At 38.4% G+C, this 61,426-nt stretch overlaps 1 pseudogene; it reads right to left on the reverse strand.

The window, feature by feature from the left end:
* Positions 1-31,662: 31,662 nt before the first annotated feature.
* Positions 31,663-56,914, reverse strand: LOC112297919 (tyrosine--tRNA ligase, mitochondrial pseudogene; annotated as a pseudogene).
* Positions 56,915-61,426: the final 4,512 nt, after the last annotated feature.

Here is a 61,426-nt window from a genome sequence, read left to right on the forward strand (position 1 = left end):
AATGAAGACATAATTTTAGATACTAAGGACCTTTACATATACACCTCCTGAATGTTAATGTTATTCAAATGAGTATTAGAGCACTTCAGACACTTTCATTCCTTGAAAATGAAATGCCTTTCTTTTCTCTGCTTAGAGATACTGTTCTAAAATGCAAGAGCTCAAAAACCTGCAAATTCAAACAGAGTTTTTGAGCTGTACAGCAGGAAGGAGTTAGGATTTAGAAGACTGATTTCAGTGCCTGCTGTGTTTTCATTTCTCTTTGCTGGGGCCAGTCGCTGTATTTCAGAAACAGAGAAGCTCTGAAAGCAAAGATGCATGACTAAGAACATGGAATTGCTTTCCTCTGTATGTTTAAAACTCCAGTTTGAAAGAAATGCTTTATTCCTTTTCAAACTTCCCTACTGTTTTAGTGAATTCGTTTCTTACATGATCCCGTAGGACTGAATTTTGTGCTCCCGCCTTCAGGCTGGAAATAGTTTAGTTCTGTGTGCTAATGACTCTCAGACTGTGACCACAAGCTGCCAGGGTCTTTTGAAGTTTCTGCTACAGCCAAGTTGCTCAGCGCTGGGCATTTTCCATTTCCTTCTGTTTCTACTCCACCACTTTCATCTGCCTATCACTGTGAGAGCCCATGCCGAGCATGTTGGAACCTTACCACGAATCCTACCTCATACAAATATGTCCACACTCTCCACGTTCCACAGACATTCTCTGCTGGAGAATCAAGGAAATCCACATTGTTAAATTTGTAACCTTGTCAAATTCCCCACTGATAGAGCCAAACAAATCCAAAAAAGGGGGGCTTAGATAGTCAAAAAGCAGGTGTTTTTTGTTAAACAAATTTTTAGAAAGTTTATTTCATTTGATGAGATAGATTTTTGACTCAGAAAGAAACCATCTCCAAGAAACATTGATAAATGTTTATTAAAATGGTGCACCCCAATCTTGATTGTAGTGGTTATTTCAGGGGTGCTTACATCTGTTAAAATTTAATGAACTGTATTGTACACTTTAAATGAGTGCAGCTTATGGTATGTCCATCATAGTTTAATAAAGCAGTTAAGAAAATGTATGGACTCCTGAGCAAACTTACCTATTTTTTGTGTGTGGTCTCTCACTGTCATTGTTGTATATCAGAATCTGGCCAGTGATGTTCACACACCCATTTATTCACCATGGGGAAAGGCTTCAATAGCCCTGTCCCTGAGAGCAGGACCGGGCTAGCAGAGGTGCTGGGATAGGCAAATACTTGACACTGCAAACACAGTGACTGGAAAGGCCTGAACAAATAATCCTGTGCCTTCTGGCCCAGTGGATGGAACACCAAAATGATGATAACATTTTAACAATAATAGCTGATTGCTTATAGGTTCTGTTTCTCCCTGCCCCTTTACTTTTCAAGGGGTAGATTATGCATATATAAAAGCAGTTTGTTCAGAAATTTTGTAGTGTTTTACTGTCTTCTCTTTCCTTTTCCAGAGCTGCATTAAACTTATTTTCCCCCCCGTGAGTATCTTTTGCAGGGTAAGATGAAGAACAGGGAGGTACAGGGAAAATGTGTATGAACAGGATCATGTGATAACCCAGGGGGAAGAGCTTCAGGTAATATCTTGCTGTGCCCTCTGGATTCCAGCTTGTGAAATCAAGTATCTTTAGGTTCTCCAGGCTTCTTTCCTTTAATGTTCAAGTGAAGCACCTTGAGCTGCACAGATAGACATCCCATCCCATGCTGTATATTTCTTAGGGATCTCAGGGGCTATTCACACATTCTGGGCTCTGTCCTACTCCCCACTTTTCTCTACCTGTTTACCGCTTCTCTGGGAAACTGGATTCTCTGTTTGGTTTTCTTTGTTCTGAAACCTCAATTCCCTAAGGCAGTGAAAGCTTACCCAAGTCTAAATGCGATGATTAACAAAAGCTTTTTAAGGGTTTTTGTGGAGGAGGATGCAACAGATGGATGGCCGTTATAAGGCAAGAAGAGGACACAAAGAGATGTTGGGTGTCTGTGTCCCTAGAACCTACAGGTCATCTCCCCTTTTCAGGGAGTCACTGTCTGTGCCTGGCCATCTCTCCCTATGAACTCTGGGGTGGTCTCTCACTCGCTTCTACAACCCCATTCCCACTATTCCCAAGCCTCAAAATTCCAGTTTCAGTGCCCCTAGGCACACTAAAAAGGCTAAAAAAACAACACAAAACTGATTCCTCCACCAAAAGAAACCAATCCTTTTACAACAACTGGCAGAAAAGTTTTAGTTTAGATTGTCCTGGTTTTCCTAACTTTGGCTTTAGCACAACTAAAGAATCATTCATAATACTACATCCCCACCCCAAGAGAACAACTGTCTACTCCAAAAGAAATTCCAGATCTACAATTTTAGAAAAACAAGATATTGATAAAAACTGTGAAATTACACTTTTATTTGTAATATAAATATACATTCATCAGCAGGACTCAAGATCAATGTTATCTGTGCTTTCCTCCACTGCTGCCAATCCAAAAGAGTCAGTGGGGATGGGATGGTAGAGGAGTTACCACACACCCTACTCCCCCTCCCTCAACCCTTCCAGGACAAAATGAGAAGTTTTGACTTTCTTTCCTCTTTTCCTTCCTTTTCCTTTATACACACTGCTTATTTTGTGGGAGATTCTAATAAGCAGGAATTAGAGCTAACCCTGACTTTGGTGTATCATCCATAAATTAGGGCTGGTGTAATTTTAAGGACACTAATTGCTCTCTATAATTACTCTCCTTTCCTAGGAGGGAAAACACAGGCTTTGGAAACTGATGCCAGCATCCTTTCAGCCAGATCCTAGTGATCTGAAAAGCTCAAAACTTGGCAATTGTTAAATAAACTTCTCCAGGATGCACAGGTCAGCAACACATTTGTTCTTTTCTGATATGAAGTAGATCACAGTGTCACAACATCCACAGTCAGGCAGATACTAAGGGGAAAGATTTGACACTGACTTCTCTGAATTCAACCCTTTCCCTCTGGAACTCCAGAAGATAAAACTTTGAGATCTGGCAGGATATAAACAGCAGCTAAAGCCTACACAGGGCGAAGTAGTAAAAAGTCTAACACAACATGGATATGTGCTTAAATGCAATCTGAGCTATAAGACTCTTCTATGATTTTTAATTTAAAGAATAGACAAAATATGATATACATTTAAAAAGCGCTTCTCATTTCATGCATTTACTCACAAGTCCAGTGGTGTGCTTCAGCCCTCTGGCTTGTCAAGACTCCTGCACCGCACAACCCAATGAGCACTTCATGGTCTCTCTCAACAGTTATCCCAGGACTTGTCCAGTGCAAACCCTGCATGAGAGCACATGGAACCCCTGGTTTGAATCCTGGCCTGCTACTTATCAGCTGTGTGAACTTAGGGAGGCTTTTATCTTCTCTAGGCCTCATATTACTCAACTGTAAAGGGAGGTCGATCATGGTACCTAACTCTTAGATTGTAGTGAGGCAGTAAAATCACAATGCAGCAGGAAGATTATAGGAAAGTGAGTACCTAAGGGTGAGTGTGTATGTGCGGAAGGGTGGAGGGGAAATAGTTAAAAAATAAGGAAGAAGAGAAAAAATGAGATGGAAGAAAGAAGTGATGAGAGTCTACAGCTGCTGGAGACCATGCTCCCATCTGCCCCTTTATCAGCCTACATCAGCATCAGCAATCTGGTCAGAAATGGCATCTGAGGTCATTAACACGTTCACCTTTGGACTGAGTTAACATTGTAAATAACAAGGGTTAGCAACCTCTTATTACTTAAGGTAAGAAAATCTAAGGCAGAAGTCTGTGTGTGGTGGGGGAGGAGGGAGAAAGAGAGGGTGGGGAAGGGAGGAATTAGGAAAAATGAAAAAAAAGAAGACTGTAGAAAAGGAGAAGGAAAAGGAAGACTAAAAGAAGTTACTGCTTTTGAGGAAATTAACAGGCATGGTTGCCAATGCTAAGCATTAAATATTGCGCAGAGAAGAGAGTGAAAGAGGTGATACCCATTGCATAGCTGGAACCCTTAATTCTATCCCCACTCAGGCTCAGCATCAAGATTTTTAGAGAGACTAAAGTAGTCCCCTGTGTCCAGGTGGACAGTTAGTATCCTCTTCCTTCTGCTGGCACAGTCCTCCCCTATCCCTGTGACTGCCATGAGACTGTGTCTACCAGACCTCCAACTACTCTAGTAAGCACACAGATTCTTTGCTCTGAAATCCATCATTAAACTTGTTCTGACATTATGCTTCCCACAGGCTGCTCCCAGTCAGTGACACAGTGCAGCAGGAATACTAAGCAGGCCCACTTCTTCACTTCTGGGAGACACAGGAATGAATCTTCTGGTGACTACATTGGCTTAAGGACTGCTGAACAGCCTTGCTGAACTTAGACTATGGCAGTCTAAGATACTTTCCACCCATTCTTCCTCCCTCTCTCCTCCTGGGCTCAGACTTGTTTTATGAACTCATGGCTTTCCCAGCTTTAGGGGTGGGGGGGTTCTTCCTCATTTTCTTTCAAAGGTATCCCTCTTTGTAAAATCTTTGCATATTTAATCTCAATGTGGTGGCCGCTTCCCACACTAACAATATCTAAGCATTAGCAGAAAGAGGAAGTCTTAATTCTCACTACTCATCATCCACAGTGCAATTGCCTAAATCAATGCATGATCCATTATACTTAGCAAATCATCACCATGCTCTGGACCTGACATAAAAGCTTTAGTGGTTTGACAGGCCATTCCAATGTTTGAATGGAGCAATTCTGGCTTTGTCAGTGGGCATTCCCTCAGTCCATTCATTTTTCCAGGCAAATTCCATTAGAAAGAAGTCAACTATGGCAACCTATTAGTCTTTATATTATAGGGGTCTAAATTATGCAAGACATGGAGTAACTGCTCTTTATTTCTTCCCAGAGGCCTTGACCTGGTTTTGCCCCATCCAAGAGAAGAAGACTGTTTTTGCGTGCCATGTCGGGGAGCCTTGTTTGTCCGGCCATTTCTGTAGATTCTGGACTTTATCATTAGTTTCCTGAGAAAGATAAATATTTGTAACAGCTCATCTTGAACCCACAAAGAAAAATCTGAGCTCAGTATAAGGCTATGTGTTCAGTTTTGTTTTGTTTTTCTAAGAAGCAGTACTTTAATAAGTTTATAATTTCTATATAAAGTAGAGCATATGAACATAATGAGCATATATTTGGGGATTTGGCATAGGAAACATGCAAACTGTGTTTTTTTTCATGTTTAATGAGATCTACCATACATAGTCTTCTGAGTAAGAAGGCTTCTTTTATTTCCTTGAGACTCAAAGATTTCCTATTTTTTTTATTGTGGTAAAATATACACAACGTAAAATTTATCATTTTAAACTATATACTCCAGTGACATTTAGCACACTCAGTGTTGTGCAACCACCACCACTCTAGTTCCAGAACATTTTCATCACCCCAGAAGGAAACCTGTATTCATTAAGTAATCACTTATCTTTCCCACCTCCTCCCCGGCCCAAGGCAACCACTAATATGCTTTCTGTCTTTATGGATTTGCTTATTTCGGACACTTCATATAGATACAATCATGTGACATGTGACCTTTGTGTCTGGCTTCTTTCATGTAACAAGGTATTTTTTCAAGTTCATCCACATTATTGCATGTTATAGTACTTCATTCCCTTTTGTGGCTGAAAAATATTCCATTGTATGTTCAGTTAATCTTCATTATTCATGGATTGCATGTTTGCAAATTTGCCTATTTGTTAAAATGTATTTGTGACCCCCACGTCAACAGGGTGCTTTTGTGGTCATTCCTAGACATGCGCATGCACAGAGTGGTGAAAACCTTGAGTCACCTGAAGTGCATGTTTTCCAGCTGAGGTGTCTGCTTTTCTGTTTCAGCTTGTCCTGTTCACAGCCTACTTAGTTCCGGGGGGGGGGGGGGGGGTTGCTTTTTACTGGTACTTCACTGTTTAAAGTGGTACCCAAATGTAGTGCTAAAGTGATGTCTAGTGTTCCTAAGTTCAAGAAGGTTGTGATGTGCCTTATGGAGAAAATATATGTTAGATAAGCTTCATTCAGGAATGAGTTATAGTGCTGTTGGCCATGAGTTAAATGTTAATGAATCAACAATACATATTAAAGTGTCTTTAAACAGAAACACACATAAGACAAGACTATGTATTGAACAGTTGGCAAAAATATTGTGACCACAGTATCTCAGGAACCTAACTGTATTTTCTCTAGGAACCATTGTTCAGTATTCATTAATTCAGTGTTCATGGTGACTTCATAGAACATAACTACTGTAAATAATGAGACTCAACTGCATGTACCACATTTTGTTTATCCATTAGTCAATTAGTGGACATTTAGGTTCTTTCTGCCTTTTGACTATTATAAGTAATGCTGCTATAAACATGCCTGTACAAGTTTTTGTTGAACACCTGTTTTTCAGTTCTTTAGGGGCATGTAACCAGATGTCCTCAGTTTTTAATCAGTGTGATCCCACAAGAAATTGCTGCCAAATGGTGAAGAGGGCTTAGGGAGTAAAAGATGGTGAAAGAGAGACAGTATGCTGAGGACACAGGCTGGGCTCAGGGTGAAAAGAGAACTGGGCTTTGATCTGTGGAGTAAATGAGGTGATCAAAAGAAGCCCAGGGACAAAACAATCAAAATCAAGGAGGACAGGGATAGTTCCAATCAAAATCAAAATCAGACACATACTTCAGCTAAGGGTCCACTCAAAGTGGCCAGGCAGAAGGCAATGGATGGAAACAGAGGAGAGCATTTCAGAGTGAAGGCAAGTGAAAAAATCTAGAGAGGGTTCTACAGCTTCTGGACACAAATCTTGGTGCTTTAAAAAAAAATAATTTAATTGAGGTATAATTGATATATAACATTATGTTAGTTTCAGGTGTATAACATATGATTCAACATTTGTATATATAGCAAAATGATCACCACAACAATTACAATTAGCATCCATCACTAGTTACAATTTTTTTTCTTGTGGTGAGAACTTTTAAGATCTCTTACTGGTGTTCTTGATAGATGCCTTCAACTGCCACTAGAGGCATTTAGCACAGCTGTAAGAGTGTCACATCTGGAGCCAGGGCTAGCCTGGTATATCAGCCTAGTTTTACATTAGTAATGTCATACTGAATGAGTTATTCAGGCCTTATCTGTTTCAATTTTCTCATCTTAAAACATTGCCAATAATGGTAATTACCTCATATGGAGATTGCAAGTATTAAACAAAATAATGAATATAAATTAATTAGTGTAGCACCTGGTACATAATAAATGCTTGATAAATGTATATGTTTATAAATGTTTGTGTTCAGGGGAGGAGGATTGGGATGGAAAGGAGATATTAAGGTACCAAACCCATTTGGACAATTGTGCCATATTGAATCCTTTAAGCAGAGTCCAAGATGGGATTAGATGTCCCAGAGATTTCTTGGGGAAATGCTTTTGAAGGATAAAGTGAGAAGGAAGGAGTAGGTAGGAAACACTGTCAGACCACAATGTAGGTCTGATACATATGAAAGGCAAGAGGTGAGGAAGAGAGGAAGATTGGGTAGAAAGAACTTCAAATGCAATGCAGTTCTCAGCAAGTTTTGGCCAGGCTGATGGGGAGTCCCTGAGCCAAACTTGTGTATTAGGGGAATCCTGCATCAGATAAGAATGGTCTGATGTGAGAACCCCCACTGGCCCAGTCACTGACCAGGGGCCTCCTGAGTCTGTGGGTCAGCAATGCTCTCCACAAAAGGCTCTCTTCACAGGACATCTGAAGAGCACATCTCCATGCTCCTTCCCCTCAGACTATAGCTTATCGAACCCATTACTCATTGATTGAATTTATTGCGAGGATAAGAGAACAATTTCTACCATATATCTGTATCTCCTAGAGAAAGCCTTATTTGAGAAAGTCCTCCTTTCTGTCTGTCTCAACAAACTTGGTACCCACAACAAATTCATCCCCAAATACAGGGGGAGTTCCATAAGGGCCTGGAACTCAGCTTTCCCTTCTGAAGTAAATTTACTAAATTTCCATCTAATTTCCCCCATGAACCTGTTTGTTCCATTTGCAGTGGGTTTTGCCTTTCTACCTAGTTCCCATTGGATGCAAGCCTGGGTCTGCTTTATGAGTTCCCAGGACTGACTTTCCCTCGAATATTATTCTCACTTTTCCATTTGTTTCATGTCCCCAAAGCCTCAGGCCAGCCCTGCACTATTTCTGATTTTAGCACTAGTATCCAGAAACCAAACCCATATCAAGTCTCAGGGCCCCAGTGGTTTGAATCCAGTAATCAAAAAACAAGTGTTTTCTTCTCATGGATTAAAAAGAATAACGTGATTTGACTTTAGATATTTCCTTTTCTCTTTGGCTGCAACTATAACAGGTTAAAATTTTTTTTTCCAAATTACTACAGAAACGTATAGTTAGTAATCAAAACTTCCCGGGGATGGGGAGGAGGACTTCCCAGGGGCTTTTGGGAAAGTTGAAAAAGTGATTCAGAGTTTATCAAATAGAATAAAAAAGACAGAACAGTCTAATCATTTCTGAAAAAGAAAAGCTACAGAAGGAAACTTCTTCACATGATATAAAAATGTATTGAGAAAAGTACTACAGCAGTTTAAAATTTACAGAACAAGGTTGCTATAACTGAATTCTATTTAGCTCTTGGATTCTCATTTTCCTTGACAGTAGAAAACACTCAGTCTCACTTCTTCATTTTAATTCAGTCAATTTGGCTTAAAATGAAGTAAATATTTAAATCAACTCTGAGATCTGAGGCTACCAAACTTCTTGCTAGGCAGGTGTGTGATTTCATTTACCCTGAGGGTTTATTCTTGTATGGGGCAGGGCATCTTGTTCTTGTGCCAGCCTTTGTCAACTTGAGTATAGTGAGTCCTCACCTGCCCTGGTAGTGGGGGTCCTGAGCCCCAACCCAAGCTTTTTTTGTCCTCTGGATCTTTCATCACTTTTCACCCTCACTGGGAACTCAGAAACTTTCAGTATCTTCTAGAACCACCCTGGAGTATGAGACTCTGCCAAGTGCCTCTTGGGTCCATCTGCCTACACACCTCCCTCAGCACGACTCATCTACCACCCAGGCAGTGAGTTTCTCAGAATCCTGGCTCAAACTCACTAAACTTGGGACTTCTCCAAGAGTTCTACAGTCTTTTTGGCTGGAATTTCTTCTAAGCTTTCTGGGTGTTTCCATTATACTCTTTCTTTCAGGACTCTAACTCTAGGTGGGTGGCATGCATACAGTGAAGAAGTTTGAGGGGATGGTTCTGAAGTAAAGACTATCCTTGATCATCCTCTTCCTGACTGACATTCAATCCTTTGTTTCTTTTTTGAGGTGGGGCACAGAAAAAAAAGGCTACTACATATATTGTGCACTCTTTTTTACTCTGGTTTTTAGTATAAACTATACTTAGTTGTAAATGTTTGCCATTTTCTATTTTTTCCTTTTTATAAATTGATTCTAGAGAGAGGGGAAGGGAAGGAGAAAGAGAGGGAGAGAAACACTGATGTGAGAGAGAAACATCCATTGGTTGCTTCTTGCACACGCCCCAACTGGGGACTGAACCTACAACCCAGGCCTGACCAGGATTGAACCAGCAACCCTTCCCATTTGCAGGTTGACACCCAACAAACTGAGCCCCACCAGCCAGAGCTTTTTCTTTTAAATCCTCACCTGAGGATATATTTATTGATTTGAGAGAGAGAGAAAGATCAGTTGCCTCCAGTAGACACACCACCTGGGGACTGAACCCCCAACCTAGGTTTGTGCCCTAACCAGGCATGGAACCCACAGCCTTTTGGTGTACAGGACAATGCTCCAACAAACTGAGCAATCTGGCCAGGGCTGTCATTTTCTATTTAAATATAGTGTACGATTATAAGAAAACCTTTTTCTCTCATTCATGGATACACATTAGAATTACCTAAGAAGATTAAAAATATATATCAGTGTCCTATAATTTAAAAATATCTATGAAATTATATCAAGGAAAGATTAATCTCAAAGGATACATACTGCATGATTCTGTTTATATAACAATCATTAAATAACACTTACAGGTATGGAGATAAGATTAGTGGTTGCCTGGGTTTAGGGACGGAGGAGAGAGGACAGGTGTGGCTATAAAGAGTACCACAGTTAGTTGTCTTGATTGTGATGGTGATTACAGAAGGGTATAGGTGTGAAAAAATTGTACAGACACATGCACAAGTACATGTATATCTGATGAAATCTGAATAAACTCTATAGATTGTGCCACTGTCAGTTTCTTAGTTTTGGATATGGTAGTGGTGTGGGATTTTGGCATTTGACGAGAGAGCTTTGGGAAAGGGGTACATGGAACTTCCCAGTATATTTCTTTGTAACTTCCTGTGAATCTATGATTATTTCAAAATGAAAGTTTAAAAAACTACCCATAAAAAAATCAATGTCTCACTTCAGACCAATTACATAAGATCTCTGGAGAGGAGTCTAGGTATGCATATTTTTAAAACTTCCAATGCGATTCCCATGTGCATCTAGGTTTGAGAAACCACTGACTTGCAAGGACTGAAGCCACTTTTAATAATTTCAGTACTTGGATTAAGATTATCTGCCACTAGTGTAGTTTCCTCCAGAGCAAAAGTAAATCCTCTGTGGAAGAAGATAAAACATCACCCAGGGTCACAAATTACTTCTATCATTTTTCTGAACTCAATGTCCATCAAGAAGGCAAAACTTGATCTAAAAATAAGAATAAAAGCAGATAATAAAAGCATTCACAGAAGATCCAGATATTGAAGTTATCAGCGAAGAATTTAAAAATAATCATATTTAATGTCCATTGACAGATGGATAGAGGAAATGTGGTATATATAGACAATGAAATATTATTCAACCTTTAAAAAAGGAAATTCTGCCATTTACAACAACACAGGTGAACCTGGGAAACATTATGCTAAGTGATATATGTGTTAATTAACTTGATTATGGGAATCATTTCAGAATATATGTATGTATATAAAACATATGTAAACATATACATATATACATATATAAAATCATCACATTAATGTTAGAAATGTATTAGTCAATTATACCTCAATGAAGCTGAAAATAAATAAATCAGTACATATATCCTTACTTAAAATAGCTCTACAAAGGGAAAAAACACAAATAAAATAATTCTTAAGCAGAAAAAGAAAAACTACACCTATTCATGTAGTAGCAAAAGTACTAAATATCAAAGATAAAGAAAAAGAATCTTAAAATCAAGCAGTCAGAGAGTAAGAGACATAATGGAACAGCAATAAGATTAAACTGACAGCTGGATTCTCAACAGAAAAATGAAAGCCAGAGTAAATGTGATGATATCTTGAAAATGTCAAAAGAAAATCTCTATCAACTTAGAATTACCCAGTAATATCCTTCAAAAATGAACTAAAATAAGGGCACTTTCAATCTATTAAAAATTGAAAGGATTTGTTACCCAGGGAAATACAAAAGGATGCTCTCCACCAGAAAAAAAATAATCTCAGATGGAAATATGCATATGCAAGAATATTTTAAAAAATAGGGAAATAGGTGGGTAAATCTACATGAATATTTATGTATGTATTTTGTGGAATATCTATCTTTGTAGATGCTTCAAAATATTTTTTACATAATATTTAACACTTTAAAAGGTATTCTCACATACAGTATATCATTTTATGTTCATAACCATTCTATGACAGGAAAGTCTGTATATAAATGTAGGAATGTTTGGCTGAAAGTATTTGAAAACCTAATTACAGCTTAAACAAATGAGGGTTTATTTTGCTTATATAACAAAATACTCAAGGTAGGGAATCCATGCCATTTGCAGCTGCTGAACATAATCAAGGACTCAGACTTTTTCTCTCTCTGCTCCATCATTCTTAGTTTGCTAGCTCTCAGTCTAATGGTCAACATATGGCTTTAAGGGAAGGGGGCTGAAAATTAATGTGAAGTAAGCCAATCTACCATACCTGTATAATAAATGGATAAGGTCACTTCACTCTCCTTTTAGTATGCCTTTTTGGACTGTAGTGTCTAGGAAGCTAAAATCAACTTTTCCCAAATAGGATAGTGTATGATTTAGCTTTTGCTAATCAGATGCACTTGCACAAGATTTGGGAAGTGGCAGTGAGTGAGGTGAAATCTATTCTGCTGTTTCTTTTGATCCTTTCTGCTAGCAAGCACAGTCAGGCAGAGAAACACAGGCTTTTTCTGTGTCAGCATTTCAGTAGCTAGTCATTAGCCTCATGGGTAGCAATGGGCCTGTTGTATAACACACACATCTCAGAGGTTTACCATGGCTCTGAAGCTAGCAGTAGTGGTGGGAACGGCAGCAGCTACCTGACTCCCAATATGTGCTCCTGAAGCCAACAGTTTCAATAATTGGTCTCCTGCTGGAGGCAAAAGTGACATCTCTACCAGTGGCTAGTGCTAAAAAGCTGTTCTGGGACTTATTTTTGAAGTACTAGCCTGGAACTTAACCCTTTACCTCTACTTAAAATTGTTTAAATTTTTAATTCCATGTATTAAATAATTTTCCTTAAAATAGCTAGTTTCTGCAGTTGATCCTGGCCAATATATAGAGGCAGATAAAAGTAGGTTTATAGTTGTGAATATGTGAAATACAGAGTTAATAAGTTTATTGTAATAATCATAACCCACATCTCTTTTTCCAGATGAACAACTGTAAACCTACTTTTGCCCACCCCTACAATCTGCTATGGTCCACCTCTTTAGCTTACAAATACTCAAACTTATCATTTCATCAAATATATATTTGATTGGAGGGGTCATTCCTTCCCCAAGATTTCATCCAGTTCTGCTGAACTTTTAAAGGAAAATGCATGAGAAAAGCGTGTAAGCTCTAATCTTGTCCCCGCTAAAGCTGCTCCTTTCTTGCCCTTACATTAGTTTCTGCATAAGTTATAGAAATTGACTTTTTTACTCCTTCAACTTTCTAAATTATGGGATGCACAAGTAATTTAGAATGCAGGCATCAGGCAAAGAGCAGTTCTTCCAGCAAAGCTGTGTCTTATTCCATCTCTTCTTCTAGACTGGCTACTGCTAGGCCAACTTCATCCTTCTTACTAGACTTCACAGAAAGTGGCAAGCATTCTGAATAGGGAGTGTGTTGGGGGCAGGAGGCAAGAGGAGCATAATTTGAATGGATCAAGTTAATTTTTTAATTTAAATATTTTATTGTTTGTGCTATTACAGTTGTCCCAATTTTTCCCCCTTTGCCCCCTTCACCCAGCTGGCCCCCACTCCCACAGTCAATTAGTACACCGTTGTCCCTGTCCATGGGTCATGCATATATATGTTCTTTGACTAATCCTTTCATCTTCTTTCAACCAGTCCCCAACTCCCCCCTCTGCTCTTAAAGGCATGATTCTATGCTTCTGGTTCTATTTTGCTCTTAAGTTTATTTTGTTCATTAGATTCCACTTATATGTGAGATCATATGGCACTTCTTTTTACTGACTGGCTTATTTCACTTAGCATAATAGTCTCCAGTTCCATCTAGGCTGTCACAAAACATAAGAATTCCTTCTTTTTTACTGCCATGTAGTATCCCATTGCATAAATGTACCAAAGCTTTTTTCCCCCACTCATCTGCTGATGGGCATTTAGGCTGTTTCCAAATCTTGGCTATTGTGAATAGCACTACTATGAAAATAGGGGTGCGTATATTCTTTTGATTGGTGTTTCATAATTCTTAGGATATATTTCCAGCAGCAGAATCACTGGGTCAAAAGGCAGTTCCATTTTTAATTTTTTGAGGAATTTCCATACTGTTTTCCACAGTGGCTGCACCAATCTGCATTACCACCAACAGTGCACTAGGGTTCCCTTTTCTCCACATCCTCACCAGCACTTGTTGCTTGTTGATTTACTAATGAGAGCCATTTTTGCAAATGTAAGGTGATATCTCATTGCAGTTTTAATTTGCATCCTTCTGATGGCTAGTCCTTTGCCCACTTTTTTATTGGATTTTTTTGTCTTCCTGTTGAGTTATATAAGTTCTTTATATATTTTGGAGATGAAACCTTTGCCTGATGTATCATTGGTAATTATGTTCCCCCATATAGTGGGTTCCCTTTTCATTTTGATGATAATTTCTTTTGCTATGCAGAAGCTTTTTAACTTGATGTAGTTCCACTTGTTTATTTTTTCTTTGTTTCCCTTTCCCTAGGAGACATATCAGCAAAAATATTGCTATGCAAGATATCTTAAATTTCCCAGCCTATGTTCTCCTCTAAGACTTTTAAGGTGTCATGACTTATATTTAAGTCTTTCATCCATCTTGAGTTTATTTTTGTGTACGGTGTAAGTTAGTAGTCTAGCTTCATTTTTTTGCATGTATCTGTCCAGATCTCCCAATACCATTAGTTGAAGAGGCTATGTTTACTCCATTTTATGCTCCTGCCCACTTTGTCAAATATTAATTGACCATAGAGACTTGGGTTTATTTCTGGGCTCTCTTTCCTGTTCCATGATCTATGTGTCTGTCTTTATGCCAGTACCAGACTGTTTTGATCACGGTGGCCTTGTAGTACAGTTTGATATTGGTATTGTGATCCCTCTTACTTCGTTCTTCTTTCTCAATATTGCTGATGCTATTTTTTGGTTCCACATACATTTTTGGAATATTTGTTCTATATCTGTGAAATATGCCATTGGTATTTTAATAGGAATTGAGTTGAATCTATAGATTGTTTTGGGTAGTATGGACATTTTAATTATGTTAATTCTTCCAATTCATGAACACAGTATATGCTTCCACTTATTTGTCTTCTTGCCACACTTTGTAGAAACTTTGCCACATTCTGAATAGGGTGTGTGTTGGGGGAAAGAGGCAAGAGGAGCATAAGTTGAATGGTCAGAATGAATTATTAAAAAAATATCCAGGGTATTCTGAGCAACTGGTTTATTTTTGTCTATAAAATTTTCTCTTTTTTTAAATTTTATTATTTATTTTTAGAGAGAGGGGAAGGGAGGGAGAAAGAGAGGGAGAGAAACATCAATGTGTGGTTGCCTTTCACATGGCCCCCACTGGGGGACCTGGCCTGCAACCCAGGCATGTGCCCTGACTGGGAATTGAACTGTCGACCTTTTGATTCACAGCTCACGCTCAATCCACTGAGCTACACCAGCCAGGGCTGTCTATAAAATTTTCTTCAACTGAATACATTTTCTCATCTGAAAAGCATTTTTAAATGTAAGACCTGAATGACATTACCAAATGGTGGTATAAGAGAACCTAGACTCTGCCACTTCACCCCACCGCAAAAGATCAACAATTAGCTATTCCCAAACAAAAACAGTTCTGGGAGAGATCTGGATTCCACTTAAAAAACTTTAGTAACAAGGTGAAATAACAACAACAGAAACTAGCAGGATATTAAGTGCACAAAAAAGGAAGGAAAATAGTTTCATTTTGCCTGCATCATCCTATCCCCCAAGCTGGTATTACTCAGCACCAGGAAGGAACTCCTCGACTAGAAAAAGGTCCCCTTGCCAGGAGAGGGAGAGCAGAGTGAGCAACCAGCTTCCCTAGCATTTTGGGGCATCACACAGAGGACCCACTTTGGTTTTAACTCACCCATAGACCATCAATGCTGGCATATATAGACATGGTTAGAAAAAATGAGGAAAAACAGTTGCTACCAGCATCAACAATGCATCAGGAGTAAACACACTTCCCAGTGACCTACTCAGTAGACAACCCCAGCAGCTTTCACCACTGAAAAGCCAATGGCCAGCACAGTCCACATACTCCCTACAAATTTCACCCCAGGACCTGCACTGGCAACCAGCCTACACCTCTGTAGCCGTGTGAGTATAAGACCAGTATAAGACCAGTCTAGACCCCCACAGATGTGCCACACTCATGTGCACATACTCAGGGCTAGCCCCTCTAGCTGTATGCCTGCACACTGCCTACCTGACACCTGTCACATGAGCCACTACTGATACATGTACACCCATGACAAAATCCTGCAGCCACAGAAGTGCATGGTGACACTAGGCCAGGAGAGAATTCAATGATATATTCAAAGTGCTGAAAGAAAAAAATTGCCAGCCAAGAATAGTTACTCAGAAATGAAGGCAAGATAAAGATTTTCCCAAACAAACAAAAGCTGAGGGAATTCACCACCACTGGACCTGCCTTACAAGAAATTGCTAAAAGGAATTCTTCAAGGTAAAACAGAAGGATGCTAATTAGTGAAAATATATAATATATTGGTAAAGGTAAGTGTACAGTCAGATTCAGAATACTCTAATAACGTAATATAGTAGTGTGTTAATAACTTAACTCTAGTTTAAAGGTTAAAGAACAAAAGTATTAAAAATAGCTATAGCCCTGGCTGGTGTAGCTTAGTGGATTGAGCACTGGCCTGCAAACTGAAAAGTCACCAGTTCAATTCCCTATTAGGGCATATGCCTAGGTTGCAGGCCAGATCCACAGTTGGGGGTGTGTGAGAGGCAACCAATCGATGTCTCTCTTGCACATGGATGTTCCTCTCCCTCTCTTTCTCCCTCCTTTCCCTCTCTCTAAAAAATAAATAAATAAATAAAATCTTTTAAAAATAAAATGAAAATAGCTATAGCTATGATAATTTGTTAATAGATACACAATACAAAAAATATAAATTGTGACATCATAAGCATAAAATGGAGGGCATAAAAGTAGAGTTTTTGAATGTAACCAAAGTAATCAGCTTAAAATAGACTGTTACATTATAAGATGTTTCAAGGAAGCCTCAAGGTAATGACAAACCAAAAGCCTGTTGTAGACACATGCAAGATAAAGAGAAGGGCATCAAAATATACCACTGCTGAAAATTATCAATTCACAAAAGAAAACATCAGAGAAGAAGAAAGGAACAAAAGAATTATAGAACGGATGAATCAACAAACAAGATGGCAAAAAGTCCATCCTATCAATAATTACTTTAAATGTAAGTGGATTAAGTGCTCCAATCAAAAAGCATACAGTGGCTGAATGGATTAAAAAATAAAACCCAAGATCCTACTGTATCCTCCTTATAAAAGACTCATTTCAGCTTCAAGAACACACAGGCCCAAAGTGAAGATATGGAAAAAGATATTCTATGCAAATTGAAACTAAAAGAAAGCAAGAGTAGCTATAGTTATCAGACAAAATAGACTTTAAGTCAAAAACTGTAACAAGAGACAAAGAAGGTCATTATAGAAGGATAAAGAAGTCAATTCATCAAAAGGATATAACAATTGTAAATATATATGCACCCAACATCAGAGCACCTAAATATATTAAACAAATCCTAAGAGATCTGCAGAAATTAATAGACAACAATACAGTAATAGTAGTGGATTCTAATACCCCACTTTCAACAATGGATAGATCACCCAGACAGAAAATCAGTAAGGATTTTCTGTTCAAGATGGTGACATAGGAGGCTCCTAAACTCCCCACCTCCATAGACAAACAAAATCTACAGCTATATACAGAACTGTTTCCTCTGAAAGAAGTCTAGAAACTAGCTGAGTGACTCCTACGTGATGAGCGAATGAGGAAAAAAACCATCAAAACTGGTAGGAGAGGTGGAGATACAATCTCACTGTAAGCCCCACCCCTAGTGTGCTGACGAACAACTGGGAGGTAACTCACAACTCCCTGTACCTCCCTGAAGAACGAAGAATTTGGTCCAGATGTTGCACCCAAACTTTTACGAATTCACCCTGAGAGACAGGTTCCCAAAATATCTGACTCTGAAAGCCAACAGGATTACATCAGCAAGACTCACAAGGCTATACCTCCAGGGCACAGCACAGAGGCAGCTGACTGAAATACCAAGAAAGAGGCCTATTTGCTTATCTTAAAAGTTGCAGCTCGAGGGTCATACTTTTAATTTATCACACATTTAGGGGTCACTGCAATCCTCTCCAGAGGCCAGAGAGGCTGGCATGTGCCAACTTTGTGCTATCTCTCTGATCCACCCAAGGTTGCCAGTGTCTCCATGAAAGGAGCCTGTACACACATCTGGCACCTTGACTTATGTTATGGTCCCCCAGAGGACACACCTGTTCATTTCCTGGCTCTGGTGGCCAGCAAGGCTTAAGTTCATGGGTTCAATGGAATGGTAGAAAGCAAAGTAACTATTAACCGGCTATTACCCCAAGGCTCAGTACAAAGAGAGCAGAGAGAAGTGCCCATCTCCCATTCCTTCCCTGAAAGAAGTATATCTGTATATTTTAGAGAAAGTCATTGCATAATAATAAAGGGGGTCGATCCAACAAGAGAATGAAACATTTGTAAATGTTTATGCACTCCACATAGAAGCACCTAAATATAGAAAACAAATATTAACAGTCTAAAAGGAGAAATAGATAGCAATACAATTATATTAGGAAACTTTGATACCTCAATTTCATCAATAGGTATATCATCCAGATGAAAATGAATGAGGAAACATTAGATTTAAATGATACATTAGATTAGGTGGACTTAACAAACATTTATAAAACATTTCATCCAAAAGCAGTGGAATACACATCCTTTTCAAGTGCACATTGAACAATGTCCAGGATAGATCACATATTAGACTACAAAACAAGTCTTAGTAAATTCAAGAAAACTGAAATTATATCAAGTGTCTTTTCTGACCACAATGGTATGAAACTAAAAATCAATTACAAGAAGAAAACTGAAAAATTCACAAATACATGGAGATTAAACAACATACTAGTAAACAACCAACGGGTCAAAGTCTAAATCAAAAGACAAATAAAACATATCTTGAGACAAATGAAAATGGAAATACAAAATACCAAAACTTATGGGATGCAGCAAAAGTAATTCTAAGAGAGAAATTCATAGCAATAAATGCCTGTATTATGAAACAAGAAAGGTCTGAAATAAATAACCTAACTTTGTACCTCAAGGAACTGAATAAAAAAGAGCAAAGCCCAAGGTTAGCAGAAGAAAGAAGATAAGAAAGATCAGAACAGAAATAAACAAAAGAGACAATGGAAAAACAACAAAAAAAATCAACAAAATTTGATTATCTTTCTTGAAATGATAATCAAATTTCACAAAGCTTTAGATACACTTACCAAGAAGAAAAGAGCAAGGACACAAATAAATACAATTGGAAATGAAAAAGGAGACATTACAACAGATACCACAGAAATAGAAAGGATTGTAAAAGACTATTATGAACAATTATGTATGATAAACTAGACAACCCAGAAAAATGGGAAAATTCCTAGAAACATACAACCTACCTGACTGAATCAAGAAAAAATAAAAAGCCTGAACAGACCAATAGCAAAGGAGGGTATTGAACGAGTAATCAAAAACCTTTCAACAAAGTCCAGCACCAGATGGCTTCACAGGTGAAATACACCAAACATCTAAAAAAGAATGAACCTCAATTCTATCTAAAGTTTTCCAAAAAAACAAGAGCAGGGAACACTCCCAAATTTATTTTATGCAGCCAGTATTATGCTGATACCAAAGCCAGGCAAAGATACTATAAGAAAAGAAAAGTACTGGTCAATATTCTTGATGAATATAGACACAAAAATTCTCAACAGAATACCAGGAAACCAAACTCAAACAGCATACTAAAAGGATCATACACCATGACCAAGTGGGATCTATCACTGAGATGCAAGGATGGTTCAACATATGCAGATCAATGAATGTGATACACCACATTAATAGGATGAAAGACAAAATCATATGATCATCTCTAAGATGCAGAAAAAGCATCTGATAAAATTCAACATCCTTTCGTGATAAAAATTGTCAACAAATTGGGTATAGAAGGAACATGTCTCATCACAATGAAGGCCATATATGACAAATCCATAGCTAATATACTCAGCAGTGAAAGGTTGAAAGCTTTCCCTGTAAGATCAGAACAAGACAAGGGAGCTCACTCTCACCACTCCTTTTCAACATAGTATTGGAAGTCCTAGGCAGAGCAATTAGGCAATAAAAAGAAATAAAAGCCTTCTAAATTGGAAAGGAAGAAGTACAATGGTTTCTGCTTGCTGATGATATGCTTCAATATAGAATGCTAAAGACTACACCCAAAAACTGTTAGAACTAATACACAAACTAAGTAGAGATTAAGTACACATAATCAACATAAAAAAATCAGTTGTATTTCTATACAGTAGTGATGAACTATCCAACAAAGAAATAATGAAAACAATCCCATTTACAATAGCATCAGACAATAAGATACTTAGTTATAAATTTAACCAAGGAAGTAAAAGATCTGTACACTGAGAGCTAGGAAATGTTGATGAAAAAAATTAAAGACATAAATAAATGTAAAAATACCCTATGTTCATGGATTGGGAATGTTCATATTGTTAAAATGTCCAGACTACCTAAAACCATAGATTTAACATAATCCCTAACAAAATTCTAATGGCATTTTTCCACAGAAACAGAAAAATAATCCAAAAATTTGTATGGAACCACAAAAGACCTTGTATAGCTAAAGTAATCTTGAGAAAGAACAAACCTGGAGGCATCACATTTCCTGATATCAAATTATATTACAAAGTTATAATAATCAGAACAGTGTGTTAGTTGCATAAAAACAGTCACATGAATCAATGAATCAGAATTGAGAGCCTAGAAATAAACCCACATACATATGGTAAACTAATGTTTGACAAGAGATTCAAGAGTATTCAATGGGGAAAAGACTGCTTCTTCAAAAATAGTGCTGAGAAAAGTGAATAATCACATGCAAAATAATGAAAGTAGACCCCTATTTTACACCACTCACAAAAATTAACTCCAAATGGATTAAGAACTTAAGCATAAGGTCTAAATCATAAAGCACCTAGAACAAATGATAGAGAAAAAGCTCCTTGACATCAGTTTTGGCAATGAATTTTTTGGATATGATATCAAAAGTACAAGCAACAAAAGCAAAATCAACAAGTGGGACTATATTAAACTAAAATGTTTCTCAAAGCAGCAAAATTCTCAACACAATAAAAAGGCAACCAGCAGAATGGGAGAAAATATTTGCAAACCATATATCTGATGAAGAGTTAATATCTAAAATATGTAAGGAACTCATATAACATAATACAAAAAGAAGACAATCTGATTAAAATGGGCAGAGGACTCAAATAGGCATTTTTTTCAAAGAAGATATGTCAATGTCCAACAGGTGCATGCAGAGACACTCAACATCACTAATCATCAGGGCAATACAAATCAAAATCACAATGAACTCTTTGCACATGAGTGAATAAAACAACTATGGTATATCTACACAATGGAATACTACTCAGCCATAAAAAAGAAGGAAATTTTTCCTTTGTGACAGCATGAATGGATCTGAAGAACATTATGCTAAGTGAAATAAGCCAGTCAGAGAAAGACAAATACCGTATGATTTCACTCATTTGTGGAATCTAATGACAAGCTGAACTAACAAGCAAAATAGAGACAAACTCATAGAGAGCAGGATGACAGCTATGGGGGCAGGGTGGAGGGATTGAACAAAAAAGAAAAAGGACTCATGGACACAGACAATAGTGTGGTGATTTGTGGGGGTTGGAGGTGGAAGAAGGTATAAAGGGGATAAATGGTAATGGAAAAAATACAATAAAAAAATTTTTAACAAAGGATACCAGTTATATTGAGAGCTTGTTTGGAAGTTCTAGCAGGGGGATTGCAACTACTCATACACCCTTGACCAAAGACCGGTCCTCTCCTCTAGTTGGGAAGGTCATCCTCTTTGACCCTGCATGCAGCTTTGGGAGGGATGCACATGGATTGGTGAGGGAGGAAGGGGACACCTGCCTAGCCAGCGGAATCAACCCTGGTGATCAACTGGGTAACAGATGTCGCAACCAGATCACCCTCACAGCCAGAATGCCAGTTTTCTTAACAAAAAATAAAAAAGCAAAATCACATGAACTATCACCTCACATCTGTTAGAATGGCTATTATCAAAAAGACAAGAATGTCAATGTTTGCTGTTTTCTCTTTCCTCAACCGTGGTTTTGACCATGGCAGGCAAAGAGAAGAGAATTAGCTCAATAGCAGGATGGGTTTGTAGGACAGTACATGGCTCTGGAAAAGCTGTTCATTTTCCTGCCTCCTTCAGCATCACATCTGCCACAAGGTCAGCCCTTTTCAGAAGCAGTTATAAGAGGGTTTGTGGTAGTCAGAAGTTGATTTTTATTTACCCCTTCAGTTTTTATTCCAAACAGGAGTAACAATGTCTTATGCAATAATAGCTACCTGAGCATAATAATTGATTGAGCACTGTGATAAGTGTTTTATATGCATTATCTTATTTAACCCTCATAATGAATTTATGAGGCAGGTATAATTCATATTCTCATTATAAGATTTCATGGATTTATTCCACTGATGAATGCACAAGCATTTGAGGGGTCACCATAGCTATTAATGTACAAACCCATGGTTCTTCAGAGGAATTACATATATCTCAAAGCAACAGTTTACTTCACATTCTTAAAATTAAGTTTATAAAATTCTAAAACACCTATTTTCAACTTAATACACCTCATAAAGGTATTTTTAAGAAGTGCACTTGTTTCTGAGCATTGATTTTTTTACTTGGTGACTTTTACACCTTTTCATTTTTTTACTATTTGCTTAATGGTTTAAAAGGTTTTTGTTTTTTTTAATGTAAACATGGTTAAATGATGTGTAAGATTCTGAAGAACTGTAGAGGAAATGCTATGAAATAGTAGCAAGACAGAGATCCAAAAAACAGAACACTGAAGAATGAAAAGCAAAATCAGATGGGCAGGAAGAGCAAAGGATGTGAAATTTATCACAGGCAAGTTACATGTGAGAATAATCAATAACCAATAAGCAATAATTAGCCAGGCAAAACCCTTATCTTAGGGAATGTGAATGCTAAATGTGAGACCACAATATGAAACATTAAGAACAGGAGCTAACTAAGCCTTGGTAGACATTCACTAGAGGCCACCACAAATGCATGGTTGTGACTAACCCTGGTGTGAGAACAAGAGCTGTTTATACACAGAGCAACATAGAGTCCACTTAGCACTGGCTTTCACAGCAAAGACACCACTTATGGTTCTTGGATTCTTTCATTGTTTTATTTGAGAAAACAAGGCTTTACTGTGCTTGCAATAAAATAAACATTCAACAAAGAGTAAGGCCTGACCCAACACTTTCCCATTATTCTCTGTTACATCTTTGCCTATTCAAAGTTACTTACTCAGTTGTTCAGTGCCATCCAGAATAAAGATCTCCAGGAATTACCAGGTTCTATTTAACCTTCCTTGCCAAGGGCTCAGCTCTATGTTATTAGCACACTGTACTATAGAGATGCAAGAATGAAGGTCATAAAACATTATTATGAGATGACTAGCACAGATTTTTAAAGAAGACCTGACAGATGTGAGCAATATCCTATTCCTGTATGTATCTATCATCTTCACATTTCAGACAGCGGTGGCAACCCCAGATCGAATGTTTAAAAAGATCAGAAACGGAAGCACGAGTAGGAATCTGGCAGATTTGTCTGAGTGGAACTATGAACAAAGGACGGTCAAGACACCATCTGTTCCTTCTGTTTGTACAGCCTGACCTAAACTGTTCAAAGTACTTTCAATAGGTTATTTTTAGTAACTTGAAAAACAGTTTCCTGTGGAGTACACGGGAGAGAAAATTATTATAAAAACACATTTAAAACTGTTAAAGTCAGCTGCAAAGGTTAATTATTGTAATTTTACAAATGAGGAAACTGAGACACAATGAGGTCAAATGATTTACTTAGAGCTGGGTATTTAACCCCTATTTAACTTCTGGCTCATTGCTCTTTCAGCACCATCCCAGCTACTGACTCCCTCTGAGGAATAGCCTTGGTCCTCTGCAGTTTGGCAATACACATTACAAAACATCAGGCAGATTGTTCTAAGGTAATAGATGTGGATATGTGTAAATTCTATCTTTAATGATCTCATTGAAGAGCTGTTGAAGGCAAAAGATCAGAACTAATATAGGTATCTACAGAAATGGGAAATTAAATTACTAGGGAAATGTCATAGGAAAAAACTCCATATATTATTAAAAAGTATGCAAACTAATACTGTATATCAAGTGGGAGAAAAATAAATACACATGCATAATTTATTCATGTAGCTCTGTCGTAAGTTATAGTAATATCACGAATAGAATTTTTGCCCACAACCAAATCTCATGTCAGCTCCCTTAGCACTCGGATTTCAGTCTCCAATACTGTTCTCCATTAAAATGAAACAAGATTCTTAGAGGATAGTTGACTTCATAATTTGGGGACAGGAGACATTATGTTGAGTCTGAAACATCAGGCTTTTGCCAGAAATCAGGGATCCAAGTGTTCAGAGGACAAAAGACATTGTATGTGGGAGCTGCCCCTGAGCAGGTTGTGAATATTTAAGCATCCAAAAAGAATTAATAATAATAAAAATAATTAATTGTAACAAGTTAAAAGTGTTAAAGGCTATGATTTCATACTGATGCTGAAAGAGAAATGTTAACTAAAAGTGACAAAAATTTAGTTGCCACAGTAAATAAGAATAAATACAAAGCTTTAGTTTACTGTTGTTAATTTTAATTGGAAAGGTATTGATATATAAATATTTTAAATTTTATATAATATAAAATATATGTTAATGTTAAAATACAGGGTCTGGCACAAAAACACCCCTTTTTATTACAAACTCTTTTATTACAAAATCACAAGCATGTAATTCTGTCACATAACAATATCACACTCATGCACACGATATAACATTTTAAGTGAAATGTTTAAATTAAACCTATAAATTATTACAACCATATTATTTCCCTACCAACCACTCAAGTAGGACTTATTTCTGCTGGACCCTGTATATATTTCTATCTTATTAGCAGGAAAAAGTTTATAAAACCTTGTTGAGTGAATGAAAAAATTCCCCCAAATATAGAACCTACTTTCTAACTGTGATTATTTTCTCCATTATCCTATTGCCATACTGCTCTCATTATTGATATCTGGAAGAACTTTTCTGCAAGTATTTTTTTGGAGGCGTTACAAGTTCCTATGGGAAGAACCTGATTTTCTTAGAGCCTGACTTTATCCCTTCAGAAAAAAACTTATATAGCATATGTAAAAACACACCATTGACCAGCAGATGGCTCCACAGAGCAATAAAAATCAAAACAATTTAGAGTTGATATGTGTTGGAAATTAATGCTGGAAGTCTTACAGACAGAGACACAAGAGAGAGAGAGAGAAAGAGAGAGAATTATTTTATAATCATATAAATTTGAATAGTATAAGAGAAAATTTTAACTTTCTAAATTAGCCAAGGTAATCTAAATGTTTTGAAAAAATTTTAGAAATAAATATTTTTCAAAAAGTTCATCATGAAGTTGTTAATGTAAATTTCTACTTCAAAATTCACACATATAGATACAAAAGTAATTCAATACAGTCGGTGTGGCTCAGTGGATTGAGTGCCGGCCTGAGAACCAAAGGGTTGCTGGTTCATGCCTGGGGTGCAGGCTAGATCCCCATTGGGGGGTGCATGAGAGGCAACCACACACTGATGTTTCACTCTTTCTCTTTCTCCCTCTCTTCCCCTCTGTCTAAAAATAAATAAATAAATATTTTTTAAGAAGTAACTCGATATAGATTTCAAGAGCAAATCATCTAGAATTAATTTCTGCTTTTAAGTATAATCTTCTAAACAATGTAAACCAAGGTCAGGAATATTCAGCAATATTATTTATTCAGATCTAAAAATAATGTGATGTCTAGAAAAGTGAGTGTACTCAAATTTCTTTTAAATAAGTGTTACATAAATTTTATTTTAAAGATACAAAGTAACTAATACATAATACAATATAAACTTTATTCTGAAAAAAATCTCTCCAGGAAAAAATAAACACATCCTAACTTACATCTTAACGACATATACTAATTGCCCTTAACATTCTTATCTAATACATGTTATTTTATAATTATAGTTCCAGAGATAATAATAAATAGTCACTACTTTCTCTAGATTTTAATTGTAACCTATTTGGTTTCATTTATTCATTCAAATAGCTAATATTTATTGAATACTTGTTATGTGCTAAGCAAGCTAATTTACGCACTTGTATGACTTTATTTAATTCTCAAAAGCAACTCTGGGAAGTAGATACCATTATTATTCCCCTTTTACAGATAAGGAAACTGAGACACAGAGATTAAATAACTAGCTCAAATTCAGACAGGTAACAGTGGCAAATATGCACTTTGTTGTTCACCTCTAATTCTGCTGGTCTTCCATGCATTCATCCACCAGAGAAGTTTTAATTGAGGGGCCATGTGGTATACACTGCTGTCCTAGATGGCATACAAAAAATGTATGCACAACCCTCATCTAAGGCAGGCTCTAAACTAGTTAATGAAGACAATAATATATTTACATTGGTATGATGTTTTATAGTTTACAAAAGTATGTTCACATACCCATGAATATTAAATAACTATGAAAATACTGCAGAAGATGGTGTAAGCAAGTATGTAATAAAATACCACATCAGTGGTACAGAGAGTAATTTAATAACTATGCTAGGCAAAAGAAAAGATGGCTATGGACTAGAGTGGGCAGATATACTTTAATGACAGTGGTGGGATTTGAGCTGGACCTGGACAATGGGGGACGATGTGGCCAGTAGGGAAGAAGTGAGGAAAGGGGGCATTCTGGCACGGGGCCAGAGACATTTATCTAGGAGCCAATAAACAGACCTGACCAGAAATAACTCAAGGCAAGTGAGGGGGTTGTGGGAAATAAGGTTGGGAAAGCACTGGGTTGGCCAAAAAGTCTCTTACATTTTTTCCATAAAATAAAAGACACATTTTTCACTTTCACCAATAACTTTATTGATTTGGATATTTTGAGTATGTCAGCTATCTCCCACTCTTGGCTTCTAGAGGGTAGAGGCCAGGGGTGCTGCTACACATCTTCAAAGGCATAAGACAGCCCCAGAGCAAAGAATCATTTGGACAAAATGTCAATAGTACCAAGAAACTTTGCAAACCACTTTTGACATGTTCGATCAGTCATACTACTTTCTTCATACACTGCACAAATCGTTTTTTGCTCTTCAATTGTGTTTTTACCTTTCTTGAAATAATAAAGCATAATATACCAAAAATGTTGCGTATCTTCTTCCAACTTCAATATTAAAATGGCTGCACAAAAATCCACCAATTTTGATAAGTTTTTTATATGCACGCTGACATGATAGCTGTCACAATACAATCTAACAAAATTGTTTCAAATGAAGTTAAAGATAACTAAGCACTACTAAAGCCATCTATGGGAAAAACATAATGGAATTTTTGGCCAACCCAATAGGTGAGGACAGACTCCGGAGACTCTTGTATGGTATAGCAATGTTAGAGGCTACAAGGGCAAGTAATTTGTAATTGTTAACGACGCACATATTCCTGGGGGCTTATTCAGCTGCTAAACATCACTATTGTATTTGCAGGGGAACTATTAAATACTATTAGACTTGTTAAAGGTTCTGCAATTGTATAAGTCATTTATTTATTAACAGACCTTAAGTAATGCTTATGAAGAAAGTTTTTAAAAATTAATTTATTTTTCACTGAATTTATTGGGGTGACATTGGTTCACAAAACCATACAGGTTTCAATTGTACAACTCAGTAAAACATCACCTGCACACCTACATCATGCACCTATCACCCCAAGCAAAGTCTCTTTCTGTCCTCTTTACCCTGCCCCCCACCCTGTTTGCCACACTGTTGTCTGTGTTAGGTATACGTTTTTTCCCCTAATCCCTTCACCTTCTTTCACCTAGTCTCCTAACCTTCCTCTCCCTGACAGCTGTCAGTCTGTCCCATGTATCCATGCCTCTGTTTCTATTTAGTTCATCAGTTGTCAGTTTATTTTGTTCATTAGATTCCATATATGAGTGAAATCATACGGTATTTGTATTTCTCTGTCTGGGTTATTTCACTTAGCATAATACTCTTCAGGTCCATCCATCCATGCTGCCATAAAAAGATAGGATTTCCTTTTCTCTTTTTTTCCTACAGCAGAGTAGTATTCCATTGTGAAAATATTCCACAGCTGTTGGGAACTGCCCTGCTGGGTTTCAGAAGCTGTAACCCCCCATGGTTAAGGCTGAGTAAAAGACCTTGGGACCATAAGCCACTAAGGAGACAAAGCTTATCCTCCCAGCAGGGGTGCAGCCTCTGCCCCCTTTACTTCACCCTGCTTGGCCCCCTGCAGATGACTGATTAGCCAGGTACAGGTAAGATTCCTCAAGGGAGGGACAACCTAAGAGAGGCATGGTCGTGACAAGGCCATCAGGGAAGGACTTGGGGGACTATAGAAAAAGGGGATGATGGACTCTCACCCCTCTGCTTTGACATAGCCTGAGCCCTTATTCTATCTGTAAGGAGTCTCCTAATCTCTTGGCTGCCCATATCCCCCACCTGACTTAAGCCTGAAACAACTCTGGTGGGTGCGGCCCTGTGCTGGAAAGGGCGGGTTTCCAGGGCAATCAGGCCTAAGAAAAGAATGCATAAAATCCTGTGAAACCTGCTTTGCTAATACCCTCAATTTAAATAAGGGTCCAAGCATAGAATGAGTTTGTTTCCCCAAAGTTTTATGGCCTTTTAGCTATCTGACCCTGACTCAGAATAAGCCCTCATAGTTTTTTGGATGTTATCTATTGTTTGATCATTACTGTCTGACAATGATTGAACTTTACATATATGCCCTGTATTCCTATGCAAATTAAACCCAATAAAAGCCCATTGAGGAATAGGCTCAAGGCCCTTCTCCTTTGAGAGGTTGGCCATCTTTCCTCCCCAAGCCGATCCTGTCTTGGTAGACCTATTCTCATCTGTGGTGCACGGGGGAAGGGGGTGGGGCCCTGCAGGCAGAGCCCCCCACACTCACACTTTTTTATTCACCCATCTACTGATGGCCACTTGGGCTGTTTCCAAATCTTAGCTATTGTAAATATCACTGTGATGATCTTAGGGGCGCATATGTTCTTTCGAAATAGTTTTTCAGGTTTCTTAGGATATATTCCCAGAAGTGGGATTGCTGTGTCAGAAGGCAGTTCCACTTTTAATTTTTTGAGGAAACTCCATACTGTTTTCCACAGTGGCTGCACCAGTCTGTATTCCCACCAACAGTGCACAAGCTTTCTCCACATCCTCTCCAACACTTGTTTGTTGATTTATTGATGATAGCCATTCTGACAGGTGTGAAGTGATGTCTCATTGTGGTTTTGCTTATGAAGGAAGTTTCCTGAAAAATCCAGAGCTACTTGATTTATGTGTCTATGCTAATACCATTTCGTGATGCTTTCATGCTAATTTGTCTCTGTGTATTTTTTAAATTCTCCTGTGAACGTACAGGGTGGGGCAAAAGTAGGTTTACAGTTGTTTGTATGGAAAATAGTACAATAATTAATAAATAATAATACAAGAATGAACTCTGTTTCACGTACTCACAACTGTGAACCCACTTTTGCCCCACCCTGTATTAAGTCTTTGTCATTCTCCCTCCCCCCTCAGTGAAGGTAATTGCTGAGAGTAAAAGTTATTAACATAGGAGTAAAGGTTATATATATGATATACATGATTTAAAAAAGCTTAGGCTCCATAACAACAAGATAGCCAGTCAATTCAGTCACTTGTGGGAAAAATAATTAGTAAAAAGTGTTGCCTTGAGTCATTTAGAAACCACTGGATCGTGATTAGTGAAGTGATTCAATTAGAAATATACATTAGTTGGCAATAGTGCTGATAAACCACTAACTCTGAAAAGATTAGGTGGCCAGCCTTTAGAGCCATGGTTCCAAATGCAGGTTGTCAAGAGACCTTATGATCTGTAGTTTCCTTCTTGTGCCCCTCCATCCTCTCCTCAAGTATTTTAGGATATGTACTTACTTTTCAAATGAAAAGATGTTAAAATCATTTTTGACTTGAGAATTTTACTCTAAATAAAGTGGGTAACACTCCAGGTGTTACAAAATTACAACTTGGAAGTCACTGGGGAATCAGGAAATAATTTCATTTTATTACCATCCATATACCGTGGAAATGTGTCAAAGCACAAAACCTTCAGGACTTGATTCTATTTACTGACAGAGTCTACATAATTGTACTACATAATTTATGTTGGAATGTCTTCACCTTTAAGTGTGGGAAGTACAGACAAGGAAGTGAAATGGATTCTGAAAACTTGGTTCAAATCTACAAATTGTGTAAGAGCCGTAGTTGAAATGTACCAGGCACATATTAGTTTTCTCTCTCCTGCTGGAGAGAGAAAAGGGAAACATGACCTGTCTGAGATGAATAACAAATAGGTTTTTCAAGTTTAGCCTATGAAACCTAAAGATAAGAAAAAGCAGGAAAAACACTGATTATACTGAGAAGGGTTCAACTTCCACCTGGGCAAAGGTTACGGAGTTTTGAAAACAGGATTTCTATTTTCCTGCAGAAATCTGAGAATAGGATTCCTGATGATTCAATCCAGGAAAAAGAGTGAAATAGGAAACAGTTATTTTTTACTAAAAAATAACAACAAGAACACAGACAAATCAGAAATGAAATTTTCAGAAACAACAGCAAACAGAGTTGCACATTCAGACTCAGTGAATGAGAGCAGAATGATTTGACACTCCCTTGTTTCTTTTGCTTATGTTATTTCTCTTCTTTTCCATGACATGCATGTGGGAATGAGAAACCAGAAACCACAGAAGAGAGGTATGAAATGATGGAGAAATAAAGAAAATGAAAAAGTAGAGCATTTATTCTCTCATTTTCTGTCTCCTATACTTTACTTATGCATTTTAGTATTTCCTTCTAAGACTATGTATCCTTAATATATAATCATTCACTATATATCCTTTTTTTTACTTTCTCATTAATCAAAGATGATACATATTTAGATTTAAGATTAGTGTTGCCAGATAAAATTCATGATGATTAGTATATTTAAATTTCAGATAAGCAACAGTTTTAGTATAAACATGTCCCAAATATTGCATGGGGCATGCTTATCTAAAAAATAATTTGTTGTTTATCTGAAATTCAACTTTAACTGGGTATCCTGTATTTTTATTTGCTAAATCTGGTAGACCTGGGAAAGAACCACTAGTCTTAACAGAGATGGATCTTCCTGTGTTTAATCCAGTTTATTAATTAAAATTTTTGTTGAAGTACAACATGTGTACACAAAGTACACTTATAAGTGAACAGTTCATTGTACATTCATAAATGAACACACCTATGTAACCATCACCCAGAATGTTATCTGCACCCTAGAAGCCTTCTTTATACCCCCTTTCCCCTCAATAAGGGAAATCACTATCTTGACTTCTAACAGTATAGGCCAATTTTGCCCTTTCACCACTACTATTTAGTGTCAGTGATCTCATCCTTGTATTCTAAGAAGGTGTCCACTACTTGGCAGAAACACAGACCCCTCCACCAGGTTAAATGCCAGTTCATTGGAGATGGATGAGGTCAGGAGAGATTCTCCTGCCTCCATGTATTTAAGTGAATTCTCTAGGCAGTGTATATCCAGAACCCCACGAGTGTGTTAGATGGACAGAATTTTCCAGGGTACCTAGAAGATAAGAAATCCAGAAGTTGTGAGTCTTCCAGGATATGACAGGTTATAAACTTTTGGCTAGAAGATGCTGAGGACCAAACAGATGGTTTAGTTGGTGATACATTTAACAGAGATATAATAAGAACTAGGTATTTGACACATTTCCCCATGAACAGCTTTGTGAAGATGTTCTTACAAGTTACTGTCCCCCAGCATGGGCTGCCCGTTGGTAGTGTTCATCTGCACTGGCATAGCTTTGTTGTAAAAGGTCATTCTGTGAAGTCGTGTAATACCTCTTAGTCTACTAATTCCCTCAACCAGTAAAGAGGATACTGTTCCCATCCTACTAGAATGCATCATAACCATTCCCATAACTAAAAACAGGGAATTTGGACACAGAGAAGTCCCCTTCTCCTTTTCCCCAGTAGTACTGGGGAGGAAGACCATAGGAATTGAGCCCTTAGAGAGAGCAAGATCATCTCTAATAGAATCTTCATACACACAAGCCTGGAAGAGAATGGAGTTCCAGACTGAGTTCATTGATTATCCCCCAAGGCTCCCCTGGAGCTGAGCACACAGGGCTGAATCATCCTACAATGTGAAGAGCTATGGTATAAATAACTAAATTATATGACATGGCTGACCAGAGATCCTTCTCTCATTGAAATCTGAGAATAGGATTCCTGATGATTCAATCCAGGAAAGATCATCAAATATTTGAGTGGGCAGTGCCATAAAGATTAGTTTCTAAAGCAAAATCAGAACAAAAAAAGAAACAAACAAACAAAAGATTCATTTCTGAGCAGCAGCCTTGTAGGCAAAAGTGAGGTACTGATGTCCTCTCTGCCTCTCCAAGCAAGCTCAAAACCAAGAAGGTAAAATATGGTTCTTCCATCTCCCCTCACTGTATTCCTTCCCTACCTGGTGCACAGTCTGTCCCATTACAAAGGCAATGGAAGAAGGATGTCTGTGTACTGTTGCTCATAATACCAGAAAAGCAGAACTATTCAACTATGGGACCCTGATGACTACATTGTGCTACGTCCCAAACAATGTAATCCTACCTAGTCTTTGAAAAAATAAAATAAAATAAAGTAAAATAAAATGGCATTGTAGAAGAAAATGTAGTAGTAGTCATAGTAGCCGTAGCTAGTCCTTAAAGCCTGTACTACCTGCTATCCACCGTTCTAAGTATTTGGCAAAGGTTGACTCACTTAAATATTCACAAAAAGTCTGTGAAGAAGAACCATGATTATCCCCATTTAACAGATAAGGAATCTGAAGTACCTATTTCAGTTAAAGGACGTGCCTAAGGGACATACAGTGAGTGACAGACCAGGATTCGAATCCAGACAGGCTAGCTCCAAAGTTCACACTGTTAACTGTTACATAATGACAAAGAAAACAATGTTAATCACTTATCATTAAAGGAGAAAAGTAAGCTTAAAAAAACAGTTTGAAAAGTGTGATTCCAATTCTATATCAAACCTTTAAAGATCACGTGATTGCACATGGAAAGAAAAAGTACCCTAAGGATACATGATGTGGTTTTAACAATGAGAGGTCAGAGTTTAACTAAATCTTATTCCCTTTCCTACAATTTTCTATATTGTCTACATTGTCTGTAATAAGCACTTAAGACTTTTTTAATGAGGAAAACATTCTTAAGGCAAAACTGTTTCTTTTGGCAAAAAAGGCTCAACAATAGTGATGTTTATTCAGGGCCTTCTGGTGTGAAGTCATGGAGAGTCACACCCTATGGAAAGCTTTCAAGGGACATGCCCAGATCACATCATGCAGACCATTTTGCCTCAGAGCAAAGTGAGCTTCAAACACATCACTGCATTAACCTGGTGTACAGGAGGGGAGCTGTGTAGAGCCCTGGGCAGATGTTAGAATGCTGAAGCTGTCGGGGACCTCAAGCTTCTTGAATCTAACCCCTCACTTGGTAGAAACTGAGGTTGGAGAGTTTACCCATGGGAAGTTGGTTAACTGGGAGACCCTTATTGAAAATGACATTAGCCTTAGGAAGCAGAATTCAGCAGGAAATTTCACAAGTCATTTAAAATTTAGCCACAGAGGCAATAACAAGAAAACATTTGAGCAAATTTTTTTTATCTCCTTGTGTCCACAAAAGTTAACTGGAAGAAATTCCTGTGAATGTATTACAGCAAAGATTTATACATATAACTTGGGAAAATTCAAAATGAGTTGCGATGGAGAAGAATCTGCCACAGACAATGATGTGCACATGTAATCTTCTTTCCAGGCTACACCCTCCAACAGGGCTGAGTTACATTCAGGGTTTCCCTCTTGGTGCCAAATGAGGTAACCCAGAGTTCCAGGGCTTCCAGTCTGATCTGATATCCTCCGGGAAGGGTAAATTGAAAAGCCAAGAGGCTCTCACTCAGCCTTACCCTCTCAAGACACCATGATGAATTATGAAAGGATAGTGGAGAGGGCTGGCAACCTCCAAGCAACATACTTTTTCAGAGCTTGACCTTTGCAATGGCTACTCCCAGGAGCAGGGCCAGTCAGTGAGTGCTGCTGGTAGAGCAGTCACTCCTACCAGCTCCCCACCTCAGCTTCGCCTCTATCTCTCTGGCTGATCTCCTGGTCTTAGGCCTCGGGTTCACTGATGAAGTACTACCTCTAGAGGGCAGTTCAAAACAGGGCTCTTACTGAATTGTGGAATGATAGCACTTCGAAGGCTTTAAAGAAACTATTTGAAATGTCCTGAACTGCATTAGTGAAGCAAACTTACATTTTTTCACAGAATGTCACAATTTTAGCTACATTCTCAAGAAATTCACAGGACTCTATGGGCCCTGTGCACAGACAAAATATTTAAACTAAAGGAACTATGTGATGAGTTGGTAGAATTATAAGACCTCTCTTTTAACCCCCCAGAGGATTAAAAGAGAAGGTTGTTTCCAGCTGAGATACTGAACAAAGATGAGCCCACATAGGAAGGGAGGCTGTGGGAGAGGAATAGCCAGACACAGGAAAATGTCTGAATAAAAGTTTGAAGCTGTGGAAGAGTCTGTTTGAAGCAAAGTGGTAAGTTCTGTTTTTTAGAAAGAGGTGTCTGTAGTCAAGCCAAGAACTCAGAAGAGAACCATATTTTATCAAATCTTAGATGCTATGATTGCCATCGATCGTAAGATGCACTCTGATTTCAGAGATATTGTAAATGTTTTATTTTTATTTTTATTTTTTAAAAATATGTTTTAGGCCCTGCCAGTGTGGCTTAGTTGGTTGGAGTGATGTCCCATAAACCAAAAGGTCACAGGTTCGATTCCTAATCAGGGCACATACCTAGGTTGCAGTTTTGGTCCCTGGCTCCGTGCATATGAGAAGCAATGGATTGATGTTTTTCTCTCATCTCTCTCTCTCTCTCTCTTCCCTCCACCCCTTCTCTAAAATCAATAAGCATGTCCTCAGGTGAGGATTAAATATATGTGTATGTAATATATATTATATATTTTTTATTTTTTTCAATTTTTAAATTATTTTATTGTTGTTCAATTACAGTTGTCTGCATGTTCTCCCCACCTCTCTACCCCACCCCAGCCAAACCCACCTCCCTCCCCTGCTTCGACCCTCCCCCTTGGTTTTGTCCATGTGTCCTTTATAGTAGTTGGTTTTCAGGAACTACTATATATTATATGTATATTTTAGAACTGATAAACACAGTTAGCTGGGGTCATATTATGGGATGCCTTAAAATCATATTAAAAGGGTATATGGTAGGGAATGGGGAGCCCTGGGAGGCTTTTGAGCAGGAGTGTAATATTACCCTTTATAAAGACTGATTAAGATGCTGTGGTGAGGCCAAGATAGGGTACATTGTTTTAGACCTACTGCATTAGTCCAGGATGGAGGGAACTAGAGGGGTGGTAGTGGGATTGAAAAGAGCCAGACCCAAGAGTCATTTCCAAAGAACAATCAAGTGAATCAATCATACAGACATGGTTTCCAACTTTGTATGTTTTCTTGACACATGTTTTTTCTTTCCTGATTTTTGCTAGATGGTAGAGTTTTTACTATTCCTTTTCTCTCCTGCCTAGTGTTTTTAAAGTTTTTGATTCCTATCTCTATATTGTTAATGGTTGCCTTTACATATTAAAGCCTACATTTTTATATTAATATAAAAAATCAATAGCTACTCATTTGAAAACAATATGAAAGATTTAGCTCCCTTTTCTCTCCATCCTTGCCCTCAACCCCACCCCTTTCAGGCTTTGTTGGTATTATCACATTTGGAATTTTATTGGGGGACCAGATTCAGGCATATTTTATTCATGAATGATACTTGATCATGCTATTCAAAATACTCCCCCAAATAGAATCAGTTTCAAACTCTCAAATATATTAAAATGTAATAGAAACTTGTCCCCCAAGGCCTGCTATGAATTTCAGTTTATGATCCATGTTATGCTGCTTCCTAATATTCTCAACTACTCTAAGTTGTTTTAATTTTCAATATGCTATAATTTCTATTTCCTTAAATTTTATTTCAGCTTTACTGTTCTGAGTGCTCACGATTGAATTAGCATATTTCTTATTCTTATGCTAGGTTGCATGCCTCTAGAATAAAATATACAGTTTTAGTTGCTGCACCTTTGATAAATCATGAGAGATATTCAGAAGAATCTGGGATGGGAAGCTGCTAGGAGTAGTGGCTTTTTTGGCAGGACTTACCAATTGGTCCTGTTCCTGGGAGTAGCCATTGCAAACATAGATAAAATGTTTGGAAAGAACAGGCTGCTGCTCAGTAGGGACCAACAAAAATGATTAGGGGTCTTAAATTTGGGAAAGCAATGATTTAGGGGGCATATGGTTAAGGCTTTTAAAATGAAGCAGCAAAGATTACGTGAACTTACTGATAGAATCCTTACACTAATGTTAGAACATTTCTTAAAACAATTTTTATGAAATATTGTATTGTTATTCTATTACAGTTGTCCCAATTTTTTCCCCTTTGCCCTCCTCCATCCAGCCCCCCCCCTCACTCCCACAGTCATCCCCCTCCCCATTGTCTATGTCCATGGGTCATTCAAACATGTTCTTTTCCTAGTCCCTTCCCCGTCTTTTCACCTTTATCCCCCTTCCCTGCCTTCTCCTCTGGTTACTGTCAGTCTGTTCCTTGTTTCCATGCCTCTGGTTCTATTTTGCTCACTAGTTTATGTTGTTCATTAGGTTCCTCTTAAAGGTGAGATCATATGGTATTTGTCTTTCACCATCTGGCTTATTTCACTTAGCATAATGTTCTCCAGTTCCATCCATGCTGTCACAAAATGTAGGAGCTCCTTCTTTCTCTCTGCTGCATAGTATGTCATTGTGTAAATGTAATACAGTTTTTTGATCCACTCATCTACTGATGGGCACTTAGGTTGTTTCCAGCATGTGACTATTGTAAATAGTACTGCTATAAACATAGTGGTGCAGAAGTTCTTTTGAATTGGTGTTTCGGGATTTTTAGGGTACATCCCCAACAGTGGAATTGCTGAATCAAAAGGCAGTTCCATTTTTAGTTTTTTGAGGAAATTACATAAGAAATAAATTCAGAGAGAGAAACTAAAGCTGGTGAGTTTCACAATAATACCTTGTTTTACCTCTTCAGATCTAATTTTTAGCCTTCTCTGCTCTGCTCTGGCTCTGGAAGACTGACCTACATGGAATGCATTGACAAACTCCCTTGCCCTCTGGCTAAAGTTGGGTTTTGGCAAATGTGGTGGTGAGAGGCACGGTGACAGGACACTACAAGATGGAAAAGATGAGGTTGGAATATTTACTCCCCAGCTCCCTCTCTATCAGGGGGTGCAAGGTTGGCTGAATCTACCCACTGAAGGCTACTACTCTTGTCAGGCAGCTCTCTCCACACTCTCTCTGGGTTCTGGGAAATAAATACATCCTCCCTTTCCCACTTTATACTTATGGGGAGTAATAGCTTCCTGTTGTTGCTAACCCCAGATACTGCATCATCCTTGCTGATTTCTGTATACCCTTGTAAATAATCACACCTTGTAAATAGTGCCTTTATTCACTTCCCTCAATTACCTACATGGAGTAAGCCATCTGTTTCCAGACCCACACTGGACCTGATAGGTGCTTTAATGCCCCTAGAGATCCTTATACCTAAGAAATGTTAGGGGTAGAAATATAATTATAAAATGGTGACCATGGATAAAAAAGACTAATTTTGTGAAATAGGCCAACATTACACCATTTTGAGATTGCATTATGGGGCCAAAGACCACCTACTGGGCTCAATGGTTGAATGGATGTAGGCTTTTTCTTTTAGAGAATGGATGTTCCCACCATGGTTCATCCTGGAAATTGAATAATCCCCATGCAGGAAATAAATGGAAACTATGGACTATGGAAGGAGGTGCTCCCACCCCTCTCTGGATTAGGGATCCATTTAGCCCTGGACTTTGAGGTCCAGGGAGAAGAAGCTTTGAGCAGGCTCATGCTGGTGGTGAGCCCTCCCTAGGGTAGCAGCAACATCAAGCTTCTGTTTGTGTCAGGAATGGCAGCAGAGACAATAGAAGCTCAGAGAGGGAAACAAATAGCATTTAAGGCCCTGGGGTAAGGAACTCCTAGGCCGAAAAGACATTGTGCAATATCTAAATTCTAGCCCCAGGGAAAAACAGGAAGCATTATTAGGATGTTGTATTTGGACTAAGGGAAAAAGTTTCCTTTTTTATAAGTTTTCAGCTTTTTCTTTTTTGTTTTTTCTAATTCTCATTTATTCTATTACAGTTGTCCCAATTTTCCCCCTTTGCCCTCCTCTGCCCAGCCCAGTCCCTGCTCCCACAGTCAATCCCCTCACCATTGTCCATGTCCATGGGTCATTCATATATGTGTTTTGACTAATCACTTCCCCTTCTGTCCACTATTCCCTGCTTCCCCCCTTTCCTCTGGCAGCTGTCAGTCTGTTCCATGTTTCCACATCTCTGGTTCTGTTTTGCTCATTAGTTTATTTTGTTCATTAGATTCCTCTTATAAGTAAGATCATATGGTTCTTTTCTAAAGCTGAGGTGAGGCAACGCAGGCATCAATGGGGAGAACTGAGCTCGTGATAGCAGAACTTTTCTGAAGGTCAAAGCAGTGAGCTGAGAAGGCCAGAGGGAGTGCATGGGAATGCTGTCTTTTGGGGCTTTATCTATAAAGTAGTACAAATAAAGTTTCAGACATAGTTCAGAGCCCTTTGAGAGAACTGACTTTCTAGCAAGTGGGCTGGTAGGAGAGAATGCTGTCATAATTTTGGTATAAAATGGAAAGATACTTTCCATTATAGTCACAGACTGGGAAGCTGGGACTAGATGGGTTACAGAAATAGCTTCTAAAGGGTCAACTAAACTCTATGTCTAGCAGATTGATAGTAAGCTTACTGACAGAAGCTGAAACACATCCTGACCTTTAGAGATTGATACTGGAGAAACCAGGCTACCCATCCACAAAACTCCCTTGGTACTTCTGCTGGAGTTAGAATAAAGGACTAGGTGGGTATGGCAAAATTAATGGATTTTTTATTTCATTGAGGTTCTGCAATTCATTTTCCCTGTACTGGAGACAGGAATAGTCCTTGGAGCTTTCACAAGGTTGATGTGGTGCCCTGATTCCTATTTTGGCTTAATGAAACTGAGAATCTCAGGGGTCAAAGCAATGCTCATTAATCATACGAGCCTTGCACGTTTACCAAGAACTTGTCCTCCACTCTGGCAAGAAAGAAGGGACCTGTGTGCCAGCTGAAAGGACATCACCTGACTATCTCTGGGCTAAGTTTATGTAAGTAGTGCATGTGAGCATCACCTAAAAATATTGTTGTGAGTTATTAACTCATTAAGATGCATTTCTCAAGACATTTTAAAAATATGAAAAGTAACTTAAGATAAATTACTGAAAAAGGAATATTGACACTCATACAAAGAATGATTTCTTCTGTTCTTAGAAAAGGTTAATCAAACTTTAGAGGTATAACTAGCCTAGTACCTCAAGATGATAACCTGGGAGAGATTGGGTCTTCAGGTTTTAACATAAATTCTGCTATGAACCAAATCCTCCTGAATAGGGTTGAAGCCTGAAGCGTCAGCTCTGTCCTGTTTGCTTCACCAATTATGTATGACTGGATTCAAATGTTCCACATCAGGGACATTTTGTTTCTCCACAGACACAATCATTACTCCCTTCTCAGGAATTTGTGAGCCTGCCTCAGAAGCAGCCTTTTTCTGCATGAGGGAAGGAGGTCCCACACAGTCTGTTTTCCCTAATCTGTTCCTGTGCCACCTGACCAAAGAGTGCATCTGTGGAATCCATACTTGCCTACCTCCCTGTCCTCTTTTGACCTTCTTACTTAAACTTGAAGTAACCTTCAAGAGCATGTGACTCAGGAAGCATAATGTCAGGGATCAGGCTGAACTATTATAGCACAGTGGATTAGCAGCCAAAGAGCGGTTCCTCTGAGTCGGACTACCCAGAGTTCTCTGAGGATCTATTCTCTGGCAGCTATGCCACTCAGACTGTAATAGCTATGTAATGCTGAGGGGTAATTCTGAGTTACAACACGGCAAGATCCTCAATGGATGAGCTCATTTTCTGGGTGCACTGTTTGGGCATATTATCTTAACTATATTGACTTGAACCTCCAAGAAGCAGTAATGTTTATGTTTCTAATTTATTCCATCTTAACTCTTTTATGGTTGTAATTCTATTGCACACCACAATTAGCACAGCTTGATCAAGGATGGGGCTACAAGGATGGTAAGCTGTTCCCTAAATCATGAGTCCAGACAGTGTAACGTTGCCTTTTATGGGCACTACAGGATGGATGGGGGCTGTACATCATTCAGTGCCCCACTATATCTTCAATATCAATGTCACAAAAGGAAATGTCTGTGGGGACATTCAGAAAACTGAATGAAGGTATGCACTTTAAAAGTCCAGTCTATTTCTATAATAGGCAAATTAGATTAGTCTTATACCAATTTATCCACAAAAGAGTAACAGCTTTTAGGAAAATAGGCAAATGACCTCCTATGTGATAATTCAATGGTGATTAATTGTTAAAATTAGAAAAAAACATTAACAAATTAATTTGCACGAATTAGTCAGAGTGTTGATCCTTATGCTGACAGGAAGAAAGAGGCACAAACCTAACTTCTGGCAACCTTAGACTGTCTTTAAGATTTTTTTTTTCTCAGAATAAACCTCATCACAGTCGACTCCTTTCTCTAAAGTAATTCTCTTAATTGGGTTGAGGTTAATTATAGTAGCAACATGGCTAAAGGGCAATTGATGTGCATTGATTGAAGCATCTCAAAGAAACCATTGTAAAAACTTACCTGGAGTTTGAGGCTGATTTGAAATTTCTTCCCCTGGTACATTATGGAGATCATGGATACTGTTGTTCAGAGTGTATTTTGGTTCTGTCTGTCCAGGAGCAGAGGTCCATCGGGTATGTTCCCTTTGATTCTTCAGAAAATTTTTCTCAGAGATTCAGAGGGCTGGGCTCTTCCTGCTAAGATAAGTTCATTTCATTAATGCTGTGGGTTTTCCCTTTCAGAAGTAAATGCAGACTCTGGCCAAGATGGAGGCATAGGTAGATATACTTTGACTCCTTGCACAACCAAAAGAAGGACAACAGTAAATTTAAAAACAAAAAATAACCAGCACTGCCAGATAATTGAACTCTATGGAAGTCTGACAACCAAGAAGCTACAGAAGAAACATTCATTCAGATTGGTAGGAGGGGTGGAGACAGGGAGCCAGGATGAAGAGGACTTGCAGCTAGGTGGTGGGTGGCAGACTAGGCAGTCCCACATTTGCGTGCAGATGGGAGGAACAACTGGGTAGCAAGACAGAACACACGACCCAGGGTTCCAGCAAGGGAAAAGAAAGCATTGAAACCTCACGCTGTAAAAACCTGTAGGGGTTGAGGCAATGGGAGAAACTCCCAATCTCACAGGAGAGTTTGTTGGAGAGACCCACGGAGTCCTAGAACATACACAAACCCATCCACCCAGGAATCAGCACCAGAAGGGCCCAATTTGTTTGTGGGTAGCAGAGGAAGTGACTGAAAGCTGGCAGAGAGACAAACAACTGGCATTGTTCCCTCTCCAACCCCTACCCCACATACAGTGCCACAACACAGTGATGTGGGTTGCCCTGCCCTGGTGAATACCTAAGGCTCCACCCTTTACAATGTAATAGGCATGCCGAGGCAAAGAAATATGGCCCAAATGAAAGCACAGATCAAAGCTCCAAAACTAAGCTCCAAAGCTCCAGAACTAAGCAATGAGAGATAGCCAACCTATCTGATGCACAGTTCAAAACACTGATAATCAGGATGGTCACAGAAATGGTTGAATGTGGTCACAAAATAGAGGAAGAAGTGAAGGTTGTGCAAAGTGAAATAAAGAAAAATATACAGGGAACCAACAGTGAAGGGAAGGAAACTGGGACTCAAAGCAACGGTTTGGAGCAGAAGGATGAAATAAACATTCAACCAGAATAGAACGAAGAAACAAGAATTCAAAAAAGGAGGAGAGGCTTAGGAATTTCTGGGACAACTTTAAACATTCCAACATCCTAATCATAGGGGTGCCAGAAGAAGAAGAGGAAGAGTAAGAAATTGAAAACTTATTTCAACAAATAATGACAGTGAACTTCCCTAATCTGGCAAAGGAAATAGACTTCCAGGAAGTCCAGGAAACTCAGAGAGTTCCAAGGAAGTTGGACTCAAGGAAGCACACACCAAGGCACATCATAATTACATTAGCCAAGATGAAAGATAAGGAGGGAATCTTAGAAGCAGCAAGAGAAAAGGAGACAGTTACCTACAAAGGAGTTCCCATAAGACCATCAGCTGATTTCTCCAAAGAAACCTTGCAGGCAACAAGGGGCTGGAAAGAAGTATTCAAAGTCATGAAAGGCAAGGGCCTACATCCAAGATTAATCTATCCGGCACTTAGAATGGAAGGGCAGAGAAAGTGCTTCCCAGATAAGGTCAAGTTAAAGGGGTTCATCATCACCAAGCCTTTATTATATGAAACGTTAAAGGGACTTAACTAAGCAAAAGAAGATGGGCAAACATATGAACAGTAAAATGACAACAAACTCACAACCATCAACAACTGAACCTAAAAACAAACAAAAACAGAAACAAACCAAGCAAATGATTAGAACAGAAACAGAATCACAGAAATGGAGATCACATGGAGGGTATCAGCAAGGAAGGGGATGGGTGGAGAATGGGGGAAAACATACAGGGAATAAGAAGCATAAATAATAGGTACAAAATAGGCAGGGGGAAGTTAAACATAGTATGGGAAATGTAGAAGCCAAAGAACTTATATATATGACATGAACTAAGGGCCAGGAATATGGGTGGGTTAGTGCAGGGTGGAGGGGGGATAAATGGGATTAAAAAAATGGGACAGCTGTAATAGCATAATCAAGAAAATATATTTTAAAAAAGGAAGTAAATGCAGAAAACGTTTGGCAGTTCCTAAGAACGTTAAAGATAGAATTACTACATGATCCAGCAATTTCACTGCTAGGTATATGCAACCAAAAGAATTGAAAAGACGTACTCAAATGCTTGTACATGAATGTCCATAGTGATGGTATTCACAATAGCCAAAAGTTAGAAACAACCCATCAATGAATGAATGGATAAACAAATTGTAGTATACACATATAATAGAATATTATTCAGTCATGAAAAGGAATGAAACATAAATGGATGTTCAGTAGAAGAAGCCAGATAGGAAATGTTGCATATTGCATGAAATATACAGAATAGATAAATTCATAGAGACAGAAAGCTGTCTGATGGTTGCCAGAGCCTGGAGGTAGTTAAGTATAAGATTTTTTTATGGGGCAATAAACATATTTTGTTACTTGATACGAATGGTGGTTGAACAATATTGTGAATATATGAAATGCCACTGAATTGTTCACTTTAATATGGATAAATTTTATGTTATGTGAATTTCACTTTAATAAAAATGATTCTAAAATGATTGTAAAACAGCACTTTGTTCAATTCTCTTAATGAAGTACTATTAAACTCAGAATAGCCATTAATCCTAAACAACAGGATTATAAACTATAGGTAGAGAAACAACTATTTACACCAGTTCCTGATAATGACAAGCTACTTCAGCCACATGTAACATGCCAGATTCATTAAGAGAAGCCTGGTAGTTCACCAAGGAGAGAAATGACACCCAATCCTCTTATTTGTTGGCAACTGTTTCAAATAGAAGAGACATTCATCTCTCTGACAGCTACAGAGTTTGAGATTAAATTTTTTCATGCTTTTTAAAAATGTATTTCCAATAGAAAATTGATATACCTGTTCTTATGAAAAGAAATCTTGCAATTGGTGATCTGAAAAAGAAAAATGACCTGTTTCTGCTCATACATTCCATTGCATTTAAATTTTTAGTGCAAAAATAAGTCAAGAATTCTCTACTTCTGAGGATCATGGGGTGTCAGAATTGTCATTTGCCACAAAATATGAGGAGCAACAATAGTAATTAAGGCTTTGGGAAATAGACTCCATGAAAGTTAAGGGGAAAAAAGAAGACAATGGTACAGGGATTCAGTGTTGAAAGGATGTCACATGGTATGGTGACCATCTGTTGTGCCTTCCCAGAGGAAAGAGAAGGTAAGCTTAAATGCACAGAGGAGCTTCTCTGCAGTATTAACATGTTCTTGCTGCAAGAATTAAAAGAGGCTGAAAGAAGACACTAAAGGAGCCTACAAATTTCTTCAGGAGGTATTCAAACTCTAGGAAGCTGATAGATATGATGACCTGTGAAGTGACGGTTCACTTTTCTGACTCTGGGATAGCTGCAACACATCAGGATCCTTTTTTTTTTTTTTAAGATTTTATTTATTTTTACAGAGAGGGAAAGGGAGTGAGAAAGAGAGAGAGGAACAGAGAGAGAGAGAGAGACATCAATGTATGGTTACCTCTCATACACGCCCAACTTGGGACCTGGCCCACAACCCAGACATGTGCCCTGACTGGGAATTGAACCAGCAACCCTTTGGTTTGCAGGCTGGCACTCAATCCACTAAGCCATACCAGCCAGGGCAGGGTCTTTTTTTCTTCTTTAGAAAAGGCATCTACAACACTGGTATCTTAATAGACCTTTCTACCTGTATCTATCATAATTCCTTCATGAATATTTTCTTGTTGTCCTGATCTTAGGGGATAAGGAACAAAATTGTTATGTATAAAATAAGCTTTCAGACCATTGAAGTTGACTGCAGAAAGCTCATCCCCACCCCAAATAAGTTTCTCATTTCTTTGTGTAAAAGAATCTTAGTTCTTAACTTGATCATCTTTGTGGCATAATCATCACTATTTTAAAGCTCTTTGTTATTCTCTGAAATCATCTATATGATTGGGCTACCTAACTTTAGAAAAGAAGCATAAAAGCTATCTGAATAAGAATGCAAAAATGACAGAATATATTTGAGTTGTTCATAGGCTTGTTTCTAAAAATTGTTGCTATTATTCTAAGGGCCACAAAAAAGCCCTTGTTTGGCAGAGGCTGGGGCGTGCAGTGTGGGGCAGAGGGGAGGCCTGGGAGCAAGAAGGAGAAGCTATGGATGCACTGTTCCGTGTACTTTATTAGAAAATAAAAACTAGCCCTGAAGCCAAGAATTGGCCCTGCAGCCAAGTATTCCTCAAATTAAATATTATGGACTCAAATGGCCATGCCTTACTCTTTTTCTATTTTATATTTTACAAGGCCAAAGGCAAAGAAAAATAAGGTTTACTTACTATACACAACCAATCAGCAGTAAAACTGAAGTTAGATGCCAATCTAGTGCTCAGCCTACTGAACTAGATAGGCTGCTCACTTTTGGAAGTCCCGTTAATATAATAAATACATTGTGATGATATTCACATTAGTACTCTGCAAAAAATATCATATCACATTCAGGTAGTAATTTGATAATTCGATCAAATTGACATCTTCGCACTTCCTTAGTTACGAGATATCTTATAAACTTATTGCTTTATAAGATAATAATGCAAAGCCAGACTATAAACTTAAATATCTGAATAACAAGTAATTTTCACAATTAAGCATTTTTGCTTTTATGTGTCTTTATGGCACAAAAATTTCAGTGGTGACAGACATGAAATCTCTGGACACCTTTTTGATGGGGGGCAGGTCAGCATGTAGGTCAGTCAAAATCATGTGATATACTCAGTTTTAGGATTTTAGTGTAAGAACCTTAGGCCAAAGGCTAGACTTGCTCCTACACTTTTCACTTTCAAGAAGAATTACAGAGCATCATACTTTGGGGCTGCTAACAAAATTCTCAACTAAGATTTGAGTCATTTGGAAAAACAAATGAGGGAATAAAATATGATGAAATTTATTTTCAAATGGAAAATTGTAATTGGTTTATTTTGAAGGGAGAAAAAAGAACACTAAGAGAAAAAAGATAAACAAGAAAAATGGAATGCAGAATTTGGACAAGAAACAAGATAGGTCTATCTCAAACCACATCTGAAATATAACTTTTTATAGGATAAGTCCTAAGCAATCAGCACCCATCCTTTCGAGTGAAAAGAACTTCAGTATAAAAGGAAGCCATAGAATGTGGAATCTGCTTTCCACCACCATGGGGGAGTATAGCTCCACATTAATCCTGGGACTATACATTTTTATAAGCACAACTGTAGGGAGGCAGTGGTTTCTTATTCCACCTAGGATATTTGGAGAACTCTTGGGAGGTCACTGCATTATGCCCTCATACAACAAGGACTTGGCCAACTGAAACACTGTGCATATGTTCTATTGGTAACAAGACTGGGCAATGGGGGAGCAAGCCATGCCGAGTACAGAAGGTGGCATCATAGAAGGACTGTAAAGTCAGTAGAAGTCATTCATGCAAGAGGATACCAAGGGTTACTCCAGGATTTAAGACAAGATGAGAACCAAGATGAGGAAACAGATCTTGAAGTCAAGAGCAGAGCTTAAGTCCAGTGGCAACATTTAATTGGGAGCTGAAGCAATAGCCAGATATCTTTAAGAAGAGCAAAGAATGGGGTTTGGGAGCAGTGGGGAGAACTAAAAAACCTTACCTAATATTTTGATTCTAGCTTTGATGGCTTTTTTTGGTCTACCCAGTTTCAGTGGGTTGAATGGTAGCCCTCTAAAAGATACGTTCATGTAACAACCCCTAAAACTGTGAACGTGACTTTATTTGGAAAAAAGGATCTCTGCAGATATAATTAAGTTAAGGATATTGAGATACGATCATCCTGGATTAGCTGGATGGGCCCTAAATCAAATCACAAGCGTCTCTATAAGAGCAGAGGAGAGAACACAGATGGAGAGGATAAAAAGGCCATGTGAAGACACAGACAGGGACTGGAGTTATGCAGCCACAAGCCAAGTAAAATCTGGAGCAATCAGACACAGGAAAATGCAAGGAGTGTTCTTCCCAAGAGCCTTGGAAGGAGCACAGTCCTGCCTACACCTTCATGTCAGACTTCTAGCCTTCAGACTATGAGAGAATACATTTCTGTTGTTTTAAGCCGCCAAGTTTATGGTCATTTGCTATGGCAGTCCTAAGAAATGAACAGACCAATTATACTGTGGTTCTTATGAAAAAGTACCTTAAAAAGCACAATGACTTCTAACATCACCATCTATCTCTGCAGGCTCCCTGCCTCCTCCCGCCCCCCAACCACTGTAACAGCCCCAAACACTGGCTCCCATGGTGGCAGATGGGCATTAAGTGTCACGGTATGGAGCAAGAACAAGCCTGTGCCCAATCTGTTCTTTACATCTATATCCCTCCTGCACTCCTGGTTGCTGGGAGGTTTTTTGGTGCCTACTACAGAAGTAGCAGAAATGGTATGTACAGAGGAAAACAAATCTATTATTATTTAATAAGTGGGATATGTTTAAAGCATTAAATTTTTCTAAAACATGGGGTAAAAAATTAAAAAGAGTCCCTAGTAGTAAGATTTAGAAACAGTTTTGATTAACTTAATTTTTTGATGATCTCTGGGGTGATGACGGGGTCTCCTAAGATCAGGTTCAAATTGTCCCCAGACAGGGCCATTCTATACACTGGGACTGTTGCATGTATTTTTTACTGTTGTATGTATTACGTAAGTGAACTCTTGAGAAGGAAAAGTGACTGGTAATTTGGAACTATGCTAAAAACTTATATTACTCTTGCGTATTAAACACCCAAGCCTTCAATTAATAAATTTACAGTTCCAGTTATTCTACAGCTAGAATATGAAGTCCGTGCGGGCTGGGATCTTTGTTTTATTCGCTGATGTGTCCTAAGCCCAAGAACAGTGCCTAGCACTAATATTTAGCACCGATATTTGTTGAGTGAATTCAAATACACTCAAAAGACATTTTAAGAAAATAAAAATATCTAGTATGTAACCAAACATGTTATAAGAATCACAGATGAAAAGTATTAGCGTTATTAAAATTGAGTATATGTTTCTATAATGTGAATTCATTTTTGATCCTTAGTTATTGCGTGAATTTTCTATGGCCTGTTCCTTTCTGCTACCCAGTGAAGCTGCAAACTCTCATCAGTTAGGCCAAGACTGCTGGCAACAAGTGAGTGGAGTCTCTGATTGCATTCCAAAGTCAAAAGAAATTATATCTGAGTAATTTGTCATTTTAGATTATTGTTACCTCTTTTTTGTTAGCACTGATAACTCTCTCTGCTGAAAGTACTGGGTTTGGAGGTGAAGTCAGAAATGTGGTCTGGTATTTTAATAAGATTAAAAAATGTATCCAAATAAAAAGACTTACCTAGGAAAATAATGTCACACCCCCTTTTTCTCAAAAGCAACTGATGGTGATAGAATTAAAACTATTATTCTTCACATATTTATGAGGACCCCTTTAGATGTTCATTCTAATTTGAACTAATTGGTTTTGTGACTGCCTATGACTATTTCTCCACTGGGCATTGGGCATGCCCATGCTCTCTAAGGGACTGCTGGGTTGATCACCAGTAAGCAGAAGAAGAATAAGCCTTTTGTTTAAAGTAATTTAGCTGTGAATCTGGTGCTAGAGTTCCTCTCACAAGAAAATGGGGCCAAAGACTAACAGCAAAAAGATGGGTGTTTATTGAGCTCCCATGCACCTGATACTGTATCAAGAATGGTATAGCGGTTAAGAGCATGGAATCTAGGGTCAGACTACCTGGGTTCAAACCCTGGCTCGGTGTCTCATTAGCTGTGTGTCCTCAGATAGGTTAGAAAACCTCTCTGTGACACTTATAATAATTTGTTATTATTCAAAGAAGCAGAAAAGAAGTATATGTGGCATGGATAGAAAGAGACTAGGCTGAAGAGAAAAGGAGTAATGTAGTACAACTTTGGCAGGGTCAGTACATGTACACCTGCTTATCTGACCCTTACACAGTCAGCCACATATTTATCAAATGACCTCTTTAATATTCTGCTAAAGTTTTTTTTTAATCCTGACCCAAGGATTTTTTTTTAACTTATTTCAGAGAGAGAGGAAGAGAGAGAGAGAAAGATCAATGTGAAAGAGAAGCATCAATTGGCTGCCTCGCCAGATGGGGATCACACACACCCAGACCAGGGATCAAACCCACAACCTAGGTATGTGCCCTTGCCAAGAATTCAACCCACAGCCTTTTGGCTACAGGATGACACTCCAACTGTTTCTGATGGATTCAAAACCAAATCAGGCATGGCTTCTTTCCTCAAGGAATAAATAGGCTAGAGGGACCAAGTTATAATTCAGGGTATTCAAATTTAAAAATGCTACCAGAGGGGTAGAGATAAATGATGAGTTCAGGGAAAAGTGTGATTACTTCTAGTTGGTTGAGGTCTAGATTCAACATGACCCCATAGCCACCCTATCCCTACACCTGAATCTATAATCTTTCAAATCAGACCGGTTCATTCAGATGACTGCCCACTGCCCCCAAACTGATGGGAAGTTTGTTCTACTAGTTCAACAACTGGGAGGATGCAGATTAGGATGGGAAAGAGGCCAGGGTGGGAATTTTGCTGTCACCCCAATAATTAGAAAGAGATCTGAAACCTTTTCCAAAGAGTCTGTTATATAGTATGATGACAGAACCAAATGGGGTTGACTTTGCTCTAACCTCATTAAAACCATTTGTGAAACACCTGAAAAAAGAAAAATATCAATTATTCATAACTGAAATAATCACTTTGTTTTTGGTTTTTGAAATGATTACATTAACTATGGGTAGCTCCTACTCATGATATTCCCAGCAGGTGAGAAGGGTCTAGCAATTGCGTAAATATATTAGAGAAAGCTAAAAGAAAATGAATCATGTTTTTGAAAGGTGAATATTCAGATATTCTCTTGAGCTACCTTGGAGGAATGGTTAAGTTATAGAAAATTTAATAAAATGTTCGTTCATATGTGTGGATGTATGCACCAGCCTGGGTGTTACTTACTACACATACAGGGTGGGGCAATGTAGGTTTACCGTTGTGAGTACACAAAACACAGAGTTTATTCTTGTATTATTATTTATTAATTTATTGTATTATTTTCCATATGAACAACTGTCGACCTACTTTAGTCCCACCCTATATAATCATCTTCTTCCTTCTCCAAATAAACTGAGAACAACAAAACAGCCCTCCTAGCTTTGCCAACTGTTGTGAGGATCACCTTTCCTTTACACCTGCAGAAAACGTCACCTACTTTGACACTTGAATATTTTCTGTTTTGTATTTTAAAGTTGTTTCATATGTGCATTTAAATGTTATGTCACTTAGCAGCTTATAAGCCCCTAGAAGAAAAATACATTTTTGTGGGTGTTCTCTGACACTTATTGAAAGAAACATTATAGGTGCTCAATATAAACTTTGGGATTCAATTTGCAGTCAAAATAGCACCATAAATTTGCACTTTGAGGCACCCTGGAACAATACATGTCAATAGTACATAAAATATGAAAAGAGAACACTTTGAATATGCAGTTTCACTTTAAAATAGGGTAAATATTTCCTCATACCAGAAATGTACCAGAAACACAAGTGGCCACTCCAGGTCCAAAGTGGACAGAGCTCTTTAGCATTTGGGGCAAGGGCCAGGGCAGGAATCCAGGTCAGAAATGAGGCTTTTCCAAAGGAAAACAAACCCATAAAGTTGCCACCCTGGTTTCTGTCTGGAGTCACAGCTGGTATGAAGCTGCTTATGAAAGAAGGCCATAGGAAACAAGTAAGGCCTTGCAACAAAGACCAGCTTGTTCAGGGAATAGTTTTGTGGTAACCCCCCCATCATTACAAGACCAGGACACTGAGCTGCTACCAGATAACTGATAAAATGTATTGGTGAATACATTTTCACTATTGACTACAAAGAATAAATCTCTTTTTATGCCAAAAAGGTAGGAATAAAATTCTCTATAGTAATAAGAAATATGAGGATAGATATTCAATGTGAAGTTGAAATGTGCTATGGTCCATTTCTGGTCAGGGAAGAAGATAGAGATATTAAACAATTTCATACCTCAGAAAAAATCATAGTGAAGCATATTAAAACTTAAAGAATAAAAAATAAAACTTCCAGCCAAGATGGAGGCATAAGTAGATACACTGTGCCTCCTCCTTCAACCAAAAGGACAACAAAAAATTTAAAAACAAAAAACAAGTAGAACTGCCAGAAAATCAAATTGTATGGAAGTCTGACAACCAAGGAGTTAAAGGAGAAACATTCATCTAGACTTGTAGAAGGGATAGAGACAGGAAGCTGGGGATGGAGAAACCTCACAGCAAGATGGTGGCTGGAGGACCAGGGTGGGCAAGGTGGTGGCTGATGGAGCAAGCGGTCCCACATTTATGTGCAGATAAACCAGGAGGAACAACTGTGGAGTGAGACAGACCGAGCAACCCAGGGTTCCAGTGCAGGGAAATAAAACCTCAAAAACTCTGACTGAAAACACCTGTGGGGGTTGAGGCAGCAGGAGAAACTCCCAGCCTCACAGGAGAGTTCATTGGAGAGACCCACAAGGTCCTAGAATGTACACAAAACCACCCACCTGGGAATCAGCACCAGAAGGGCCCAATTTGCTTGTGGGTAGTGGAGGGAGTGACTGAAAGCCGGCCAAGGGCCAAGAAAGCAGCATTCTTCCCTCTCAGACTCCACCCCATATACAGCGCCATGACACAGTGACGTGGGTTGCCCCGCCCTGGCGAATATCTAAGGCTCCGCCCCCTCCTATGTAACAGGCAAGCCAAGAGAAAAAAATATGGCCCAAATGAAAGAACAGATCAAAGCCCCAGAAAAAATACAACTAAGTGATGAAGAGATAGCCAACCTATCAGATGCACAGTTCAAAACACTGATAATCAGGATGGTCACAGAAATGGTTGAGGATGGTCGCAAAATAGAGGAAGAACTGAAGGCTGTGTAAAGTGAAATAAAGGAAAACGTACAGGGAACCAACAGTGACAAGAAAGAAACCAGGACTCCAATCAATTATTTGGAGCAGAAGGATGAAATAAACATCCAACCAGAACAGAATGAAGAAACATGAATTCAAAAAAATGAGGAGAGGCTTAGGAACTTCTGGGACAACTTTAAACATTCCAACATCCTAATCATAGGAGTACCAGAAGAAGAAGAGGAAGAGTAAGAAATTGAAAACTTATTTGAACAAATAATGACAGCGAACTTCCCTAATCTGGCAAAGGAAATAGACTTCCAGAAAGTCCAGGAAGCTCAGAGAGTCCCAAAGAAGTTGGACTCAAGGAAGCACACACCAAGGCACATCATAATTACTTTAGCCAAGATGAAAAATAGGTAGGGAATCTTAAAAGCAGCAAGAGAAAAGGAGACAGTTACCTACAAAGGAGTTCCCATAAGACCATCAGCTGATTTCTCCAAAGAAACCTTGCAGGCAAGGAGGGGCTGGAAAGAAGTATTTAAAGTCATGGAAGACAAGGGCCTACAACCAAAATTACTCTATCCAGCAAAGCTATAATTTAGAATGGAAGGGCAGAGAAAGTGTTTCCCAGATAAGGTCAAGTTAAAGGAGTTCATCATCACCAAGCCCTTATTATATGAAATGTTAAAGGGACTTATCTAAGAAAAAGAAGATAAAAAATATGAACAGTAAAATAACAACAAACTCATGTTATTAACAACCAAACCTAAAACAAAAACAAAAACGAACTAAGCATATAACTAGAAAGGGAACAGAATCACAGAAATGGAGATCACATGGAGGGTTATGAGTGGGGGAAGGGGTAGGGAGAGAGGGGGGAAAGGTACAGAGAATAAGAAGCATAAATAGTAGGTAGAAGATAGACCAGGGGAGTTTAAGAATCATGGTATAGGAAATATAGAGGCCAAAGAACTTATATGTATGACCCATGGACATGAACTAAGGGGGGGGATGCTGGTGGAGAGGGGGTGCAGGGTGGAGGGGAACAGAGGGGGCAAAATAGGGACAACTGTAATAGCATAATCAATAAAATATATTAAAAAATACAATCACTGACTAAACTAGAAATGAAGGTGAACAGAAAACTCAAAGTAAGCTGGCAGAAAGAGGTTCAAATATATCAGTATTCACAATAAATATGAATAGATAAAATTCACCTTTTTATCAGATTGGGTTAAAATATCAAATTGTAAGCTTTCTTAAAGGGAAATATTTCAAAATGAAACAGCATCAAAAGGTTGAAAAATAAGAGGTGGAAAGAAAGAATATCTGAGATAAAAACAAACTAAAAAATATTAGTTTAGCAGTTTCTATCAGACAAAATGCTACTTAAACAAAACCCGTTTATATACAAAAGGAACAATTTCACTAAGGAGATATCAATCACATACTTATGTGTACTTGAGCCTTGAAATTCAGGAAACTAAAACTGACTAAAAGAAGAATGGAAAATTCAGTTGAAAAATATATCATGGTCAGGAGGTTTTAACAAAAGACAAGGAATGAATGGACTATTTATAGAAGTGTACACAGGGTTGACAGATGTGGTATGTGTGCATGTGGGAAGAGAGAACCTACTCCAACAGGTAGAGAGCATACATTCTTTCTGATCATATTGGCAATGGAATATTTATAAAAGTTTACCATCCTAGGTCACAGTATGATCAAATGCTAGAAAATTAATATTACATAGAACACAATGTAATTCAATTAGAAATCATCATTAAAAGATAGGTTTATATGTGCTGATATAAAATGATCTTCAAGATATATTTCTAAGTGAAAAGAAAAAGGTGTAAAGTATTATCTATATTTTACTAATGTTTGCATAAAATCTATCTCTACTTATATATGTACAGAAAATATCTGGATACCCAAGAAACTATTAATAATGGTTGCCTGTGAGGTAGGAAGTGTGGATGAAAAAAGGGGTTCTGTGGAAAGGAATGTCACAGGGTGATCTGGTCATAAATTCCTAACTGGGCAGGTCATGGTAAGTAGTCACACCCCAGGCCTATAACTTCTCTACTATAAGGTTTTAAGCCAATCTGCCTATTGTTCTTGTGTATCTAGGTTAACACACCTTTGAAATATCAGAGAGCACATATTTTTGTTAATTATCCTATAATCCTATCTCCTCCTTCTTTTCTCCCATCTTTCTTACATTCCCTCCTTAATTTCAAATTCATAAAAGAAGCTGCAAAGCTGTTATTGTCTGGAGCATTTGAGATCTTGCACCCTGGCATATGCCGTCAGTTTGGCTCAAATCAACTCTACAGGTTTGGACACTTCTTACATCAACAGAAGGTAATATACTTTGGGGGGGGGGGTTATTCTGAATCTTTTGTATTATTTATGACATTACTTTTTCTAGAAAGTCCTAGGTTAAAATATTCTGAAATTGGGATATATTATCCTTAACTTCTTTTTAGTCCATTCTCAAGGCAGATTCCCAAGCTAATTTTGTAGCATGTGGAATTTTAACCAAAATGAAATAGCTGCCATCGCTTACCATATGCTATGTCAAATTTCCACTTACACTTCCTCATTTTTTTCTAGATAGAAAACAACATTATAATTCCAATGTGTCTCTTTTTTTCATAAAGTATAATTTTTAAAACAGACTAACCCTAGAAATCACAGTTTTTGATGGTAGTCCTTAATGTTTAAGGATCAGGAAATAAAATATGCTATCATTACACAAACTTATTAACCAACTGTGTTGCAACCATACAAGGCTGGACAGGTTCACAAGATTTAGACAAATGGAAAAATATTCATGGAGCTATTGGGAGGTCTGACATGCCTTTATTCAAGGGTGGGCAATCCATGCACAATGCAAGCTGCATGTCCCCCTGCATGTGTCACTGCAGGTCACCTGTCCCCGTGCATGGCACCCATGAGGGAGCCCCTCTCCTCTTCTTAAATACTAGGGACACACAAAGCCGGAAAGATGTAAACACATATTATGCAACAGAACTTCATACTATGCATGCGAGCCCACTCAAGGCCTTGGGAACAGTTTATCAAACTCGGTCTCAAGGCTATTAGAACACTGTTTATTAGGCCCATCCTCAATGCTATGGGAAACTGCTTCCCTTAGTTGCCCAGACATCTGGGTGAGGGAGCCACATTGCCTCCATTTACCCTACACCAACCTATGTAAATAATGAAATTACTCACATTGGGAGGCCAAGAGTATACTCCATTCTCTTGATTTGCATAAGTGAAGGTGTAAGTTCTGGAGCCAACTTTTTTTGTATGTCCTGAGAATGAATGATGTATCAGTTTGAGTCAACAGAAAGATTTCACATCATAGCTGAAGCCATTTTATAATGTAGAAATTCCATCTTCCTAGTTTAAGTAATGAAAAGTCCATTCTTAAGAATATGTTGTCCAAAAACTAAAACGCTCTCATGATTCATTACATGTCTAAGATTTATACCGACTCCACCTTCTATTATCATCCAATACCCCCGGGGGAACCATCTGGAATAGCATTTGCTTTGCAGCATGTATCTAGGACACTTGTTCCAGGGTCAAGAACTAACTCAGGAAATGAAGTTTCGTTAAACAACTCTTTTAGCTCTTGATCAGACATGACCTACAGTGCATCTATGCTGTTGTGATAAAGGGCTTCTGTACACCCTTTAGCAGAATCTAGGCCTTCTTGTACATGAACAAGCTTTGTGACTTCTGCAACTAGTAGTTTTTGAGGATCCCACTTCTTTGGCTTGGTCCTCAAAAGGACATGCAGTTGCATTATGTGGTTGGTCTCTGGGAAGGACAGAAAAAGAGCTTCAAGTATCTTTCTACTGAATCATCTGGTGCCTGACAAAGAACTGATACAATTCAAATGGAGATGTCTTATTTCTGTATAGCCAAACAGCAATGCCAGCAGACTTTCCCAGTTTTGCTCCAACTGTACTTGTAATTAGAAGAGTGATTCCAAATACGTCTACCCCAGGCAACTTGTTGATGAACTCGTACCCCGAGATGATATTGCCCAGCTGATCAGATCCACCCAGCTGGACCCAGCATCCATAATGCTGGAATGGGTAGGAGAAATCATAGGCTGGGAACACCTGGTATAAGAACTCACACAAGCTCATGTCCTCTGGGCTCTTGATCCACGTCTGGATGCTCAGCCGACTCAACAGTCTGCTCATGCGAAGTGGCTGCCAACTGCCACTAGACATTCTACCAGGGGCTGCTCCTGGTACTAGGATGGGTTGTCGAGCACTGCGAAGCTGCCCCAGGTACGCCCATTAGTGAGGAGGTGCTGGCGAGTAGCTGCCAGAGTCTCTAGACCTTGGTGCACGGCTCGCGCGTTGCTTCTTACACACTCCTTGGAGCCACTGTTGGGGGCTCCCAGGCACGCTGTGGTGCTTTCCATTAGCGCAATCACGTTGTGGCCGGCTCGCTGGAAGTGAAACAGGGCCTGCAGCGCCAGCAGATGCCCCACATGAAGTGACTCCGCCATAGGGTCAAGACCGCAGTAAATGGTGTGGGGGAAGTTGCCACAGTCAAAGAGCTCTGCAAGTTCTATCTTTGTACCTTTCTTGGGGAAGGACTTGAACCAACCCGGAGCCTTCTGCATCACCAGCAACCCTTTATAACCCGAGTGGGCCTCACGTAGCCCCAGGGGCAAGACTTCCAATGGGCCTGGGGTACAAGACCACTGGCCCGGGAAATGCAGTGCAACATGGGTGCTGCCATCTTGGTGGTGGGACGAAAAGGCCCAATGTGTCTCTTTTCATTGAAGTTATTTCTGAAAAAATAAAAACAGCTCTTGAACATAACCTTCCTGAGATCTCAGAATGTAAGTGCTCTATTGTTCTTTGAGCATTGCTGCTAGGGATGGTAGTCATTTACAGAGCACTTAAACAATACGAAGACAAATAATCAGAGGAAAAAAAAATCCCCACTAAATATTAATACAACCCCCTGAAATGAATGCTCCAAATGGGACATCTCAATTACCTTATGCATTTTAAAGCTGAACTCTTTCTAGTTATAAAGTTAACAGTTCTCTGAGCATGCTGCCACACCTGACAGTCATTAACTTAGAGCCTGAAATGTCAATAGCAAAGTAATATCTCATCTGACATTTCAAATGGTACTAGGGGCATTTGAAGAGAAAGCCCTGAAGCAAACAGTTCTTTTGTTTGTTTTTTAAACAGGTTTCTCCATGAAAGAGAGAATCTACACTGACAATCCCTGCTTTTCTAATTTAAACACTGATTCAGATACATGCGTCAAGAATGGGCATGACTGCATAAATGGAGCTGATACTCAATTCCTTGATTTATTTGTTGCAAATCTATAAAACATCAATGAATGTTCCCTATCTGCCTATGTCAGGGGAGTGTCATGAGGGGGGAGGTATCCTGGCTGTTCATTTAAATCAGCTCTGCACTAAGCAGATCAGGTCACAGGTGGCTTGCTCATAGGTATCTCATAGGCCTGTGCAAAACTCCTCAGCCAATTCCAGCTTTCCTCTCACCTAGTGTCCAGGACTTGTAAGCTTGGCTGGGCTTCTGTTCAGGTTTCCATGTATACTCCATCATGTCAGGGCATGTATAGGGCAGTTTCATGAACACAAACTAAAAATACTTTACAACTTACAATAAACTTACTTTCCATCTAACTATTCATCTAATCTCTACTTAGAACCAGTACCAAGAATTACATATTTCTACAAAAAGATCCTTAATCCATATTTTGTAAAAATATACACTGGTGTGCATTATATGGTTTTTGAACAAGACTTAATTATACCCCCAAAGAGTCCACTCCTCATTATCCAAATTAATGATATTCCCTACAATATCAGGGTCAAAGTAAAACTCAACCAATCAATTATAGTGCCATATTTTACTAAACAAAATTTGTCTTTGAAAATTATGCTCTAAATGAAACACTGACATGGTAATAATATGACTCAGTGTTTTCTAACCCAATGTTGTCATAACAGGAAATGAAGGATCCTGATTATAGGAAGTCCATCTGGAAAAAAAGTTCAGCCATTCAAAATATAATGAGAATGGTTTGCACGGCATTGATGTAACTTGGCAGCCAAGGAGAGTGGACTGGAATGCACATGTGTGAACAACGACGACTTCACTATATTAGTCAGTGAGGGTGGTAGTTGCCATTGAGTGGGCATGTGTACTGTGTGGCTGTTGCATTAAAAATCACTGAGCAAGTAGAGCAAAGAATCTACATCAGATTTTGTGTTAAGCTTGAACATTCCTCCCCAGAAACTTTTCAGATGATTCAGAAGGCCACAGCTATGGGCAACTGGTGACTGGAAGTTTCATCACTACAGTGCACCCACTCATATCTCATGCAGAATTTTTTAGCAAAACATCAAATCACCCAGGTAACTCATCCCCCCTACTCCCCTACAGCCCAGATTTTGTGCCCTGCAACTTCTGCCTTTTCCCGAAACCAAAATCACCATTGAAAGAAAGGAGATTTCAGACTGTCGATTAGATTCAGGAAAATACAACAGGGCAGCTAATGGTGATTGGGAGAACTGTGTGTGGTCTCAAGGTGTCTACTTTGAAGGGGACTGAGGCATCATTGTCCTATGTACAATGTTTCTTGTACATTCTTCAATAACTGTCTCTATTTTTCATATTACATGGCTTGATACTTTCTGGACAGACCTCATATGTTAATGGTTTTATGAAAATTATCTTAATATATTTCTATTATAATACTGACAAAATTTTTTAACCTAAAACCATTCCTTAACATATCCCACAAAATGATAAGATATACTTTAAATTCCTGGTGAACAGAGCTGTTTTGTGGAAAGCAATACTTGAGTAAAAAGAGATGGGGGATGATGCAGTATTTATATTTTCCAGGTGAATAAATAGACCTAGCTAGAAGAAGTGGCCTGTCCAAGGTCATTTAGTTAATGGCAGGGTCAGGACCTGCATCTCTTGATCTCTAATCCAGAGCTCTTTCCATGAACCTTGCTGCCTCTGTTATTCTAAAAACAAGTCAGAAATATTACACAATCAAATTTCTATTTTCTTATTTAACATGTGGAATAACTTTCAACTACAGCTCAAGGTTTTTCTCCCCACCCCCAGACTAAAGGAATGGAGCAGTTATAACCAAATTTCTGCACAATATCTAGGTTTTCAATGACATTTTGTGCAATTAAAAAATTGCTATAAAAAAATCACAAAGAGGAATTACACATTTTGTCAGGGAGAGGTTGATTTTACTTTTCTTCCTGTGTCTGATACTTACTCCTGAGTTATTTTCTTATAATACTGAAACTCATCAAATATGGCCCATGCTCACTTTTTCCACCTGGGTGCTTTCTTTTTTTATTTGTTTGTTTACACATACAGGGAATGGGAGAAATAGCTATACCCCTCAGTAGGAAACAGTTGTGGCTCAGTTTTTGTCGTGAAGAGGTGGAGTAATTTCTGATGCTAGGGGAGAAAAAGAGCAAGTGTGCACAGAGACACCCACACACATACATGTGTGTTCCCCCAAGGGACCTTTATATGCATCATCTTATTCAATCTTCACAATGACCTTAGGAGGTAGGAACTATTGTTTTGAAAGTTTTCACATGAGGAAAATGACTTGTCCAAATGACTGGCCGAAGATTACACAATTAGGACATGACAGAACCAGGATCTGAACTAAGGCTGCCTGGCTCCAAAAACCCATAGGGAGGAAAATTTTCTCCTTTCTTTCCGGATTTTTTATTCAAAATAAAAAAAGGTGTAGGAATCATCGAATCCATATCAGGAACAAGTAATCCCATAAAGACTGGAGCCTTCTGGAAGTATTCTCTTCTTTATAAAGTCTCCAGAAGACAAGTGACCCACTGTGGTAAGGAAAAATTCTTTATGGAATTGATTCTAGAGCAAGAAAAGGTATTGAGAAAAGGGAAGAGAAAGAATGGACCCTAAAAGGAGAGTATCATTAAAAGGCCAAAAGGAGAATGAAAAAGAGAGAATGACTTACTGGTAGGGATTATAACCAAAAATTAAGCCATGACCAAATGTTGATGGTGTCACTGATGAGTTCCATACACCTTTAGACAGATATATGGACCAACATTCAGACAAACATTTGGCTGTGTTTTTAATGGCATGTGGGAGAAAGATGAAATAACCAATTCCATGAAAAGAAGTGTTAGCAGTACTAAGACTGGTTACAAAATGGAGGTTCTTTGCATTATTAACTCATAGTAATGCAGTTTTAAAAACTGAGGTAAAATTCACAGACCATAAATTAACCACTAACTTTAAAATGTACAATTCAGTTACATTTAGTACATTCACTATATTTAGCAGCCATCACCTCTAACTTGTTCCAAGGCATTTTCATCACCCCAAAAAGCAACCTGTACCTATGGTAATGCAGTTTTGCAGAAATGCTGTTATAAAAACCAGCAAAAAAGAGTAAAGTAAGACAAAAGTTCCAGTGGTATGGTAAAAAGTGAGAAATAGCTAACTGAAGAACTTAAGGCAAACAAAATATTTTAAAAATCTTATTTAACAAATTCTGCAGAAACACTATAAGGTATAATGTACTGTGTTGCGTATTGGATACAGTGATGGTGGGAGAGGGATTGTGGACAGTAGCAAAAAGTGAATACAATCTGTTTTTTTTTCTTCAAAAGAGCTTGTAGTTTAATGAAGAATTCAGACATGTAATCAGATGGTATACATAGTGAAGAAAGGGGACTAGAGAGAGAAGGGTTAAGGTACCAAAGGAAGGTAATAGGGAGACTGTTTGTTTTATTTACATACAGGAAAACCTTGTGTATAAACCAATGATGACTTGTTCTTTGAGACTATGAAGAGCAGAAAAGTGCCAGGTAAACTGCTGAAATAGGTGAGGATGTTTCATGGGCATATGAACTGAATTCCTCTAAGAAAATGTGAGGAATAAAGGGACCTAGTTAAGGTTTCCTGTGACTATAGACCTTTTTGGAATCATAGTGTGTAGATCCTCTCTCCAGAAAGTGCATGCCAAATCCTAGAAACATAGGTGGAAGCTATGAAAGGGGATGTTATACAGTTACAGCTATAATGGCATTATTTGGCCATAAAAGAAACGTGACCACTTAAAAAATTAATGAGCAAGATGAGCAGGTATAGATGGCAATAAAAAATGTGACATAAAGAGGAATACAATAGCACTGAATAGGTAAAGTATAGAATAGGCATATACTCTGAAAGGGGA

This window comes from Desmodus rotundus, chromosome 5 (assembly GCF_022682495.2).
Source record: "Desmodus rotundus isolate HL8 chromosome 5, HLdesRot8A.1, whole genome shotgun sequence".
Lineage (NCBI taxonomy): Eukaryota > Metazoa > Chordata > Mammalia > Chiroptera > Phyllostomidae > Desmodus > Desmodus rotundus.